Here is a 72,003-nt window from a genome sequence, read left to right as displayed (position 1 = left end):
GGCAGAGTCACCTCCCTCAACCTGCTGGCCACGCTTCTTTTGATGCAGCCCAGGATATGGTTGGCCTTCTGGGCTGCGAGCGCACATTGCTGGCTCATGTCCAGCTTTTCATCCACCAGTACCCCCAAGTCCTTCTCGGCAGGGCTGCTCTCCATCCCTTCATCCCCCAGCCTGTATTGATACCAGGGGTTGCCCCGACCCAGGTGCAGGACCTTGCACTTGGCTTTGTTAAACCTCATGAGGTTCACACGGACCCACTTCTCGAGCTTGTCCAGGTCCCTCTAATGCATTAGTATGCCTGGTCTTTAGACAACTTCATCATGCAAGATGAGAAATATTAAAGGATAACTATGGGTAACAAGTATAAAGATACCAGGAAATTTACTTATATATTATATATTCAATCTTTGACACCAAGCTCTGAATTATAAAAACTATGAATGGTGTTACAACAAAAGAAAGTTATCACACAGTTACATATATAATACTCTTTGAATATTAGTTTAGTTGGCCCTATTCGTTGTATGGCAAAAGACTTGCTTAGGTGTAGTATTACATTTCCAACAGTTCAAAGCACAGCTTTGAACTAAACAGCTTCCTTGAGGGTCTGAACAGAGATTATGGTAAGATCAGTCCAGAAGAAATCAAGTCACTAGTAAAGGAAAGTCTACTTCAGCTGCTCAGTCATGAAAACAATGATTATTGGAATTAATCAGTTGCATTTTAATATCATTCTTTGAAAGTTAATTATATAATAACTGAAATGCAGTATTGTGTGGTCCAAATTGCGTATTTCACACTGCATATTAATAACTTCCTAGTTCTTTATATTTGTCACTGTATCAACTTATTTTTAAAAAGATGCTTTGAAAGTGCTTTCCAGCTTTTTAAAAGAACTTTCAAGTTTGCCTGACAAAACTCTACTTACTTTTGCCTTCTTGTAGCATCTTCAGAAGTTGTGCATTTCTTGCTTCTACTTCTTCATACTTTGCCTGGTATTAAAGAGATTGAATTATTAGATATATACCCTATAAAAGAAGTATTCTATAAAATGAGCATGACTGAAATGTTACAAAGTTGAAAATTATTACTTCTGCAGAGAATCTGATGTCCGTGTCTTAAACCACAGTCAAAGAAATGAATGTACCACAGGAGAAATGGGTTTATAACTGACAGTCTAGAAATTAATGCAAGCATAAGGCTTAGAGCAAGCTTAAAAAAATATATATATATAGATATATATAAATAAAAAATGTCAGTGCATTGATAGTGCAAGAACCGCCATTCAGGTCTGCCTACTACGTCAAGGGCTTTACGATTTCTCCACTGAAAAAAAATATTCAGACAGCACACAATGATTTTAATACATTTTCTGGTTACTGTGATAACTTAAATGGTTTATATTGCTTGGCAACTAGTAGAAGTCCCTCACTTTCTTTCCTTCTAGACTCTTTACAGTTTTCTACTAAGGAACCTATTTTTGTTTGTTTTTTTCCCAACCTATCTGCTATCTACATACTTTCTTCATAAGGCAGCCTTTTCCTTAATTGGCCATCAGTGTCAATTCTAGCCATGTATCTTAACTGTATACTTATTTTTCCTGTCACAAGTCTCTTTGTGTATAGTTTGCTCTTACTGGTTCTTGAAAGAGCTTTTTTCATAATAAAGAAGCTGCCACCTTTCACTTATATCACCCCAGTCCCTAATTAATTTTTACTCCATTCAGAAAGTTAAACAGTTATTGTTTACCCTCCAACCCACTGTAAACAGGAAAAGGCTATAGTACAGATCAGTGGAATGCCCCATTTCTTAACATCATGGAACCATGCACACACATGTATACACACACATCACATTTCGCTGCTGCCACACCCCCCACCCCCCCAAAAAAAAGGATCTTTAAAAACAGAACAACTTTCCAACTCCAGTGTACCAAAACACCGTATCACTGCCACAAACAATAAATGTCAATATTTACAGGAACTAGAAGGAAATGAAATTGCATTTTAATAGATGCAGTATTTAATACTTTAAAACAATTACATTTTAGCAAGGCCTTTGATGGCCACCTGGAACTGTATTATGCTCTCTGGAAAAGTTTATCAAGTCAAACAGCTATACAGTCATCACCTTGCCAATATCTTTATGCATTATGCTTATTCTGCCAAGTGCAATCAAGTGCTAATTGCGGTAAATATAAATGATTTTATACTTCAAAAATTTCATTTGGGGAGTCCAACTCTAGTACATAGTAAAGTGTTGTGGTTTAACCCGGCAGGCAGCTAAACACCACACAGCTGTTCACTCACTGCCCCTCCCCCACAGTGGGATGGGGGAGAGAATCAGGAAAAAAAAAGTAAAATTCGTGGGTTGAGATAAAGACAGTTTAATAGGAGAGAAATAGAAGGGAAAATAATAATAATGATAAAAGAATATACAAAATAAGTGATGCACAATGCAATTGCTCACCACCCGCCAACCGATGCCCAGCCAGTTCCCGAGCAGCAGTCACTGCCCCCCAGCCAACTCCCCCCAGTTTATGTACTGAGCATGACGTCACATGGTATGGAATACCCCTTTGGCCAGTTTGGGTCAGCTGTCCTGGCTGTGCCCCCTCCCAGCTTCTTGTGCACCTCCAGCCTTCTCAGTCGGTAGAGCATGGGAAGCTGAAAAGTCCTTGACTAGTGTAAGCACTACTTAGCAACAACTAAACCATCAGTGCGTTATCAACTTTGTTCTCATCCTAAATCCAAAACACAGCACTGTGCCAGCTACTAGGAAGAAAATTAACTCTATCCCAGCTGAAACCAGGACAGAATCTACCCCTTATTCTATACCATCTACATCATGCCCAGGTGCAGAGCCCCTTCTAGAGGCACTGGTTGTATTAGCTGTGCCTGGGCCTGATTGTATTTTAATAATTTATGAAACTGTAAAATATACTGCGTCACATTTTCATTTCCTGCTAATAAACTTACATGAGCAGGTACATCAGTTCCAGGGAGTTGTATCAGTCTTTCGAATAGTATTTCATAGGGAGACAGTTTTGTTGTTTGTTGAGGTCTTTGTTAAATATTCATTAAGGCTAAAGGTAGTGCGTGCAAGATGCAGTTATTTATTTGGCTGCAGCATAAATTCCTGGCACAAACCAATTCTTCAGCACTGTCTAGGCTAACGCAGCAGTCCCAAATTGCCCTAGGTGGTGATGCATTTTTGCTATGGGAATCAGGTATTGCTTAGGTAAAATAGGAAGGTTTTCCATACCTGCTCTCCATATTCCCTGGGAGTCTCTGGTCACTGCATACCTTTTCCAAGAGTTAATTTCTTCAGCAGGAACAGTCAAAATATCTTTTCAGGAGTGCACAACACCAGGTCAGACCGTTGGACTGCTTGTAAGCCCGGTGGTTCATACGGTGGTCGTGCCATGGCTTCAGCAGCAATATCTGTTAGACTATTTCTTATCTTTTCTTTTGTCCTTCCGCCGGTATGGGCTGGCTGATTGTCCTGGTTTCGGCTGGGATAGAGTTAATTTTCTTCCTAGTAGTTGGCATAGTGCTGTGTTTTGGATTTAGCATGAGAATAATGTGATAACACACTGATGTTTCAGTTGTTGCTAAGCAGTGTTTATACTAAGTCAAGGACTCTTCAGCTTCTCATACTTTGCCAGCGAAGAGGTGCACAAGAAGCTGGGAGGGGGCACAGCCAGGACAGCTGACCCAAACTGGCCAAAGGGATATTCCATACCATGTGACGTCATGCTCAGTATATAAGCCTGGGGGAGTTGGCCAGGGTGCAGCGACCGCTGCTCGGGGACTGTCTGGGCATTGGTTGGCGGGTGGTGAGCAATTGCATCGTGCATCACTTGCTTTGTATATTCTTCTATTATTATTATTATTACTATTTTACTTTATTTTATTTCAATTATTAAACTGTTCTTATCTCAACCCACGAGTTTTCTCACTTTTACTCTTCCGATTCTCTCCCCCATCCCACCGGGGCGGGGGGAGTGAGTGAGCGGCTGCGTGGTGCTCAGTTGCCAGCTGAGGTTAAACCATGACACTGATGAATGATAGCAAGTTTCTCTGGAATTGTATAGCTTTTAACAGTTCAGTAATTTGAGGAGCATTTGATATTTTACTTCAAGTGGAAGTATAAACCCACGCAGTTTGTTAATGCAATTAATTCTGCTGCTTGTGCACTCAGCTTCGGACTGAGTGGTGAAGTCTCCACTACTTCATTCACAGTAGTTATTCAATAACCCGTAACCCAGTTGCCATTCAGAAAATATGAGGACCCGTCTACAAATAGTTCCAGATCAGGATTTAGAAACAGCACATCTGTTAAGTCTTCTTGAGTCTTTTCAGCTTCACAGGTTGTTATTACATAATCGTGATGTGGAATTTCTTCCTCAGGTAAAGGGAGTAGAGTAGCAGGGTTCAGTGTATTACACTGCTTAGTTGTTATGTTTTCCGCTGTTAAGAGAATCAGCTCATAGCGATTCGCTGTGGTGACATTGCCTGTGTAACGTGCTGTGACAGCAGCATTTCAACTTCATGTGGTACTTGTACCATTGGAGGGTGTCCAAGCACTAGATTTTTCCTCCATTCAACTAAGAGTGCTGTGGCAGCTATCGCACAGACTCAGGCAACGGATCCTTGAGCTGCCAGATCTGGCTGAGCTGAATAATGTGCAATTGGATGTTGTTGTCTCCCAAAGGCTTTGAGTTAACATCCCCGAGGCTATTCCTTTCCCTTCATGTACAAACAAGGTAAATGGTTTACCGTCGTCTGACAATCCCAGAGCAGGTGCAGCTTGCTTCAAAAGCTCGAATGTCTTTACCTTGTCTGTTGTCCAGTGAATGGGTTCTCCAGCATCTTGAGCAGTAATCTGTATCAATGGTTTTGTCATTTCCTCGAAAGCAGCTATCCAGGGTCAGCAGAATCCTACAGCTCCTAAAAAGGCTCGCATACGTTTTTAGTGACTGGTCGGGGAAGATTTTGAATGGCTTTAATACGGTTCTCAGATAAATGCCGCTCCTCTAGTTGGAGAATGTAACCCAGATATTTTACACTTCTCTTATAAAAGAATTGTAACTTATGCTGTTACTGTAAGTCGGCAGATGAAAAACTCTCTAAGACTCAATTTGGAGTTTTAGAAAGCAGGCATTCTTTATTGCAGCACCGGGTGCACAGGGGATCGCTCCACCTAAGTGTGCGCGCCGGGCTGCTCAACTATGGGAGTTATGTACAATCAGAATATACATATTCATTAGATTTCTGAGAAATGATTAGCATATTCATGTTATTTCTTGGAACTCATTAACATATGCAAAAGTCTTTAACGCATGCGCTCTTATGTTCATTGGTGGTCTTCCAGGGTCCTCTGGTGGTCGTCGATAGTCTTCCTCACTGTGTCCGCTAATTGAACTCAGTCTTTTCACCTAGTTGCAGTAGCTGATTTCAGCATAACTTCCTTATCTATCCACCCCTGTACACAGAGCTTCAAGGATTCCTTTTATCTATGGAATGTCCAGTCTGCAGAACATTTAGCTACTTTGCTTCGACAAAGAAAACCGTATGTCTCCTTAGTATTTCGGTATCAATGCGGAGAAGCGCAATGGGCCTTCTCAGCTAAGGCAAACAGTAAGGTACGGGTGTCAGCTATACAAGATTCCTTGGCATAAATCATCAACATATTGTATCAAAACAGATCCATTTTTTAAACATAACATCCTGAAAATCTTTTACTAAAATTTTAGAAAAATACTGGAGGACCCAGCGAAGCCCTGAGGGAGCCTTGTCTATGTTAGCTGTATCTTTCCACAAATAAATGCAAAAAGGCATTGAGAGTCCAAATGAAAAAGTTGCCCCTGTATGTATTAGACAGGGGTAATTATGGTTTAAGACCAGATTCTCATAAGAAGAAGGGGAAAATATTTTGTATTCAGAAGCTTCTGTAGTGACTGCACAATAGGTCCCTGCTAATTGTCAATGCTGGGTGAAATCTAGCCGCCCCTGTTGCATATAACAGGGAAAGATTGCACCATAGGATTGAGAGGTCCTTTTGGGAAGCCCTTTGGTCATACTGGTCATTCCTGTTTTCAATCACCTTGTTGTCCACAATAATTACAACAGCCTCCTGTTCCTCAAGACCCATTGCTCCTAAAATTTCCTCCTCTGCTTCTGCCTTGAAGACCTCCACATCCCATCCCCTTAGTCTAGGTTTGCTATTCAATGTTGCTGCCAATAGACTAGTTTTCTGTTCCTGTTCTTTTCTTTTTTCTTTTTTTTTTTTTTCTTCAACTGTCTTTCATTGCTTCCATTAAACACGAACATAGCAATGCTGACTACTTAATCCAATCCTTTGCCCTGCCATCCAGGCATATGTTTAGAAAAATATTTTCAGTCTGGGGCTGACTGATCTACAAAGAAAGATATCATTAGAGGCCAATTTTCCACATTTTCAGGGTTGACCCCTCCAAACATTCTCACTTGTTTAACCAATCGGGCATAATATTCAGAAGGATGTTCAGCATTTCCTTGCTGGCATTCTCAGACCTTAGCCCAGTTTACAGTCTTCCTTCCTGCCAGTTCTAAGGATTTTAACAACTCCCCTCTCACTCTTTACAGCATATCTCTATCGGCTGGTAAATTTCGGGGACCAACCTGGGTCATTGGCTGGCCAAGGGGTTCTGCCCTGTGCTTCTGTTATGGTTTAACCCAGCAGGGAGCTAAACACCACACAGCTGTTCACTCACCTACCCCTCCCCAACAGTGGGATGAGGGAGAGAATCAGAAAAAAAAAAAAAAAGTAAAATTCATGGGTTGAGATAAAGACAGTTTAATAGGACAGAAAAGGAAGGGAAAATAATAATAATAATAATAATGATAATGATAAAAGAATATACAAAATAAGTGATGCACAATGCAATTGCTCACCACCCGCCAACCGATGCCCAGCCAGTTCCCGAGCAGCAGTCACTGCCCCCCAGCCAACTCCCCCCAGTTTATGTACTGAGCATGATGTCACATGGTATGGAATACCCCTTTGGCCAGTTTGGGTCAGCTGTCCTGGCTGTGCCCCCTCCCAGCTTCTCACTGGCAGGGCATGGGAAGCTGAAAAGTTCTTGACTAGTGTAAGCACTACTTAGCAACAACTAAAACATCGGTGTGTTATCAACATTGTTCTCATCCTAAATCCAAAACACAGCACTGTACCAGCTACTAGGAAGGAAATTAACTCTATCCCAGCCGAAACCAGGACAGCTTCCCCAGTCCATCTGTGATTTGTTTCCCAGATTTTAATTTTTTTCATCAGGAGTAAAGACAGTCTCAAATAGTTGCTGCATGTCAGCCCACATAGGGTTATAAATGTGGAAGATGCCACATACAGCTTGTATCACCTTCTCCAGATCATCCCACAGTCTGGGCACTTGTCGATGCCCCAAAACCAAATCAGTGGGTGCAAAGGACCCCAGCTCATTGCAAGGAGGAGGACGACAGCCCCCACCCTGAAGAATAAAGGATACCCCTGGACTACCAAGATCACACCAGCATCCTAGCCCCTCTAACACCTCTGTGAAACCCTCCCATTATCTGGCATCATAGATAAGTAACCGTAGCAAGACCGACTCCAGGGATGCCTAGATCAAGAAAGAAGCAGGTGGATGATGACGCCATAGAATTATAGTTGCTTTGCAAAACAGTAGTATGTGTGTGTTAAGTAGTGATTGGTCAAATCATGTTGTACCTGAATGCTTGAAAGGTATAAGAACCCTGTGTAAAACCGCATTCGGGGTGCCCCAACTTGAATGGGACACTTCATGCGCATGAATACTGAATGACTCTTGTAATTCTATACTTTGTGTCCTAGCCTCTCTCCTCGGGTTGGTTGGCACAGGCCAGTTGCGAAATTTTCATGACAGTTACTTGGCAAGACAAACGCCATAACTCCAAACGTCCCCCCTCCTCCTCCTTTCCCTGAGCTTTTATTGCTGAGCACAACGTCATATGGTACGAAATAACCCTTTGGTCAGTTGGGATCTGCTGTCACAGCTGTGTCCCCTCCCAACTTCTTGTGCACCCCCAGCCTACTTGCTGGGGGGCAGAGTGAGAAAAAGGCCTTGATGATGCGCAAACACTGTTCAGCAAGTGACTGTTTTAGTCACAAATACAAAACACAGCACCGTGAAGTCTACTATAAAGAAAATTAACTCCATCCTAGCCAGACACAGTACAAGACTATTCCTGAGAACAAAGCATACTTTTGTCATTAAGTGCTATTCTCCAAAAACACTGAGAACAAGACATCGTACTATGTTTCACAAAATAGCAACTTCTGCAAACATTTTGAAAACTGTTTCTTTCTCTGTGCTTCATTCCCTACTTGGCATAGATGCACAAAATTACTTCTAGAGAATATTATAGACAATTTTGTATGTTAAATAATAAAATACCATTTAAAACATCACAACAGGAAATAAATAATTAATAGACCAAATCCCATTATAGCTCCTACTGCCCTGAAGCTAATGAAAACCAAGGACACTGCTCTTTTGATAGCATTAAGATTTTTTTTATATAGTAAAGAATTGATAGACTCCAGAACTACAACATTTTGCAATAGCAGAGGAAGGGAGAATTCAAATGGAACTTTTCATCTCATGCAGCAATTTAATTTGGAAGAAAAATACTGTCTGGAATTTCTCATCAAGCACATGAATTTATAATTTCATTGTTTCAATTATTGTTAATTTTTGTGCTGCAAAGAACTTCTGAAGTTTGTGTCAAATTCTATATATGAAAAATACTACTTAGCATTTCTAGTAAAGTTTTCCACTATTCTTTTCAACAGAAGGCAATGAAAGCCTCAGGTGGATGATACTATGTTTCAAAGATAGTATCAGTTGTCCAAAATGGTGCATTTTACCTGATGGCAATACAACTAAACTGCTTTTTTGAGAACACCCTCACTTTCCAGGAAAAGCTACCAAACATGGGGACACTTGCATCTCCTCTTCAGTGCAATGAGCCAATATCAAGACACGTGACCAATTCTGACCTACTGATATGAAGGGAAAGGAGTATTGTGTTGGTAGAAGATCAAAGTGTGATAGTACAGCTAGTACAAAAATCAGAGAATAAGGGGATCACTAAAATTTTACATACTCAGTCCCAGATGATTGGTAATAAAGGTACATACATGCAACGTTAATGACTGGAAGCTCTAAAAGGACTCCACTGTGTATGTGTCAGGGCATGAAAATCCTGAATATGCAACTATGGCAGTGCAAATAACTTCTACCAGGATTCAAATTCAGCACAGCATTTAAATACAAAAAATCCATACAAGGATAAAAAGGTTGGGGGGGAGGTGGTGGTGGTTGTTTTTTGTTTGCAATTTACTTTTCAGAAGCAAAAGAACATAGGCAACTTATATAATTATATTCAGTGATGTGTAATTTTGAAAAGTGTTTTGTGTATATATTTGGTAAAACACATAGCCAAAGAATTGTCTCAATTTTACAATTTCCCCTAGGAGGTCAGAACATAGGAGAGTTGTAGTAGTCTGTGACAGTATGATTCTACTAAAGGATTTATTTTATTATCATACATATTTCTATTACTGAGAGTTACTGAAAAATACTGGTTTGTTTTGGGATATTTCATTTTATGTTCAGTTCCCTCCTAATCCTGTATTGAAGTCAAAGTCTTACTTGTGAGATCTCAACCTGCTGCCACAGAAACAATGTTGATAATATGATCCCTGTCATCTGGTATTAGGGGTTTTTTTGTTTGTTTTTACAAGTAGGGTGTAAAGTTGGTCTACATTATTTCAGCCACTTTCAAAACACACAAATTGCTTAGTAAAAGCAGAAAAACAGCTTCCATATTTGTGCAATAAGCTTTACTACTATGTCAACGCTTATGGTCTGGGATCATTTTTGGAACAGCTTTTCATTCTGTAGTCTGCTGCTGCTTTTAGGAAGCCTTGCTTCATAAAGCACTCGGCATCATCTCATGTAAGACATTACATCAATGAATACAGTCACTACAAATATAAGAAAAATATTCTATTTATCACTTTACTTGGAAAAAATCCTTTTTGATAACAAAAACTGTCATAAAAATATTTCATATATAAAAAAATCCCAAAGAATTAAACTAGTAACTTCAAAGATTAGAAAGAACCTCTGGCTTTTCATGTAAACATATATCTTACATCACAGTAGGAGACAAAAGAAAATAAAATGATGCCACCTACTAAAGAGTAGTTTTAAGTGATAAATGCAATAAGCTCAAAGCTCCAGCAAATGGTGTTTTCCAGGGAGTTATCTTGAAAAGACTGCACAGACTATTAGTATAGGCTGCGTTATCATTAGAATAAAGTCTTTTAGACATAATGATATAACAGCTGAATACTACCATAGATGGAACCGAACACAGGAGTAGCTACATATGTCACTGATGCTTAATAAAGAATTTGTCTGTATAGACATAAACAGCAACACAGAAAATACCAAACAGACTATTTACTTCCCAGCAGCTTTTTTCTTTCAAGCAAACTATTTCAAAAAGCTTCAGTATACCGCCAACCCTGACAAAAGTATGATATTTGGGGTTAATTCTGGTCATTCGTGTAGTCATTCATGCAAAATCTATTGAATCAACATTAATTATAGTGTGGATTCACAGTAGTTGTACATTGTCACAATTCTACTAGTCTCATTTCCTTCATTAGCTGCAGAAATCCTAAAGGTAAAGGAAGAAAAAGAGGTGTAAGGGAGGAAAGATAAAGATTAAATAAAACCCCCAAAACAGACTGACTTTTCAGGCAGAATTTATCTCAAATGTTATGTATATTTATAAGGGGTACAACGGAGTCCTGATCCAATTGGGACAGTATCATAATACAGGGGTAAAAGCTTGTCAGAGCAGGCCCAAGATGAGACAAAAACATTGGATGTGAAGGCTCTAACGGGCAATAGCTGGAAGATGCTGAGCTCTGCCTGCTAGCCAGTTTTATTAGCTGACAACAACAATGGCTACCAAAAACATATTTACAGAACATCATCTCCTTTGAAGGGATACAAGCATAACCCTGACAATTAATTACAAGAGTGATGAAGACAGAGACAGCATATGAAAAAAATGGCTTTCCTCTGGAAAAAAAGCATCTTGTCATAAGAAATACATTCCTAGCTAGTTCAGGACTTACTTATAAATACTAACAAAACCGGATTTCAAGAACTTAAGACAAGCAAGATTCTTTTATTGTTAGTAAACTGTGTGATTTTGTTTTCAGAGAGAAATTAAATCCCCATTTACCCCATTTTAACAAACAAAAAAAAGAGTATACTTTGGTCCAAAAGTATTATTTAAAAAACCCTCCTTCCCTATTTTTACTACTAATACCAATTTACATAATTAAAACCAACACTTTCAAAGTCTGATTTTCTTTTCATTATCTAGACCATCTCTGTTGATTTGAAGCAAAATGTTAAAATAACGGTAATTTTTCTTTTTATTTCACTTTTGTATACATTAATGTCCACATAAACATTGTTGTTCACCTACCATTTTCTGGATTAAAAAACCCCAACAATTCACAAATTTTAGATCAATTCTGAACTATCCTTTCAGAAGAATTTTCATAGACAACAGCTATCCTTTAAAGACACAATCAGTAAGGAGTAAGTTCTTATCATAAAAAAACCCTCAGAACTAACTAACCTCAAATATTGCTTCATCTCTGTAAGAAGGAAATTTTTCCACTACTAAATATAGTAGTTTCTAAGCACTTTTCTTACTCATTTTAACACAGGTGAGGAAAGAGCCTCCAAACCTCTCCAATAGAACTGTTCCATTTTAATTCAGCACACAATCTCTCTCTTCAAGCAAAGGCATAGGGACTTCTGTGTCAGAGCAAAATACATGTCTAACTTGGTTAAGTGTCATGGTGGCATAATACAATGTTCTGGTAATAGGTATTCCTTCAGAAAAGTAAAAATAAGATGTTTAGGCTATCATACCATATCTAAAGATCTAATGGAGTGACCTACTACAGATGAGAGCATTCATGCTACAACTAAGATTTAAAAGTCTATTAACTCTTAAGAACAACCAAGTATTAAGTGATGATCACACTCAAATCTTTGCTTAAAACTAAATTTGTGTTTGTACATAGTGTTCCCTTCTATAGATAACAATTTCCAACATATAAAAAGTAAGAAAGGTACCATGATTGCATGTAACTTTTTCTCATCTGCTTAGTCCTCATATTTCAGCATGGTGTTTACATAGCATATAGCAGGCAAATATAGACATTAGTATAGACCTATGCTTTACCTTAGCTCCTAATCATTGTGCATTTACAAAAAGTATCTTCATGCAAACTTCCTCTTAGTTTACACACAAATATAGAGGAATTTAATGAAAACTTCCATCTAAAGCTACAAACAGATTTTTTTCTTATGAAATAACAACAGTGAGTACTAGAATACTGTTTTCAGAAGCATGTTTTTTCAGATTTAGTGGAGCTACTTTAGTACTACTAGATCAACCCAGAGGATTCGTGGTTTAAGCGTGGTTTTCTCATTTATCATGAAAATATGAAATTTATTTTAAGAATATATGTGAAATAATAGAAACCATGAACAGGTGACTACAGACATTTCTGAAAGTCTTTTTAATAGAAAGAAATAACCAAATTAGAGTCACAAATAAGACGTCCACAAAGACATCTAGCTGCTGTCTGCTATGAACTTGGCAGACTCCGGGGAGGTGGGGGTGCGGAACGCGAACGGCACCATGCTCGGCCTCGTATCTGAGGGTAGAAAACATTTTCAAGAAGGCATTTTCATTAGAAGACATTTTCAAGGCTGCCTTTTCCTTCATGTCTCCTCACCACCCCGCGGGGACACTGACGGGAAGCAGCCCCACAGCACGCCTCCCCCGCCGGCCGGCTCCAGCACAGCTCTTCGCTTCCGCAGCTGTGCCTTCAATCAGAGGCAGCAACAAGCGGTACGACCGAAACTACTCCTCCCTTACCGGCACAGGAAAGCAGCTACCAAGGACGTGACAACCCCTCACACAACCCACAACCACCAGCCCCTCAACGACGCCACACCGCCCCGCCCTTCTAGCGCGGTACATGGGAAACCGCATCGCCCGCCGCTCACCGGGCAGGCGCACGGGGGGGCGGCTGGGGGTGGGGTAGGCTGTCGTGCTAGCAGTGCCTGCCTGCGAGCTCCACGAACCAGCTCACAGCTTTATAGTAATATCATTCCCTTAAAATAAACTGTAGATTGCTTATGCAATATAATGTAACATTGGTTTTGACTTAATGAGGTCGTACAAACCTACTTAAAACACACGCATTTGCCTTTTCTGGCTGTGCAATGGTTGGAAACTCATGCACCAAGCAGTCAAAAAAATGATTTCTAGACATTTTAATTTCAGACATAATGTACAGAAACATGCACCTAACAGCGAATGCTGCTACAGAACCCATGCCTTAAAGGCTACATTTCAAATCTAGAATAAATGGTATTTAAATAAATCTGTATTACTAAACTATTTTTGAAGTACAAGTGTAAGGACTATTGTGCTATCAGTATTCCCCTACATCTCTCCCCTAGCAGAAAACCCCAGCACAGTACTCCTCAGGAGACAGGCAGCTTTTCAGCACTAGGTCAGTAGGGGAAAGAGGGGTGGGGACAGAGGCAAAGACACAAGACCCAAATCCATCCAATTACAGCAGGAATCCCTTAGGCTCATCTCAAATCATACGTGGTTGGTTTTAAGGAAACCCTAAAGAAAACTCTACTAAAGCTAGAGCAGTGCTCAACTTCTTTGTAAAACTAGGTTAGCTTCTTAAAAGATGCAGATCATTAAAAAGAAAAAACAAAACACATTAGTATACTGACACTTGTGCAGCTTTCCTCCCCCTAAAATATTTTAAAAACACAACCCAGCAAACCACCTGCACATACACAATGTAGAAGTGTATAGAAAAAAAAAATCCTGCAACTCATGTTTTTCTCTTAATTTGCATTTTGTCTGACACCTTTTTCTAGGTTGCTGATTTCTCCATATAACTTATGTTCAGCCTTTCCCAAGGAAGTGCCAATTCTACATGTATGTTTATTCACTGGGAAAACTGCCATACTCATTGCCCTAGACAAAAGCAGGTTTTAGGTGTTTTCTCAGGATTGATTATAGCTCTCCTAAGGAGGTCACCTCTTACCTCCTTGCCCTTTCCCATTACATTGTAAGTGCAGCTCCTTATTATGACAGGAATTACCCCATATGGTTCAAAAAGATGAGAAAAGTAAGATGGTTCTAGACACCCCCCCCAAAGTGAAAGAATCCACTTAATCTGGATCAGATTTACAAAGTTCTTTTACATTTTTAAAACTGTTTTTATTTAGGAAGTGAAATTAAAACTTGTAAACTATAAATACAAATGCCAAGGTATTACATGAAATATCCAGAGGTACTTTATCCTTTTTTTAATTTCTCACAAATATTTCCTATGGAATTCAACAAACAACAGGGAAACCAAACAAGTTTAAAGTTCTGTATACAATGAAAATCAAGTTAGATACTGCCAATTTGTCAATTCATAAAAGTTTCTACCTGACACAAATGAAAGCTCTGAAAACTACAATTCATTCATTAATGATACACCAACTGCTATTTTTAAACACATTGTTATTTGCATTAAGCAAGCTGTCTAGAACCAGGTGTATTTAACCCACTGTTAACTCAGTGGCATCACAAACTTTTAAAATATTTTATTTATATACTGTCACCAACATATATATGTACTGCAAAGAGGGCCAAAAACTTGCAAAAAAAGGTCAAATTTCACACAATGTTTGCATTAATTTTTTTTTTACTTTTTTCCCCAAACAGCAAAGCTGAGCCACTGTTTTCACACTGTTTCTTTAATTTGCCAAAAACACGTAACTCCATCTATATCAAAGAAGCAGAAGAGCAAGCTTAACAGCAACTTTCATTTATGCATTTTCTTGTGGGGGGAAAAAAGGGTGTATCCATTTTAGATATTACCTTATGTATATAAAAAAAATGACCACCAATAATAGGTTCACTAAATTTATTTAAAAATCATAAAATATATCTTAAAAAAGAGCATTACATTCTGCACACTGCTCTCAAAGGATGCCAGGGACATGTGGACAATCAGTCTTCTCCCCCCTTAAAAAAAAAAAAAAAAAAAAGAAAAAAATTACAGTGTACATAAAAGCAGGGTGTTCACAACAGTTACAGAAAAACCATTACAATTTACCACCAATAATGAACAAAAATAAAATCCGCTCTCTGCTGCTGTTTCAAAATTTCAGCGTTAGTCTTGTGCGGCCTTTCCCTCCCCCAAATATTTGTAATTAACTAAAACATTAGTGATGGTGAACAGTAGATTCCACTACACCTCAAATGCAGAACACCTATGAAGCAGAGGAATGTTGGCTTTTTAAACAGAAGCAGATATTTAAAAAAAAAAAAAAAAAAAAAAAAAAAAAAGGTGCAGGACTCCTTCAGTTCTTCACTAGTCTTAGAAAAACTTTCCAGAATACTGCTTCACACTATAAAAAAGAAAAAATAATCTTGCATTAGAATCCTTCAACATCTGCATACTGCTTCACACTATAAAAGAAAAAGAAAAAAGCATGTATTAGAATGATTGACCATACATCTTGCATCAATACTCATAATGGCATTCTTAAATATTAAACTACAAATTCCCAGTACATTTAAAAGTAAATAATTTAAAAAGATTAATGGCTAATAATTATAGGCATATAATTATTTTAAGCACATTTAAATATTAGTAATCTAAAGCCAAACGTTCAAGTTAAACATTAACAAATGTTATGATAGCCAACATGTTATTAAAGCAAAACTAAGCAAACTAAGTCTGAAACTGTTAATATTTGGCAGAAGAGAAAGTAATGCAAGCAAGGTGTGAAATGCTGCATAACACCACCAACTGATTTCAACTTGTCCTGTAGAGGCATGGTCTGTGCCATATGGCAGACTGTGATTTGTTGTCAGTTAAGTTATCTAAAAACAACAAAATCACTAGTCTTCCACACAGAACTAGACCAACATCCACTGAAATCTTCTATATTTTCTACAGGTTCTATGTAATTTATTACAAGTAGGTTTTTTTGCAGCAATTTTCACCAGAGAAATGAGAGGACTGCTTGGTTAAGGTGTCTTCCATCAAGATTAGTTTTGAGGGAATCTTCATTTTAATTAGAACAGAGAAAAAAAGATAATCAAGGCAGAACTACCACTGGAGAAGTTAGGTTCAATAGTTACTTAAATCCCACCTTCTAAAAACTATATTACAGAGAGGAAGAGCTTTAGAATGTAGTAGTAGGAAAGTCAGTTTAAATTTGACAGTAAGGAGAACATTAAGCTTCAACTTGCCTGTTCTGCAGTAAATACTGAGCATTTTGTATCTGGTCCTGTGTTCCCGTAATAGTTATTATTCGATCTTCTGAGCCTTCTAGTGGTTCATCAATTTTGATTGAAGCTCCTGACTCATGACGTATTTGTTTGATTCTCTGGCCTCCCTTTCCAATAATAGATCCTGCCAACTAGGGGAGAAAATAAAGCATTAATTTCTTGATATAGCTTTCTCTGCAAAAACACAGTACTGTTCAAGTAGCTACCATCAATTTAGTTTTAAGAGTTGCAATGGAAGCTTACTCTTACAGCCTCAAAACATCCTCTGTAACATTTATTATATAAACACAGGTGGGATAAAAGTTGAAAGAACCAGATGCTTGTTTGTAAAAACAAGTTATGTAGACCATCTCTATTATTGAATATTAACAATTAAAAAAATAGTTCGGTGCATCTCTAAAGTGAAGACAAAACAAACATCCTTAAGAATAAACTTTTGGTGATTTAGAAACACTTGCTTTATATTAAAAGTACTTGTCAAGCATCCTAAATACTTTTGATTTACTTACACAGTCTGAGAAAAGGCTGTGACTTTCTATTTATTTATTTAAACACAAGTGGAAAGCAAGTCAGCTTCACTTACATCTTTGGGAATCGTTACTTGTGTTGTGATGATGGGTCCACCAAGATCTCCATATGAACCACGGCCCCCTGTGTAAGAATAGTCTGATTTAAACGTATGCATCAAGCCTCTTACTGACTAAATGAAGTGCATGTCAAAGTTCTCTATAAAAACTTACCATATCCAGATCCACCCTCAAACTATAAGAAAAAGAGAAAGAAAACCCTTAAATAGCAAATAGCCATGATTCATTAACATATTTTCATCTCAAGTATCATACTGTTAACTTTGAGCCTATTTTATGCAAAAATCCTAACCCACAACCTTAATCTAAGTGTCATTAAAGGCAAACTGGGGAAAAGGGCAGACTAGGAACAAAGGGGGGGGGGAATATCTCATGAGAACCTCTTAGCTTACTCTGTTAAAACCTCTAAGAATAAGTCATCAAGATCCAGCCATATCAGTTTACCAAGCAACCTTATCAATTCAGCCGGTAAACAGCTCTTGATGCTGATCTACTCCTGACCCTTGGACTAAATGAACATTCAAATCAAAAGATCAGAGTTCAGCCTTATTACTACTACCTATACAGCTCAGGAGAAATTAGAGTCTCAGTTTGGTACAAGATGTTTACCTGGTAACTGTCAACCCTCCTACTCCATCTATATCTTGAGGAAAAAAACAAGTCAACTCTAATAACTTTATAATTGGTCTCTCCATTCAGACTATGCTACAATCCTTTGTATCTTAGAAGGGACAATCATGACACTAATTACTGCTGTTCTGCTAAAACTACCATATACCAAATCCAAATCACTGCAATGTAGCACTCCTGACTGCTTTTATTTCAGAATCTGTAGACTGGTATTTGATATCAAGTGCTTAATTTGATCTAATGCCTTCTAAATGCACAAACACCCATTTTAATATCTTCCTGTAGAAGCAGAGAATAGATGTGCACACTTCTCTAGCATTCAATTTATATCACTGAACTACAGAAATACAGGAATTTGTGTGAATTACTTGTTTGCAGAAGTTGTAATGCAGCAACTTTTTCCAAAAAACTATTTACCTGCTAGCTTTTTGGAGCCACATCAAAATGGAAGCTATTCAGAAAAAAACTGTTCAGCTAATCACCTGTTTCTAAGCAACCTGTGTTGTGTAATCACATTGCTTAGCAATACAGATCATAATACAACATAACAGAGCTTGTAGTGGATTGCAAAATACAAAAGAATGAAGGACGCTGCTTAGAACTTAATTCAGAGGCTGATCAGAGCTGCATATTCCACACATACTCTTCCACCTATTTCTGCTGATATTTTGCACAGGGAATCCCTTTTTCGGGCTGACTTGTTTTAATGAACAATCCTTTTCTTGACCCTTTCTACTGCTTCTCTTCCCCAGACTACAAGACAGCAAATGAATTTGACAGCAGATGAGTAATTATAACTGCAGTGTTTATGTAAGCTAGGAACTAACATTTAATATTTGGCAGCACTTTGCCATCTTCTAGACAGCGTAAACACTTGCCGACACCCTTTGAACTTTCCTTCCTAAACCCTCTAAGAGTAATAAGTTTGATAAACACAAATCAAATGGAATACTTTCAAATATATGGATAGGTAATGCATAATAGTTTATCCACAACTATAAGTAAAGAATTATTTTTAACATTCCTTGTTTGAAACAGGAGAAAACACAACATGATGAAGTTAACATAAAACATATTCCTAAATAGATGCACCTACAGGGTGTTGAAAAGCAAGAGTTACAGTGAATGTTACAACTTAGAACACTAAGAGGGTACAAAAGAGGCAATACAACAGAAAGCTTCTCTTTTGGCTGTGCTGCTGCACACTTCCATTGTGGAACATTAACTGCCTGTATAGGATTCACTGTTCAGGACAAACTGCCAATAACCTGAGTTAGAAGGACAGCTTTAAGGATTTTTCAATAGGTGCAAGCTGCCACTGACCACATTCAATCTCAAGAAATTCCAGTTATCACTTAACCAATTCAAATGATTTTCTCAAAAAATCAACTATTAAACCAGTCAAATAAAAGCATGAGCACACTCACCAACTCTGGTGGCTGCATGTCATCACAGGCATCCACATGACACTGCATCATCTTCCAGGCACAACATAATAGGAGGAAAAGAGGAAATGAATCCAAATTAACTCCATGTCATGGAGGCTTATAGGTAACTTGGCAAGCAAATGCATACATAACAATATAGAAACATTTTTCTGCACTACTTAAACTACTACAAAGACTCAAAAATACATGATATAGACCAGTTACAAGATTCACTCCCTTTTACTTTCACTGCAAGGGAACTGTAACTGGTCACACTTCTTTCTTCCTTGTTTCTGTGGTGTAAACAGATTTTCCTCTTACAAAGAACATCAGACAGCAAAGCTTGAACAGTTTGTTTAAACACCTTTGAGTACTAAAACTGTACTATATACTAAAAGATGTTACTCTCAGATACCAAAACCTTCTATTTCTCTCATGCATTAAAAAAAAAAAACAAACAGAAAAGGCATTTAATAAAACATGTAACTGTCATTGATATATCTACGTCAACAGCAGGTCAAGCAGGAAGGACATGGCTTCTCATATTTTATTAATTCATTTCCCTATATCTCATATAGCCAATAGCTAAACTAACAATCTACTACTGCCTAATTATATTGGAAATCCAATTACTTTTGTTTTTTTAAAACATGTGATACATAGCATCTTTCCTTCAGAATTCTGCAACAAACATTGGGGAAAAAAAAAAAATCAAACAACTATAAAAATATAATTTGTAGAATCCACTTAAAATTACTATTAAGGCAAAGGCCTTTGCTGAGTTAAAACGTGCAACACAACATGAATAGCACATTAAAATATAAATGCTCATTTAAAAACAGTTCCTAAAATACTAGGTGCAGGATAACTTAAGATACATAACAGAATTTTCTTCTCTACAGACTCATTTGTGCTAGCTACTACTGGTAACCAATGGAAGTGAAATCGAAACCAAATGAAATACTGACTGGATAAGACAAAGCGCATCGTATTAATAAGAATTTATTGACTTTTACATCTAATGAAAGAATATGCATGCAATCCTAACTGATGGCAAATTCCTTACTGTAACTTTCCCTTATTTTTAAGGGATTGGCCCAGAAGAGTGTTAATTTTGTTAATTTCTTTTAGTATTTATATAAATAAGATGTGTCAAACATCTTTCCTTCACTGATTTTTTTACATGCTCCTTAATGTCGAATCTCTTAAACATGAAGTACTTCTAATATTTTTTTTAGTGTATGTACCTTTATTGAAGTGCTTATACAGACATGTATATACACACATACATATATATATGTTAAGAAATATCAAGAAGTAGGAATCATTTGAATGAGCAAAACCAGATAAGACATCTGAACATACACTCTACTTTTAAACAGACATCCTGATTTAGTTCTCAATTAACTCCAATTTAAAAATACTTTGAAAGCATTAGGAATTGACCATTCGAAAAAAAGGAGGGGGGATTAAATGGCTTTATATGCACTTCTCCACCTTATTTTTTTTCTCCTGGTATGTTTTTGTGCATTTGTATATCTAAAGCACCCAAGGGGATGGGGGTGTTAAAAAAATAGTGGAAACGCATTCATGTTTTCTCAGCTATCAAAATTGCCATTATGGTCCATAGGCATTTAATTTGGAGTAGTTACAGCCTAAAATATATACCTCTGCAAAAAGAGAAACAATGCACATATGTCTTTCAGTAAAATGCCTCAGAATAGAGGGGTTTTTTTTTATATATATATATATATATATATGAAAATCCAAATTATTTTTTTCCTCCCATCTTAGAATTTACAAGGCTGTCAGTATTGTCGCATCTCAGAAAATTCAAGTTTTACCATCCAGTCTCGGTTCACCATCTTACAAGTCTTGAACTACCGAATTTTTCCGCCGTTAGCAGAGAAGAGAACTGGCAGAAAATGAGGATTTCTGTAGATTCAACATCTCCAAGATGTTGGTCTGAAAAGAGACTCTATTCTTGCCTTTTAATGTATTTATGTAAAATGGCATTCCTGCTCTCTGAAAGTAGCCTTTCCCGTGCATTACTTCACAAACCACAACGATGTTGGTTTACTCTAGTTTAAATGTTTTGCTAGAGAATGGTTTCTATATGAAATGCATAGTAGCTCAAGAAGACCTTATATTTCTGGCATGACACTTCCAGCTTCAGCCTTGCAATCCATGGAAAGACTTCTCATCTGCTTATACAGCTAAGGATACTGGGATTATGGCTAGCTAAAACTAGAAATTAAATACAATCTGTGTCAGAAAGCAGTCCTCATTATAGGCAGGCTATGAAACTCGGGCATAAAGCAGCCAAAGCCATGAGCAGCTCCACTGTGAAGAAGAAATAAAATTGCTTTTCAGAACATGGAAAATGAGCAGAAATGACTCCCACTTATTTGTAGAAACTCATGTCAAGAAATCCAAGGTCAACCTGATCAAAGTCAGACTAAATAGAGTTCAAATAGATTTTTCTATTCTAAATGGAATGGAACAGAACTAGAACACACTATTGCCCAAGCTGAAGATTGCGCTCAACCAGATACCCAAGGAAGGGCAGGCTGCTCTGTTTATATGCCCTGACACTGGTTTTACCAGATGCAAATATGAAAACAAAAACTGAGCTTCGAAAACATAAGAATACGAATAAGGGATCTTAGAGGTATAGTTCATGATTCTTCTAGTTTCTTAAAATCCAGAGTAGCATAGACAACTTGGTGGTTTTGGTGTTGGGTTTTTTGGGGGGTGGGGTTTTTTGGTTCGGTTTTGGTAATTTTAAGTGCAAGTCTTTCCTTTCAATATTTCTACTAGTCTTCTGGTGCCCCAATTTTGACAGTCTTGTAATATGTCCTTCCAGTATGTATTACTGGAAGTAATTGCCTCTTCCTCCCAGAAGGAGGCAATGTGTAAATCTCATTTACATAGCCCATTTCATAGCTCCTCTCCACTTCTTTCTCTTCCATTCATTTAAAAGAAAAATAAAAAAAAACCTCATCTAACCTGTCATCTTAAGGAGTGTGCCAAACAGAACCAGAGGAGGAAAAAAAAAAAGATTGTTACCACAGAGATTTACCTCCCAGATGCCTATGATTTCTCTTCCCAGGAAAGAGGATACAACAGTAAATGACTACCAGGAAGTCACATTTCAGAGTACAACATGGAAGAGTATCTTTAAGTCTTTTTTAATTCTCCCCACCCCCCAACATGGTTGAATGTACCTCATTTCATTTAAAATTCAACTTATCAGTGGCCCTGGCTCCAAAACATTTGGAATTACAGTAGATTATTTTTTTTCCCCCAGAAATAGAAATCAGCATAAAGACAAGAATTGATTTGAAAAAGCAATCATCTGCCAGACCAATTAGAGCTCTTTGTAGATATTATTCATGTTCTCTTAAATTCTGCTAACATCTGTTGGAAAACATTGTTCTGACATGCTTTCTTGATCTGAAAAGCCTCCCAATTCCTATTTCTGTCATCCTGATTAAAAAGAAAAAGTCTAAAAGATAGTCTGTGTAATAAAATCTGCAGGGACTGTGCTCTACCAACTTTCTATTCCACTGTTGATGGCAGGTAGGGAAAACAACCAACCAACCAAAAAACTCCACAAACCAAAACCACACAGCAGATCACATCCCAAATACCCTTTACACCCCAAACAGTTGTCTTCTTGGGGGGACCATTTGTATGGCCAAAACGTTTTGGTGATATCAAAGTTTATCAGAAGCACACATGCCCCACACTTAAATGTATGTATTCAAGAACAGTTTCCTCAGATATTCAAAGTGCTAACTGTATTTACTAAACAAAACGATATGAATTTTAACTCCTACCATTCCATCATAACGGTCTCCAGGTCTACCCCTTCGATCATAAGACATAAGATCTCTAAAATGAGAAAAAGCAGCAGCACGTGACTCATTATAAACTAGTTTATATATTCTAATTCAGATTTTCATGATTTGCACACAACTATGAATTTCTGAATGCTTTAGCCAAGTTCTGAATGACATAAAATAAAGTTACAGAACTACTGACTATAGTCCTGATAGACTACTACATTGCAGAAATAATTAAATTCAAATACTTTTTGAAATTCTCTGGTGCAATGCACACTCAATCCTGCATAATCACTACCAATATGGAGCGTGAAACAAGTCCTGGAAACACGAGCACAATTCAGCAAATTTTACTCGAGTTTTGTACAATGCATTTATGTAACAGCTTACCCGCCACGAGGAGGTGGTGGTGGAGGAAGAGGAAGATTACGAGCTCTGCTGCCACCTCTGCCACCACGACCTGGTGGAGGTGGTGGAGGTCCTCTGCGAGGGCTCATATCATCATAATCTCTTCTTGATGGAGGCATAGGTCGTCCACCACGACCAGGAGGCATTCGATCAAAGCCTCCTCTTCCACGCATTGGAAAGCCTACTGGACGTCCCCTTCTATCATCAAACATCATTGTGAAGCCACCATAGTCATATGTTTCATCATAGAAATTGGGATCATAAGGCTGGGCCCGTCCTTTAATTGGAGACTAAGACACACACAAAAAAACAAAAACACCACCACCCCTCCCCCCTGGTTAGCACTGACTGTTACAATTATTATATTTAATTAAATTACTATATTAAATGTATAAATATGAATTTATACATTCTGAAGACGTTCTTGATTTCACAATGCTGATAAGAAAGGGATGGTGATATGCTTCCTGAGAACTTAACTATGATAGAGAAACTGCTGTTACTGATGGGCGGCATGTACATTTGTCTCACTTCCTCCCCAATTTAAAATTTCTTATTTTACTGATACGTAAAGCATGACTAACAGTCCATTGGTACCAAAAATTGCTTCCCTCTCCCATAAGGTACACCCCAATTCTAGAAAACGGGAATAATTTCAAAGGGTGCTAACAGTCCAACTCTTATTTTGTTACTGAAGAAGTAAGAGGCACTGAATTCAAAATAGAAATGGAAAGATATAATTTTCCATCCAAATCATCCCGACTTTCATGAATACCAATGAAAGAATAATAAGTTTAAGACACATTACCTCAGAGATAAGATCCAAGATAATCTTGATACATTCCACAACTCTATCAGGTTTTCCACCAATAAGCACCACTCTATCAGTGGAATGAGGACAACACTCTTGGAAGAGCTTAATGGTGGTCTGAGTGTTCTATTGAAGAGAAGAAAAAAAACCCCCAAAATCTTCAAATAGAAGTATTTTAAACAATTTTATAAACTTATTGAAAACAAAATGGGTAAGACACACACTAAAACATTTTTAAAGAAACAATCAAACCAGACCATTAAACTTCCAGTCATTTTAAGTGAATGCTTGCTTCCGAGTTCTTACAACAAATTTAATCTTAGGATATTATATTTTTAAGACCTGCAATGACATCAGTTTGTATGAAATGCTAGTGAAGAGGAAAAAAGTTCAATTTTAAAAATCTTTCAATTATGGCTCATCTACATAGTCATTTAATCAAATATTAGCAAAAGGACCACATATCCATTATAAGCTTACAGGTTATATAAACCTTCATATGTCATAAAAATATGCTTTGGATGCAAGACAGCAATGTTGCCAGGATTATGTCTAGTCATCTTGCCTTCCTCAGTCCACACAAATAGTAGCTTACGCCTAAAGTGACCTGGAATTGCCTTTGACACAGTGCCAGGAAAGGATAGAAAACAACACTCTAGATTCAGAGACCACTAGCTTTTTAGAATAAAACCTCATTCCTTCACAAGGAATGGTCCTTCACAAAGGAAACAGTGGTCTTCAAGGAAGCAGAACTTAAAAAAACGAAACCAAACCCCAACCCACCCAAAAAACCACCCCATACTACCTTTTTATAGCAATATTCAAACATCTATTAAATTATCGTTAGAGATGGAAAATGGTTTAGCGTTTTCTGTCCAACACCACCAATATAGTCTATTCAGCAGTTCATTCCAGAAGGAGTGATGAATGGCATTTTAATTTTAAAAAGTATCCTTTATTTATAAAGATTACTCTACTGCTAATATGCTTAAAAGCTTTATAAGAAGTCCTAGGCTCTATCACCAACAGCCACTTTATTTCTGACTTTTTGCAAGAAAGTTGTAATAAGTAACTCAGATTGATCTCAGAACACAGAAATCACGTATGAAATATGTTCTGAAGGAATTATTGCACAGATGATGCTTACACTCACTGTTTATGAACACAAAAAAATAATTTGTTTATAGAATAAAAGCAGAATCTGAAAAGAATAGGAAACAGTACCTCTCTGAGTTCTTTGATTTTAGCACCCTTGACACCAATAATTCCTCCTGCTAGACTTTGGTGAATTAGAAGTCTTAATTCACAGTCAAAGTCGCTACCTTTGTAGTGTTGATACTGTAAGTAAGATGCATACAAGGAAAGAATAAAATATTAGTCAGGAGAAAAAAAATAATTGAAAAATCAAAATACTAATTTTGTTTTTTTTTGTTAAGGTTTTTCTCCAAGCACCATGATATGACTTAATTTGCTGCTGAACTGTAATGCTGTATTTGCTACAATAGAATCACATCTATAAGTACTTTGCCTCAACATGAGGTGATGTCAAATTAGTTTTCCTTATTTCTTTTATTATTGTATAAAATTTTAAGATATCAAACAGCGCAACACACTTGCTTACAAAGCCAAGGCAGGATGGAAATTACAATACAGCTACTTCAAACCGGGGACTAAACAAGTCAGGAGACAGGTGTTTTGAAGGGGAGGAGGCTGTTCCAAATATTAATTTTCTAGGAAAAGATTGTCTCTGTCCTCTACCAAAAAAAAATTCCAACACGTAGTTTGAGAGTTATAGGCCTCCTTTCAAAAAAGGCTGGGGTTTATTTTCTAATTTAACATATTAAAAATAGCACACAATCATCTAGAATTATCTTGTTTTTAAAAAACCTAAATTTATACCTCTGAAGAAGAAACAAACCTAGGAGACATACCTCTTCTAAAGTAGGGATAATCTTCTTCAAGATTTCTCCAATTGTCTCTGTATCTGCACTTATACTCAAGATGCTGTTAGAGGCCATAGTGTCAGAAAATATGGAGAAGGTGGAAAAGTAGTAGAAGTAAGTTTAGTATTCATAATCATACACAAAATTCTAACAAGATTGACTACACAGAAGAACTTACAATTAATATTCCCCATTTAAAGCAAACCTGTTCACTGTATTTACAACACATGCGTCTTTGTTTATGCCCAATATATATGCATGATGAATTTAAGACTAGATAGGTCTTGCAGAGAGAGCAAGAGAGTGCGCAAGCAAGAGCTTTTGGAAGGGCTCAGATTAAGCAGGCAAAAAATCGACGCAGAACTGAAAGTAGAAGTGAATATTCATGTTCCCCGCCACCACTAATTTAGTATACCCTCGCCATTACATTGGTAAAACTGGCACACCTTCTTGTAGAAAAATTGGGGATATGCAAGTAGTCAACATTATATCTGCAGTAAGGTTGAGAGACCAGTTAGAAATTAGATTACTAAAGGAATAAAGGGAAAAAATCCAAACCAACCAAACAAAAAACCCCCAAAAAACCCACAAACAAACAAAAATGTAACACAAATGAGAAGTGAAGGAAAGTGAACTAGAGTTAGTATTTCATCAGAAATAATTATGAACAGACAACGTTGGGGGGAGCAAGGCGGGCTACAAAGACAGAGCAAGAGACTCTTGAAACAATTTCATTTATAATGCAGTGAATATGCAACACTTGAAGCTGCGCTCCTTCCATTGAAATAAAATTAGTGGATTGTTTGGGTGGCCAACTCACGTAAAAGTTCGGTGACAAAAAGACTTAATGGGGAAAATAAGACAGAAAACTTTAAAAAACAATACACGGTCTAAGGGGATACTATTTAATTATATAAAAGGCAGGTAATAAAATACATTTCTCTCTTTCTAATCAGGCAGTGAGGCATAAACTGTTGGGACATACCGCTCGGGGCCACTGCTGTCTGGGACTGAAACACTTGCATTGTACTGCATTGGTCATTGGCGTTCGTGGATGTTGGCATTGGGCATGGGTATTCAATCAGAAGTTGTCAAGTATGGTACCCGTTTGGCAACGAGCACATTTTTGGGCATAGCCAACCAGGGTTTTCACATGGGCGTTCAGGGGCGGATGGGCCAACGTCATGGTGGGCAACGCAGGGGCAAGTCGATCCAGTACATGGGTAACGGAGATATATGGCCAAAAAAACAAGGAGAGGGAAAAGGGGGAAAAGCAGTAAATTTTAATTTAATACAAACTATACTCATTACTCTCAGTTAATGAAACAAGCTTAAGTTGTTCTGAAGACTAACACAATAATGGATTGCTACATCGACTGTGACTTAACAGTATGGATCTTAATGAGTTACTTTATCTGACTAAACTACTTTTTTACTTTTAACATAATGATGTTTCAGTAGCAGGCTGGCTCATGAATGTAGACACAAAAAACTGTTGAGATCCATATTACTGAAACCTTGGGCAAGTTGGGAAAGTAAGTATTCCAGACCAATTAAATTATCTGGACTTAGGTGATGTATTTACTTCAAACAAACAAACAAAAACACTAGCTGCCAAAGTTAGCAAGTGTATGTATGATTCCTGACCATTTCAGCTTAATCCTCAATTCTAGTTGCTGTAGTTTGTGAACTTAGATGGAACTGATTCTGTAATGATATATTAGCAAATATTGTGTTGAACACAGTCTTGCTTGAAAAAATTGCTGAAATTGTAGCTGATGCTAAGTACAGGAGGGTAAACAAATAGAATTTAAGAAGCATTGCCAAGATTTATAAATACATAACATTTACACTGAACATATGTCTAATCACAAGAGTCAACCCACTATAAAATATGAATAGGTAAATAAGTCATGACCATTTAAAAATGCTTCCAAGTAACAGAATAAAATGTTTCTTTACTGTTCTATACTGTATTTAAATCATGCAAGCTTTACATGAATGTTTTTGTGCTTTATGTCCAAGCTGTTAAAGAACAGATGGACCATTATGTTTTGGTTTTTTTTTTTTTAAAGAAAGTTAAAGAATTCCTCTATCACTGGGTTAAGCCAGCCACCTGCAATAGTTTTCAATAGTACTATAATTGATTCACACATATGGGAAATGGTACAGTTAAGGGTTTTAAGCTTTACCAATATTTCTAATTAAAGATGTTAACTCATTTGAAGTGTGTAATTTAAAGGAACCCTGTTTGAAAGCAAAGAGGTTTAATATAAACCTCTCCTCCCACATAACTCAAGCTGGGTTTTAATTACAACACAAACTGAAAAACTAAAGTTCTCTCCTCTAACAATCATTATAAATGGCTTATAATTAGATTATTGTTGTCTAGATTTGAATTTCTCAATTTCTAGAAATGTATGCAATCCAGTTTTCATTGTAGTGCTCTGAAAGAATTGGTGTTAAATTAATTCAAACTCATATATACTCACATCCGTACGAAGTGCCTTAATATTTTTGCCACCTTTTCCAATCACTGCTCCAGCATTCTGGAAAATAGTTTTCAGAAGTTATGTTATGCTAATACAGCACAGACTACATTTTTGAACTGAAAACTAAGAACAAAGTATCTATTTCCGCATTACCTTGTGGGATGCATTTAGGGGTGAGGCTTGTTTTACTTTTGAAAGGTTCAAATTAAATCAAAACATAAACTGACATGGTTTTACCATGGAAAAAAAAAAAAAAGGTCAAAACAGCTCTTACCACTGAACTTTGGAAAGAGATAAAAATACTCAATAATATTTCAATTTCAAATTTAAGTTTCTAGGCAATTTTGTCTGTGTTAAAACCATCTCATAGTTAGAGTATGACTGAAAAAATACCTTATGAGATTCCATGCATGTTATGTAGGGTCAAGGATTTTCCTATTTGACTTTTTTTTTTTTAAATATGTTTGCAGATTTCACTTTCACACTCCGAACATTTGATAATTTCAAATGCTGCTTTTGGTTTAAACTTATGTAACTCAACTGACCACTCAGGTAGGTACAGTCTGAAGAATGTAAAGCCAATGTAAACAATCGCTAATCTCTAGTTGCTAAAATCAACAGGAATAAACTCAGATATTCAAGAGGGGCAACTGTAAAACTACATTTTTACCAGGCTATTTCAAGAACTACATGCAAAATTATTGCTTTTATTATGCAGTTCATACATGATGCTAACAGTACCACAAACATTTTGCAGCACTCCATGTAACTTGACTATTCATCAGAAATGCCACGCAGAGTTAAGGTAACATTTCCCTGCCCCGACACAAAAGACTGAGTTACTTCAGACAGTTCCAGTGTAACAACTGGAAGCATTAAAGGAGATTCATAAATAGCAATTTTACTGTGACAATTTATACTAGTCAATGAAGCGATTGCAATCCCTGAAACATTACTCCCATCCATATTTCCTCCTGTTGATACATACAGATTTACTAAATCTGGGAAAATTACTAAAATCCTGAGGAAGTCCTCATCTTGCCTCTCATATTTAATTTACAACCATAAGCTGATAATTCTCTGAACTGTTTGTTTTCTAAAGACTAATACACAGTCATTCCCCTGGAAACAATTACGTTCCACTCAAACATAAGAAAAGTGACTTATAATTTCTATTGCTTTATTTTTTCAATGAGTACCTTTTTTTTTTTTAAATCAGAAAAGTCCCAGAGATCATTAAAGACTCATCCTTGAAAAAGTTTATTGAATACCATTGCAATACACTTCTACTGTCATTCATGCACACTTAACAAATATTCCTAATAAGTTATTTTACATTAAATAAAGCACACGTTCTTTTTAAACATACACTACAACATACACTTTGTCATCGCTGTCTTAAGCAATGGTATAACCAGGAACAGTGATACTGAAAAAGCATACTTTGCTTTGAAGCAAGATGCGTAATTCAACCATCTCATCTGTATTCCGAGATCTTTTGAAGGCCTGTTCTTCTTCCATATCTTCTGCAGGACGTTTGCCTGTAGACAGGTCCATAGGGGGGAAAACACAAACATATATTTAACTTTCTAAGTCACGATAAAATTGTACATCAAGCTTATGCACTGTGTTCCTAATGAAGCATTCCTTCCTATTAGCCCAATGCTAACTTCTGACATCTACCCTGAGTATCTATAGCACAGAAACAGGTTTTTACTTCATCAGCCTACATATCAATTAATTATTGAAGACTCATTCCAAATCTATGAACTACAGTTGAAATGAGAATTTTGCAAACTTAGTGAAAAATTTACAATATGTTGTTTAAAGCAGTGCTGCATCACCTACCTAGTATTTCTTTTACAATTGGGAAAACCTTAAAGCCCAAAAGATCAAAAGTAGTTTGTCCAATACTGAAATACTGGTGGAACAATAGGAAAGCAGTATTTCAAACAGCTTTGAAAAACTGGCATGAATCAACTCAATGCTAATGCCCTAACTCTTCTTCACTAATTATGTCCAAAAAGTTTTTTGTTTAGCTAATATTTAGAAATATTTCACATATATATACATTCCTTCAAAGTAACAATTACGATAAATAAAATACAGTAATAGATATGCCTGACAGTATTTTTACATGATCACACTGTCCAGACAAGTACCGAGTGTTTAGCTATCAAATATTTTCAAATCCTTAGTTATAACTTTTAGTTACTTATGCCATGTCTAAAATACTCCCAAAGAAAAGTTATGTATTCATGATACCAAAACCACGTAAAACCATATGGGACACTTAAAAATTAAAAGATTAAATGCAAAAATGTTGCCAATACAAACATTTGATACAGTTAAAGCATTCCAAAATAGTTAGAAACACTGAGACTTAAAAAGGTTCTTTCCCTCCCAAATAAAATAAAATAGCCCTTTAAAAAATTTACCATTTGTCTCTGTGTTGGTAAAGCTCTCCTCCTGTTGTTCAGTCTCCATTACCTTTTATTCTTAGGTATGCAGATAAAACCTGTTGCAGAATAAAAAAAAAGCTAGTATATCGGGGGGGGGGGGAGAGCAAACTGTACATCGTACTAAAGGGAAAAACCAAAAAGAGATGCCCGCTTTTAGAACTTACCAGTTTTATATACGCTTGCAGAGCAAAACTCAAGTGTTCTGGGCAGGATCAAAACCCAACAGCTTACTGCTTCAGAAGCCTATGAAAACAGCACAGATCAGGCTCTGTTCACTTACAGGTCTGATTCTCGCTACAACTAAAAACGGGGGTTTGACCCGAGTTTTTGCTGCAAAGCTTTTCTTTATAAATAAGAAAACATAACAAGGCCAAACACATCACACTAAGAGGAGAAATAATAATCAAGTCTGTAAACTTACAGATAAACAATTACAGTCTGAATGATTCTGGACTTGCTCAGTTTTAAAGCGTTCGCTAGTTTTAAGCAATCACATTTACTGATAATAATTTTCAGATATTCAAAGTGAACAATTATCCGGTTCCTATTTTTAGCACGTTATATAATACATATCTTGAATTTCCTTTTTAAGAGACACTATGTATCAATCTGCTTATTGTTTATTTCTAAACAATTTAGACTAAAAAGTTATAAAATTAATGCTGGTGATTATAATAAGTTCTCTATCAACTTACTATCAGGCATTCTATCATGCCTTCCATTCAATATAACAGATGAAGAAATTACACGTAAGCCACACTAGAAAAATTCTGTTAAAAATACCACACTGTAGTTACGTGTAACCTCTGCATACATGCACGAAGAACCTCAAAAGCAGCTGAACTTTTTTGACTTTGTGAAACAGGTACCTCTTTCAAGATCTATTTTTGTTAAGTCCACGTGAGAATACTTGTAAAACCCATTAGAAGTCCAGGCAGAACAATTTTGCACCTTATTCTCTTAAAAAATTCATTTGTACAGATAACAGCCAAACAAAGAATGCCATTTTTCCCCCCTTGGATTTTATTGCTCAACTTCCATAGCCTGAACAAACGGTTGACACTTACGTATCCACGAAGAAAAAGTGAGGTACGTTTGACTTTTAAAAACATCCTTTCAATCATCTGTTCATTTGTAACAGTTACCCTGTTTGTGCAGGCTAACAGCAAGCACTGCCGGTAGACACGCACTCTTCTACAGCCGCTGCCGAGAGACCGCCTTCCCAGCACATGCTAGTATTTCCAGACCCCTAATTTGAGCTAATGGAAAAGCACTTCTTAAAGAATAGCCAAGTCTCAAACAAACGTTGCCGGAGCGCGGGGGGGGGGGGGGGGGGGGGGGGGGGGCGGGGGAAGGCGGGAAGAGAAATTTCACCAGGTTCAAACGGCTAGCCCTTCCAGACCCTCTTCTATTCACGACCCTCCCAAAATTTTTAGAGCTGCGGGGGGACGAAGTGTAATATAGTGTTCAGGACAAGGTACTCTCAATTAGTTACTGTGCTCTGTTGTGTAAATCGAGTTTGCGGGATCGACTAACGCAATGTTTTTAAAAACATCGAAAGGATAAAGCGGCCACAGACATGAGTAGAGGGCTGGGAGATGCTGACGCGTCTCTACCCCACTCCCTCCAGGACAAACGGCCCTTCCCGCCCGGACGCCTCCCCTTCCGCAGCCCATGCGCAAGCCGCACCACGGTCTGCTCGGGCACAGTCAGCCCGCCTGCCCGCCGCCGCAGAGCGCTCGGAAGCCCAGCTCACTCCCTGGGCGGGGGGAGAAGATGGAAGGAGGAGGCGGCATTACATAACCCCCGCAGACCGAAACCCACCTCCGCGGTGGCGGGGACCAGCAGAAATGGCGGCCGCTGTAATGGCGCCTACCCACTGCTAGGCGGACCCGGGAGCCGAAAAACCACCACCACGCGGTCACAAGATTTCCCCCACTCTGCCCAGGGAGACACAAAGGAGGCACTCGGCGGCCCTCACTCGAGCTCAAACGGGGCCGACAGAGCGCAACAGCCCCACCACGAGAACTCCGCCATCGCCCCTAAAGAAAGCGGGCCCTGCTGCAGAGCGCTCCCCAATCGGTTTGGCACGGCCGCTTCCGCACAGGCCGCAGCCGAGAGCGCCCTCTCTCCTCTTCCTCTCTGCCCGCCATAATTCCCAAAAACTCGCCCCATGCAGTTACCCAGGGTAGGCACAGGAAGGCGGCGGCGGCCGCTCCTCCAGCCTTAGCGCGCACCCGCTAGTGCAGCCGGCCTCCACCACATCGCCACTCCGGGAGCCGCACCGATTGGGCCGCCGTGCCCGCACTAAGGTCGCCGAGGCGCGGCGGCTGCCGGCAGAGACACAGATCACCCTTCTCGCCTTTCCCTCAGGACAGATGGGCCCCCTTGGGCCCGCAGGTTGTGCCAAGCCACTCCACGTTAGCTAAGGAGGAGTCACTCCCGGCCCCCTCCTCCGTGCAGCAGTCCCCGGACCTACCTAATTCCACCGCCCCGCCAGCGGGGAAGAACGCTGCCCCTGCAGAAGCCCACGAAAATCCTGGGGCCCGGCGGCGACTCAGGCCTTCCGCGTTACTGTGTCACACAGCAGTGTCGAGAGGGGCGCGATCAACAGCTCCACTTCCCTCAGCCCGGCTTAGCCCCCCCCAGCACGCGCGCAACACCCCCCCTTCACCTTCATCAGCTACACGCGCGAGCCGCGCTTACCTGCACCCACCACGTACGAGAGAGAAAGGTGAGCAGCTACCAACACACACACCCGCCAGGCGACTGGCCTAGCCGCCTCCTCTCCTCCCCCCCGTGGGGGCCCACTGCGGCCCCGTTGGGTAAGGCAGCTGCCCGTCAGGGCAGGGATGGCCTCTAGTTCGCCCCGCCCTCCGTGTGGACCACGGCGAGACAGGCCTGGGTGTTATGAGGAGAGGAGCGCGATCCACCCTGTACCGCCGTGGTGTGCCTATGTTGTTTGTTTGTTTGTTTGTTTGTTTGTTTGTTTGTTTTACTTGCCTGACAGGAGCCACGAGAAGAGCGGCAACAACAGTGGAGATAATGGAAGGCGGTAAAGGAGAGCGAGAGCGACCTCAGGTTTTTTTAGGAAAAAATGGCGTCTGCGAAAACTCCGCCTTGTGCTTGTCCCCTAGCACCGGAGGGGGCGGGGCAGGGTTCTTGCGATGCTTAAAGGCGCGCGTGGCTCCACGCCTCCTGTTGGCTGTTGGGTTGCGCGGGGTTTTTGGGGGCTGTGTACAGAGGGCAGGTGTATTCTCTTCCTTCCTCACCCGCAACTCGGGTGATGGGAGGTGGGCTGCCCTGCTAGTTCTACCCGCTCGTTCGGCACTGGCACCGCCCCTGCCCCGGATAAGTGTGGGGTGGCTCGGTGGCTGAGGGTAGGGTGCGGGGGAAGGGGCTTGGGTTCGGGCTCAGTCAGCCTGTTTGAGGAGTAGGGAGGTATGTGTCCCGTCCACGATATGACTCTCTGGTGGGACGGGCCATCTCACTTCAGTGTCCGTCGCTGGCCACTGCAGCTCGTCGGTGCCCGCAGGGATGCGGGGTGGCAGCTGGCCTCACCGCCCCTGGGGGTCTTGGCACAGGGTAGCAGTACCAAGTGGGTGACAGGCTGCCTAAGGACTGCGTGGCCGAGATGAGAAACTTATCGAAAATGGTGTGACATGCTGGTCCTTACCTTACGAGAGGCCCACGAGATTAGACCCGTTGATGAGTAAACAAATGAGTTATTTCCCTCAAGTAACTGTACAGTTTCTTCTAAGTGGTGGAGTTTTGGGGAGAACTTTAAGGCAGGGTATTTTTTTTCTTAGCTGCAGGTTATAATGTCAGAAGACAAGCCTTGTGTTTCTTAACTATTCTTACAGTAATTTTTCTTTGGTGTAATTCTGTAGGGAGGTTGAGCTCCTTGGTCATACCCCTTAAGGGGATAAACAGGTTCCAAATGCAGTTATACAACTTAAACGTGCATAGCTACTTCCAAAACTAACAAGAAGCTAGAGCTTATTAACCACTGATGTTCTTGAGACAATGACTGCCAAAACTTGGTACTATTGCAGCCAAACCCTGGACTGGGTCTCTAGATAACATTGATATTTCAGGCTAGCCTTCTGTTGTCAGTTCCAAAGCTTTCATTGTGTTAAAGTGTAAAAATTGCACCTGTGGAACAAATACTTACAGATCCCAACTTGTTTATATTGTAAATGGGGCTTCTCACTTGTGTTCTTAATAGTCCTAATGAGATGGGAGAATAATTTCTTGGATCAATTTTTAAAGTAGACTGGGTGTGAACAGCAGCACTGATAGGAATAAAACAAACAAAAAATAGTTGGAGGAGAACCTTTCTTCTTCTAGTTATTATATGTTCTCTTTCCATCCACAGCAAAAGGATTTCAGGTGTATACTTCCAATTAAATCAACAGGAAAAGATGAAGCCACCAAGAAGGGTTGCTTGTAGAAGTCTCAGTGCTTTCCTGATACTTTGTGATGAATAAACTGTATAGGCTGTTTATGCTGATTGAAGCTTACTTGTTTAATTATTGGAACTGCATGTTTATTTTTAGCATCAGTGGAAGTGTTTTTAATTGTAATTGCTTCTACATTGTCACATTTAGAATAGCTGAACTTTGAATTGAGAGCAAATTTCTATACAATGCAAGTGAGAGACGTCATAACTTTATTGTCGGAAGAATAAAAGCACCTTTCTGGGTTTTGTTCTAGAGAATTCACTTTTTTTCTTTTAACTTTAAAGAAAATGTCTGCATCTAACATTACAGCAAGAGTGGAAACTTGGCTTTCATCTATGTGGCATGTTGAAGTTCCTTTGATATGGCTGGAAGCCTGTATTAATTGTATCTGTGAAAAAAAATAGCAGTAATAACTTAAGTCAAGCTAAGATTAACAGACAGATATTTGAGCAATGGCTTCTTACCAGATCTAAGAGATTTGGAATATCCCATTTTGCCTGATTGCATTTTAGATGCTCCCAAAAGGGAGTTGTCTGGCTTCTACTCCATACAGATTGATTCACTGGTTGATGTTAGCCAACCAGCATGTTCACAGTTGCAGAAGCTCAGAGGAAAAAATACTGTAAATGAAGAAGTAACAGCCAACACTTGAGCATTCCAAGAATCCTGGGAAGCAAAGTGTACTCAAATGCTGATGCTGCAACTAACTGATGGGATAGATCAAATTCAGGGCATGGAATATCAACCAGTCCCTGTTCTCCATAGTAATCTTCCTCCTGGAACAAAAAAACACTGTACAGGGGAATATTGCATGTTGTCTTGGAGTTCTTCTTAAACCAGAAAATGTGAAATTCTTGGTGAATTGGATGAAGTGGAGGTTCTTACAGTGGAGTATACTCAGGAAAAAGTCCTTGCTAGATTAATTGGGGAAGCTGAGAACCTTAATCCTGTTGGACAAACTGATCATGAACAAATTGTTCCAAGGCATTAGGACAAAATCTAGGCCCTTCAATTGAAGATCTTTTAGCTAGTCTTGATGAAAATAATGAATATGCTTTGAATAATGTAACACCTTCAGAAAGCGGATACTGCAGTAGAAGTGACAATTTTAGTACAGCCTCAGGTTCGCTCACTGCACATGATGAAAATGTTTTGTAACAAGAATTTGGAAATTCTTCCGGGCCCTATCCGGAACGAAACGGGAGATCTGGTTACCCAGGATACGGAGAAGGTGGAGGTACTCAATGACTTTTTTGCCTCTGTCTTCACCGGCAAGTGCTCGAGCCTCACCGCCCAAGCCGCAGAAGGCAAAGGTGGGGACTGGGAGAATGAAGAGCCACCCACTGTGGGAGAACATCAGGTTTGAGACCATCTAAGGCACCTGAAGGTGCACAAGTCCATGGGACCCGATGAGATCCATCCACGGGTCCTGAAGGAACTGGCGGATGAAGTTGCTAAGCCACTATCCATTGTATTTGAGAAGTCGTGGCAGTCTGGAGAAGTTCCCACTGACTGGAAAAGGGGGAACATAACCCCCATTTTTTTAAAGAGGGAAGAAAGGAAGACCCGGGGAACTACAGGCCAGTCAGTCTCACCTCTGTGCCTGGGAAGATCATGGAACAGATCCTCCTGGAAGCTATGCTAAGGCACATGGAGGACAGGGAGGTGATTGGAGACAGCCAGCGTGGCTTCACCAAGGGCAAGTCCTGCCTGACTAACCTAGTGGCCTTCTCTGATGGGGTGACTCCATCAGTGGACAAGGGAAGGGCTACAGATGTCGTCTCTCTGGACCTCTGTAAGGCCTTTGACGCAGTCCCCCACAACATCCTTCTCTCTAAACTGGAGAGGTATGGATTTGATGGGTGGACTGTCCGGTGGGTGAGGAATTGGTTAGATGGTCGCATCCAGAGGGTAGTGGTCAACCGTTCAATGTCCAGATGGAGACTGGTGATGAGTGGCGTCCCGCAGGGGTCTGTATTGGGACCGGTACTGTTTAATATCTTCATCAATGCCATAGACAGTGGGATCGAGTGTACCCTCAGCAAGTTTGCAGATGACACCAAGCTGAGTGGTGCAGTCGACACGCCAGAGGGATGGGATGCCATCCAGAGGGACCTGGACAAGCTCAAGAAGTGGGCCTGTGTGAACCTCATGAGGTTCAACAAGGCCAAGTGCAAGGTCCTGCACCTGGGTCGGGGCAACCCCTGGTTGCAAGGTCCTGTACCTGGGTCGGGGCAACCCCTGGTATCAATACAGGCTGGGGGATGAAGGGATTGAGAGCAGCCCTGCTGAGAAGGACTTGGGGGTACTGGTGGATGAAAAGCTGGACATGAGCCAGCAATGTGCGCTCGCAGCCCAGAAGGCCAATCGTATCCTGGGCTGCATCAAAAGAAGCGTGGCCAGCAGGTTGAGGGAGGTGATTCTGCCCCTCCGCTCTGCTCTGGTGAGACCCCACCTGGAGTACTGTGTCCAGCTCTGGAGCCCTCAGCATAAGAAAGACACGGACCTGTCGGAGCGGGTCCAGAGGAGGGTCACAAAAATGATCAGGGGGATGGAACAGCTCTCCTATGAAGAAAGGCTGAGAGAGTTGGGGTTGTTCAGCCTAGAGAAGAGAAGGCTCCGGGGAGACCTTATTGCAGCCTATCAGTACTTAAAGGGGGCTTATAAAAAAGATGGCAGCAGACTTTTTAGCAGGGCCTGTTGCGACAGGACAAGGGGGAATGGCTTTAAACTAAAGGGGGGTAGATTTAGACTAGATATAAGGAAGAAATTTTTTACGCTGAGGGTGGTAACACATTAGAACAGGTTGCCCAGAGAGGTGGTGGATGCCCCATCCCTGGAAACATTCCAGGTCGGGTTGGACGGGGCTCTGAGCAACCTGGTCTAGTTGAAGATGTCCCTGCCCACGGCAGGGGGGTTGGACTAGATGACCTTTAGAGGTCCCTTCCAACCCAAGCTATTCTATCATTCTAAATATTCAGGTGAGGAAAAAAAAGTGTATACATAAATGGGATTAAAAGCTATGTACTTATTTAAAAAACCAAAACCAACCCCTCCAAATGTTTCTAACATCACTTACTAACAGAAAAGAATGTTTGTAACATACAGGGAATCTGGTTTTTGGCATGTTAATCATTACTAATTATTTTGAACCCGCAGCCAACCTTATTCATTAGCTCTTAATGTTTACTAGTCTAACCTCTTCACAATGTAGTCAAATACTTGTGTTCCAAATATGTTGTATATGTATACTTACGTTGGCCTTAATTTTGAATTTTTTTTATTTCTGCTTTATAGAATGTATTTTAAAAGAAACAAGCCTAACAAATTATAAATGAAAACTTTTTGGTGGAAGCTCTTTAGTCACTTTCAAAGGATAATATACACCTTACTGTGTGTATAGAGTATCAGAAATGGTTTGCTTTTTTTCTTTCCTGTCCTTGATATTTTTTTTTTTTTTGCAAAGAATGTAAAATTGGTAGTTAGAAGAGGAGGTTTTTTTTGGATTGGACTGTCAGTATCTTCTTTGGTAGCCTTTTCTTCCTCCAAATAATAGCTGTTAGACCATGGGAAACTGCTCTAAGAGACTGTTATTATTGCCTCTGCCCCCCCCTCCCCGCCAATAATTAAGAGGCATCATTTGAGACTCCAAGAGACCTAAAGAAAACTAGAGAGAATTTGTTAAGTAAGGTAAAAATGGAGGGAGGTAGAAGAGGGGAAAGCTTTGTAAAGCATGAGCCTTTTTAAGCTTTATTTCATACAGGTAATAAATGTATGAATTCCTGTGTCCCTTCCCTTCCTGTCCTCCCTTTTCTCTCTCAAAAGAAAACCTGAGCAAACCATGAAGCTGCAAGTCATCTTTGGGTTCTTATTTTCTGAGAGGCTGTATTGGGTCTGGCTGGGATGGAATTAACTTTCCTCATAGTGCTGTGCTTTGTATTTGTAGCTAGAAGGGCATTGATAACACACCAATGTTTTGGCTACTGCTGAGCAGTGCTCCCACAGCATCAAGGCTCTCTCTCCAACACCCCCACCCCCAAAGGCCAGTAGGCTGGGGGAGGGCAAAAGATTGGGAGGGGACAGAGCCAGAACAGCTGACCCAAACTGACCAAAGGGATATTCCATACCATATAATGATGTGATCAGCAATAAAAGCTAAAAGAAAGGAGGAGGAGGAGGAGGGGGGACATATGTTATTAAGGCGTTAATAAGATCTTCTGAAGGAACTGCTATGCATACTGAGGCCCTACTTCCCAGGAAGTGGCTGGATATCTCCTACTGATGGGAAATAGAGAATAAATCTTTTTGTTTTCTTTTGCTTCCATGTGTGGCCCTTGCTTTTCTTTATTAAACTGCCTTTATCTCAACCCACGAGTATTTAATCTTATTTTCTCCCCTTGTCCAGAAGAGGAAGGGGAGTGATAGAGTGGCTTGGTGGGCACCTGGCTGCCAGCCAAGATCAACCCACCACAGAGGCTGTTGGAGATTGTGCATGATTTAGAACTGTAACAGAAAAAGCTTTTGTCTGGTGAGAGATTGGATTTCCTTATAATTGCTTTCATTTGACTGGACAGCCAGCAAGGTTTAATATTCTTCAGTTATTAGCTACAGAATCAGAACAGAACAGTTCAGTTGGAAGGGACCTACAACAATCATCTAGTCGAACTGCCTGACCACTTCAGGGATGACCAAAAGTTAAAGCATGCTATTAAGGGCATTGTCCAAATGCCTCTTAAACACTGACAGGCATGGGGCATTGACCACCTCTCTAGGAAGCCTGTTCCAATGTCTGTCCACCCTCTCGGTAAAGAAGTGTTTCCTAATGTCATGTCTGAACCTCCACTGACGCAGCTTTGAACCCTTCCCATGCATCCTGTCACTGGATACCAGGGAGAAGAGATCAGCACCTCCGTCTGCACTTCCCCTCCTCAGGAAGCTGTAGAGAGCAATGAGGTTGCCCCTCAGCCTCCTTTTCTCCAAGCTAGACAAACCCAGAGTCCTCAGCCGCTCCTCATAGGACATGCCTTCCAGCCCTTCCACCACCTTTGTTGCCCTCTTCTGGATGCATTCAAGTATGTTAACATCCTTTTTAAATTGTGGGGCCCAGAACTGCACACAGTACTCAAGGCGAGGCCGCACCAATGCTAAATACAGCAGGATAATCACCTCTTTTGACCGGCTGGTTATGGTTTGATGCACCCCAGGATGCGGTTTGCCCTCTTGACTGCCAGGGCACTCTTATTGAGCCTGCTGTCAACCAGCACCCCCAGATCCCTTTCTGCAGGGCTGTTCTCCAGCCACTCCTCTCCCAATCTATACTTGTGCCCGGCGTTACTTTGTCCCAGGGGCAGAATCTGGCATTTGTTCTTGTTAAATTTCATGCCACTGATGATTGCCCAATGCTCCAGTCTATCTCGATCCCTCTGCAAGGCCTCTTGTCCCTCAAGAGAGTCACGAGCACCTCCCAGTTTAGTATCATCAGCAAACTTGCTAGTGGTGCATTCAACTCCTGCATCCAGCTCATTGATAAAAATATTGAACAGAACTGGCCCTAGAATTGAGCCCTGAGGAACACCGCTGGTGACCAGTTGCCAGCCAGATGTAGCCCCATTCGCTACAACCCTTTGAGCTCTGCCCTTCAGCCAGTTCATCATCCAGCGCATCGTGTACCTGCTCATCTCACAGTTGGACAACTTGTCCAGAAGGCTGCTGTGAGGGACAGTATCAAAAGCCTTCCTAAAATCCAGAAAAACTACATCCACCGCCTTCCCTTCATCCACTAGGTGGGTGACCTTATCGTAGAAGGATATCAAACTAGTTAGACAGGCCTTTCCCTTTGTGAACCCATGTTGACTGTGCCTGATGATTGCACTGTCCTTTAAATGTCTTTCAAAAGCATCCAGTATGATCTTCTCCATAATTTTCCCAGGTACTGAGGTGAGACTAACAGGTCTGTAGTTTCCTGGGTCTTCCCTCATGCCCTTCTCGTCAATTGGAATAACACTGATGAGCTTCCAGTCAGTGGGGACCTCCCCAGACTCCCAAGACCTTTGGTGGGGGTCCTGCTGATCAAGAGGGGTCCTGCTGTAACATCCGCTAGTTCCTTCAGTACCCTGGGGTGAATCCCATCAGGCCCCATGGACTTGTGAACATTCAGCTGGTACAGCTGGGCCCTTACAATGTCAGTGTCCACAAATGGAAAGTCACTGTTACCGCAGTCGTGGTCCTCCAACTCAGAGGACTGGGCAGCCCAGGGTATTATTAAAGACTTATTATTAAATGTATTCACTCTGAAATTGTAGAATAAGGCAGTGGCTAGACCAAAGATGTGGTAGGATTCCAAATAAACTAGGCTGGCCAAACCAGTTTGAGGATTAGCCTAATTCTTCCAGATACCAATTTGGCCACAGTGATACATGTATTTATAACCCAGCAACTTCTTTCTTGTTGAATGAAGGTAGCGTCCTAAGGAAGCAACAGCTAGTTGTAATAATATCATCTTAAAGTACCAGTTAGGAATATTAAAGGATAAAGGATTTCCTGAAGGGTGTGCTGTATTGGTCCAGTCTAGGACCATTACTGTGATTTCACACTAAAAAAAATATAATATTTCAGGTCACATCAGAAGGAGACTTTTCACAGAAGTTGAGTATGGAGCACTATTAGATAGAACATTAAATATAACTTTGGGAAAGAAATATAAACCCCTATTTCTTAATATCTTTTGTGGGGGAATTTTTATTGTACCCCTTGAGGTGAATTAAAAACATGTTTGTGCTTAAATATAAAGAACAAAATTAATGAACACCGCATTGGACAGAGTCCTACCACCATAAGTGGTTCTACAAGGTGTCTGCAAAGATGCATCACGAGCTGATTCCTTATATACACTTGCACCAGCACCAATCCCATGAGCAGTTGCATGGGGTGCCTCAGCCCGGCCTTGGGTCCATCCCCCGTCCCAGCTCTGCTGCCCAAAGGTGGCCCCTGAGTGCTTGTATTCCAGGATGGCTACAAGACAATGCTGTGGCTGTTTCTTATTTCATCACCAGGGGAAACTTCACTCCCTTACAGGGAGTCGTTCTGTCTCTGGCATTCCTGCTTCCAGCCAGTTCAACCCCTTCTGCAGTTGGGCCTTCTTGCCCTCCATGCCAGATCATTCCTTGGTCACCAATTACCACTGCTGAGCAGTTAAAATTTGAATTTCCCCTTCACTCGCTATAATAATCTCAAGCATGTCTGTTTAGAATAAAATCTTAATAACTTTAAGCTTTTCTTTGTAGGTAGAGTGATTTACAGTACTGTTTTTGAGTTATCTGGTGTCAAGCAAACTTAAATGTATTTACCTGGGAGGAAAGGGCAAAAAGGACTTTAAAAAGTAAATACTACTTCTCATTTCTAATCCAATTCTATTCATTATCGTCCTAGAAGGAACAGAGTGCTAGGAATAATGACAGCAAACTGAAGATTAAGGGCAGCCTGACGTTGCAACTCTTTTTTAATCCAACATAAGAGGTAGAAGTTTCCTACAACTCTGCTTCTCATATAAATGTATGTGTAGCAGACTTTTGTACCAGTATGTCACTTTTTAATCTTTTGTCCTTGAGGAATTTTTCCCTGTTCACATCGTGTTTTCTAACAGGGCAAATTGCAATGTGTTCCTGTCAGAATCTGACCTGTTTCTGCTTCTTAGCCTTCTCTTACGGCTGAACAAACCTGGTTCTTTCATCCTCTCCATGGAGTGGCATATGCTCTAGCCCCATGACCACCTTGGCAGCCATCTGCTGGACCTGCTCCACTATGTCAGTGGCTTTCTTGTAGTAGGGAGCCCAAAATGGGACACAGTACTCCACATGCAGTCTCACAAGTGCTGAACACAGAAGAAGGATCACTTTCCTGGACCTGCCTGATACTCTCTAATAGAGCCTGGTACGTGGTTGGTCATCTTCATTGCAAGAACACACTGCTGACTCATGTTCAACTTGTTGTCCACCAGGGCACACAGGTTTCATTCTGTAAAGTTGCCTTCTAACTAGTCGGCCCCCAGCCTGCATTGTTGCATGGGGTTATTTGTGCCCAGATGAAGAACTTTGCATTTGCCTTTGCTGAACTTAATGAGGTTTCTATCGGACTATTTCTCCAGCCTGCTGAGGTCCCTGCTCTCTAGTATATTGACTATTTTCTCTCCCCCCCAGTTTGGTAGCTTCTCCCCTGCTTTTCCTTTATCCATGCAGTCAGTAATCTCTTTGTAGAAGGTAATCAGATTGGTCAGGCATGACTTGCCCTTGGTAAACCCATACTGTCTGTTCTTCCCAATCACCACTACCTCCTTCATGTGCCTGGATAGGGCTTCAAGGAGGATTTGCTCTAACCTTTGCAGGGACTGAGGTCAGGCTGCCCAGTCTGTAGTTCCCTGGATCCTCCTCCTTGTCCTCCTTGAAGATGGGTGTGACATTTGCCTTTTTCCAGTCATCAGGAACACCTCTCCAATTGCCATGACCTTTCCAATATGATAGAGAGTGGCCCTGCAATGACATCAGCCAGCTCCCTTCAGCACCCTCAGCTGCATCCTGTCTGGTCCCATGGAGCTGTATATATCTGTTGGGTTAAATACTCCCTAACTGTATCTTTTCCCACAGTAGGTAGTATCACATTTCCACAGACTCTATTAGTAGGCTTGGGGAAATGGGGGGCCAGAAAGGTTACTATTAAACCACAAATCTGGCATTTACTGTAAAGAAAAACATACTTAGCAGCCTCAGGACTGCTGGCTTCCTAAACACATGCTTAGATAATTTACCCCCTGGTATCATCTATTAGTGCAGTTGCCCTCATACAGTTTCTACAAACTAGAAAATACAGTGCTATTAAATAGAAAGTGTAATTAAAGATCCACTTGTAATTTAAAGCATTTAAAAAAAGTCATTCAATAGATACATTTCATGAAAACACGTGTTATTGTCTGGATCCTTTTACTTACAGATTGAGGATTTCCTCTTGAGTACAAAAATTGATGAGAAATACCTTTGAGCTGACATACCTAAACTAACATACTGCATAAAGCATATGTGCAGCAACTGCCTAAATAAAATAAATGTTATATCTCTTTAAAATGTATGTTAAAATACACAAAAACACCGAAAGAGATTTTACCTTTTATTTCACAAGTTACTAAGAACACACATTTGGTCAGATACGAAGTTCAACAGACAGGCATCAAGTTTTTAAATACTGTAATGTGGTCACATTTGGTAGCATAGGCAAAGCCAAAATAGGAGAAAAGCAAATGTCTTACCTACAGGGTCTGTTGCTTATCATAAAAGGAAATGAGATTGATACTAATCTTGTAGAACATAGGCTATCATTTAATGTAAAATAATAAAGAACAATGTAAAATAATTCTCAGTATCTCTAGCAAAATACTAAATCTACTGTCTCTAGTATTGGTAGATGACTAAGCATGAAGCAGAAAAAAATCTGGATTTTCTTATATCAGGTGATACCAGTTAGGCTACTATTTCTTTCCCAATTGTATTTAAAACTCCTGATTCAGTGATACTTCTTCCATTTCTGCTATTTGAAAAACAGAACTGGGAATTAGTTTGATCTAATAATATCTTAGTAGTGGCTTTTATGAAGTTAATAACCAGTAAATTAGGCCCTGGGTACACACAGAAAAATTTAAAAGTGAAATAATTGTGTACACTCACAGCTAAGTATTAACTATTCATATATAAGTATAGTTAATGAGTTTGCATAGACTGTTGCAAATGTACAAAATGAAACATGGCTATGTATTTCTCTCTTATTATATATTTTCTATTCTTGTAATAGTAAGTTATTCTTGTGACATAGACTGTGATATACTTCAACAGTATACTATGTATTGCTGGAGCTCTGTCATGGTTTAACCTCAGCCGGCAACTAAGCACCACACAGCCGCTCACTCACTCCCCCACAGTGGGATGGGGGAGAGAATCGGAAGGGTAAAAGTGAGAAAACTCGTGGGTTGAGATAAAGACAGTTTAATAGGTAAAGCAAAAGCCGCGCACGCAAGCAAAGCAAAACAAGGAATTCATTCACTACTTCCCATTGGCAGGCAGGTGTTCAGCCATCTCCAGGAAAGCAGGGCTCCATCACACGTAATGGTTACTTGGGAAGACAAACACCATCACTCCAAATGTCCCCCCCTTCCTTCTTCTTCCCCCAGCTTTATATACTGAGCATGACATCACATGGTATGGAATGTCCCTTTGGCCAGTTTGGGTCAGCTGTCCTGGCTGTGCCCCCTCCCAGCTTCTTGTGCACCTGCAGCCTTCTCAGTTGGTAGAGCATGGGAAGCTGAAAAGTCCTTGACTGGTGTAAACACTACCTAGCAACAACTAAAACATCGGTGTGTTATCAACATTGTTCTCACCCTAAATCCAAAACACAGCACTGTACCAGCTACTAGGAAGGAAATTAACTCTATCCCAGCCAAAACCAGGACAAGCTCTTACAAAATTACTGTCTTGTAGACAGAAATAAACTGTTATTACTGCCTCTGTTGCCTCTTGTTTGCAGAAGAAAGCTTTCTTAAAAATTTTTTTTCAGCTTTAGATATATGAAAATGTCTGATAAAAAATATTAAGTACTTTCACAACAATGATAATCTTAAACCGATTTAAAGGCACATTATTTCTGAAAACTTGTTATTTTGTGAAATTAATAGTTTTGAATCTAAAAGTCAGATGTTATGTCTTCAGTGTAATTTACCACTTTAGATCTTCCTGAGAAATATGGTCAGTTTGTTCATATTGTATTCTACTAGGCATTTCAAAATTCAAGAGAGATGTTTTGTGATGGAAGTAAGCAAACCAAATTTTTACCATGATGGAGACATTCTAATAAGTTGCCAGCTAAAATTTTGTGTTAATCTGATGTTGGGAAATTGTACATTTCTATTCCTGACTTCACTTTTGGAGGATAAGAGATTGTTAGAGGGGGAGGATTTATGAGTGGAAAAGGAAGGTGTGATTGGTGAGAATGTCAGGTATCTTAAAAGAAGGGTGTTTTAACAGGGTGTTTCTTTACTTAAATAAAAAAACAAAAAAAACCAAAAAACCAAAAGATTAAGTAAAACAACGTTAAAAGAACATTGTCTTAAGCATTTGTGGTGGGTTGACCCCTGCCAGCAGCCAAGCACCCACATAGCTGCTCACTTCTCCCCACCCAGCATGATGGGGGAGAGAATAGGAAGAGCAAAAGCAAGAAAAACTCATGGGTCAAGTTAAAGACAGTTTCATAAGTGAAGGAAAGAGGAAAAAAACCCAAGTGATGCAAAGGCAATCACTCACCACCTCCCACAAGCAGACTGATGCCCAGCCAGTCTTCAAGCAACGGCCACCTTGGAAGCCAACCCCCCTTCTTCTTTCTCTACCTCCAGTTTTTATTGCTGAACGTGACTTTATGTGGTATGGAATATCCCTTTGGCCTATTTGGGTCAGCTGTCCTGATTGCATCCCCTCCCAATCTCTTGCCCACCCCTAGCTACTTGCTGGAAGGGCATAGTGAGAAACAGCCTTGATGCTGTGCAAGCACTGTTCAGCAGTAGTCAAAACATTGGTGTGTTATCAACAATTTTAGCCACAAATGCAAAGCACAGCACCATACCAGCTGCTATGAAGAAAGTTAACTCCATCCCAGCCAAAACCAGTACAGCATTCTTTTCCGATTTTATTTTTTTTTTAATAGAAAAATATATTTAAACTAAGGTTGCTGCTCTAGGCAAGGAAATATTGTTCTTTACAAATACAGTGTATCGTGTTGTATTAGTGGTGTCCACAGATCAATCGGTAGCAAAATTTTTATTTGGCCTGTTCATAGTAGACCTTCATCTACAGCAAGTACTGCTTAATACTTCCATAGTACTTACAAACTTTGTGTGTCAAAACTTCAGGCTGCTGTGCTTTTGACAGTAGTATCTCATCTAGCATATTGTTGGAAGCAAAAACTTCCATGTTCATTTTAAGGAAAAAGCCTGTAAAATGTTCAGATGTCTGGGCTAACCTGAGGCCTTTGAGTCACACTAGCTGGATTTGTTTGTTGTTTATGGGGGACAGGTTCAGTGTAACTACATTACTCATGATACAATTGACACAGACTAACAAAATCTATAGACATTGTGTTAATAATGTATTAGTATCAATATCAGTATCATTATCATCATTAGTATCATCATCAGTATAAAGATGTTTAAACTGGTATAATTTATGCCAGTTTCCATTTGTGTAATAAGCCCAGTTAATAAAGTAGTGTCCATATTAAAGCAGTAAATCAGTATAGCTATGCCGAGTATAGATAAATAAAGGCAAATCATACCCCTAAATGCCTTAAGATTTAGGTGGAATTTGGCTGACTGAAGAAGAGAAGGGCCTGATCATTTCATGCAATAGTCCCACATTTCATGCAATAGTCCCACATCCATATAAGTCAGCATTGCCATTGAATGAAGCCATTAGACTTCTCTTGCCCCGTTTTCATGCTTGCATACCATCTTCTTTGTGCTGGGTTAAAAACTATAAAACATCACCATAATGCTGCTAGGTTAAAAACTATTTTTAGTTGCTGCTGCTGGTTTGGCTTTTAGCCTCGATCAGTTCCCTGAGGTACAAAAGAGGAAATGGTGCAGGGGTGGAAAGAAGTGGGGATGGGGGCAGTGGGGTGTCATGGAGAGGTGCATATGCTTGTTTAAAGTATGTGAAACTCCAGCCATAGACACAATTCTGCTGATAGACAGCAACAGGTGTCTTTTGGAACCAGCTGGAGGAAGGTAGGATAAAAATATAGGAAGAGGCCAAGTAAAGAACACAAGAGAAGGAAGCTAAGTCGTTCAGCATTTGAATATAACAATGAAAAAAGCGTACTGTATCCTCTCTTTTCTTCCATGAAGGAAGCAATGGCTTTGTCAGAAACAGTAAAGAATAATAAACAAGGGAGGAGGGAAAAAAAGGAAATTCTAAACTGTTTGGGACACTCAAAAACAATAAGTGATTACAGAAAGCCTGATCTGACTGCAAGAGATGCTAAAAAAGAAAATAATATATATTTATACTGATGTGGTGAGTTGACCTTGGCTGGCCACCAGGTGCCCACCAAGCCGCTCTATCACTCCTCCTCCATCAACAGAACAGGAGGAGAAAATACAATAGAAAAGCTCATGGGTCGAAATAAGGACAGGGAGATCACTCACCAATTACCGTCACGGGCAAAACAGACTCGACTCGGGGAAATTATTTTAATGTATTGCCAATTAATAACAGAGTAGGACAATGAGAAATAAAAACAAATCTAAAACCACCTTCCCCTCACTCCCACCTTCTTCCCGGGCTCAACTTCACTCCTGACTCTTCTACCTCCTCCCCCACAGCGGCGCAAGGGGATGGGGAATGGGGGTTGTGGTCAGTTCATTACGCATTGTCTCTGCCGCTCCTTCCTCCTCACACTCTTCCCCTGCTCCAGCGTGGGGTCCCTCCCACAGGAGACAGCCCTTCACAAACTGCTCCAATGTGGGTCCTTCCCACAGGCTGCAGTTCTTCACAAACTGCTCCAGCATAGGTCCTTTCCACAGGGTGCAGTCCTTCAGGAACAGACTGCTCCAGTGTGGGTCCCCACGGTGTCACAGGTCCTGCCAGAAAACCTGCTCCTGCGTGGGCTTAAAATATGGACTGTACTTCTGTGGATGAGTGCACAAATAATGTCTCTATAATAATATATATCTGAGTGGTAGCAACATATTACCATGTTTTTTAAATAGACTTGAATGGTGGTGGTAACTTCATTTTTTTATGAATTGTAGCTTTTGGTTTTTTTTTCCCCCCAAGAAAAACCCACATGGTGTGTCTCAGCATAATTAGAACCCAGTTTTGCCCACAGCACTAAATTCAACTTAGTGAGTACAGGCCTAATTGTAATAGTTCCCCCATTTCTCCGTTAGTTAGGAGCATACCTTCCTTTTACTTATATGTATCCTAATTCCTGTAATTTGCATATGTAAAGAACCAACTGGTTCTATTAGGTAGTCATTACAAGATAGATGACCATGCTGGATTTTGTAGCATTATTTGCAACTGTGAATAGTAGCTATAGGGGAGAAAAAGGATTCTGCTCAATGCTGAGTTTTCCCCTGATGCTTTTTAAACAATGCATTTATCTGTTCTTCATTTTTCAAAGTATCTTCTCCAGCTGTGCAGTTATAATTCAGCAATATCATGTACACTTCTGCATTAGTAAATACCTAGGACCTGCTGAGTAATTATGAAATAACCTCATAATGAAATGCAGCAAAGAGTTCTAATTAAATTTTGAAGTTGCTTAACAACTATTCTACTTAAAATGAGAATTTTCCAACTGTGTATCCTAATGAGTTCTCAGAATACATTACTAAAAATGTATAAATAATGTGGTAAACGCAAAATGTGATTTTTCACACCTCCAGTGTGTGGAAAACCATTTGTAAAAAAAATAAACTAATATAAAAAAATAAAATATTAACTGATGTTGGAATACTAGGGCAAGTGCATGAAATTTTTATAACTCTGTTTTATAAACAAAATCTAAGAAACCTGTATGGGGTGAGACCAATGGTCCATATAATTCAGTATTCTGTTCCTGAAAATGGCCAGTAGTGGGTGCCTAGGGTAGCATGGCAAGCATATAGTGCTATTTCCCTGAGATATTTTTTCAGCAGTCTCTCGCTCATGAACCCCCTAAGCCAGAGGTTGTACCTTTGCACTTAATAGTCCCTGACAGAAATTAAGAAAGTGCAACAATTGGACTAGACTTACAACAGAAGGTTTTGTCAACATAAAATATTGGCTAAAAATGTGATTGTTGTATACCATCTTTCATTCAGGGATTACTAAATTTGTATTTTCAGAACAAATATTTTGTAAGTATAAGCTGTATTCCTAGTAAAGGAGTTCACTGATATTGCTATCCCTTTCTAATACAAAATAGACCTTATTCAGGATGTTCTCTGGTTTAAAAGAGATAATATGCTCACAATCACTAATAGAAGTACAGTTAATGCCATAATCCATTCATGTTCCCATATCAATTATTTTTCTTAAGTCTTTTTTAAAAAAAAAAAACAGAAACAAACCCACAAAAATAAGTTATTCTATCCAAGCACTGAAATCAACTAATTTAACCCACTAACTGAACATTAATAAGTAATATTAGAGTAATCATAATAATATTAATTAATACTTGTTTGGATACAGCATTCATAGCAATACTAAATAAAATAATAATCATGGCATTCTTTTGAAAGATCTTTACGAGAACTGCTAACTTCAGTGATGGTAGAGAGTACCATTTTATGGAAAATCTTTTTTAGGTTAAAAAAAATAAATACGCAGAACTAGTTATATTACCAAGAATAAGTACCTCAGTCTCACAGACAGCCTTACGAAGAATTTAATCATCTTCCAGTTTCTCACTTTCTTGTTGTATAATGCTAATACTTTTTTTTCTTCTATCCTTCACGTGTTTTGTTTACTTGAACTGTAAGATTATTAGTTTACAATCCTGAAGACAGTTGAAGCTGCTAATTTCACAAGATAGACATTACCAGAATGCGGCACTTTTCCATCATGTTCCCTCCTTGCTCCAGGCTTTTGAGTGATGAATAAGAAGACAATAGTGGGAGCAGAGGAGTGATTTCTGCCCTAAGAAAACATGTGAGTGGCATAACTTTTTTTTTTTTAACACATCTCAAAAATATTAAGACTTTTTTGTTTACTTCCTGATATTTGAGCCTAAGGATATATATTCTCAAACTTTCCTCCACAATCAGTGTATATGGTTAGGAGGGGTTGTCTTGTTCTGCTTTTTAAATGATTTCAGGTAATCATGTAGCAGCTGAAGTGGAGACAGTGCTGTCTTCTTATCATAGAATCATAGAGAATCATAGAATAGTTTGGGTTGGAAGGGACCTCTAAAGGTCATCTAGTCCAACCCCCCTGCCGTGGGCAGGGACATCTTCAACTAGACCAGGTTGCTCAGAGCCCCGTCCAACCTGACCTTGAATGTTTCCAGGGATGGGGCATCCACCACCTCTCTGGGCAACCTGTACCAGTGTTTCACCACCCTCAGCATAAAAAATGTCTTCCTTATATCTAGTCTATATCTACCCCCCCTTTAGTTTAAAGCCATTCCCCCTTGTCCTGTCGCAACAGGCCCTGCTAAAAAGTCTGCTGCCATCTTTTTTATAAGCCCCCTTTAAGTACTGATAGGCTGCAATAAGGTCTCCCCGGAGCCTTCTCTTCTCTAGGCTGAACAACCCCAACTCTCTCAGCCTTTCTTCATAGGAGAGCTGTTCCATCCCCCTAAGAGCCAGACTGCTCCTGGCTGTGTCACTGGTGCCCACGTGAAACAGCAGCAGCGGATAATAGTGGACTAACTTACTCTAATATATCCCAAATATTTGTAGATACTTGTGAAAATTTACCCAAATTTAATAAAAATAGGGTCTCTGAAGATAACCAGTTTACACATACCCCCTCCCTTTACAGGCTTTCTGCCTTAACTGTACTGCACAGTTGTGTGCTGTCTCTCCAAACTGAAATGACTGACCCCAGTGGAGAGAAATGGGTAATTGCAGTGGGGGAACTGTGTTTTCAGAAAACAGAAAGAAAAAGGCAGAGGCTAGAGGAAATGAAAGCATCAAAGATGCAGCAAAACATTTTTGTAAAGGGGTTGTGTAAGGGCAGAAGACAGTCCTGAGTTGTTGGGTACATGGACAGAATAATAGGAAGCAAAAGTTGGAGAGACACATAGGAGGGAGGCAAAGGCAAAGGCTAAGGGTCAGGTAGACAGAGAAGAAGAGGAAATTTGGGTATGTGGAAGTGTAAAGAAGGGAAAGGGCAGGAGAGCTAAAGTGAGAAACGTGAATAGATGTGAGAAAGAGTCTGAGCATGAACTATAAGATGACAGTAGATAGGCAGAAACTGAAAGCTGTGACACTGGAAACTTGCGGAGCTGGAGAAAAAGAAGCTTGATGGTATGGCAGAAAGGTACAGGCAGCCAAGTTGGGGGTATAGTGCCTATGAGCAGAGACATGAGAGTTCAGATTGTATGCAGTAGTATTTCTAAAATATCCTTACAGTCACTGGGCAAAATAGCAATGTTTTTTCCATCACCTTATTCTCAGAAATGACTCAACCATTTCTGCTAAAATTTCTCTCAGTTTAGCCTGAGGCAGGAATCTAGCATGATGCTTGAATGATTAAAGTATGATTCAAAATAATCTTGGCAAATCAGATATATGGTTTTAAAAAAAACAAAATGACATTCAGTAGGAACAAGTACAAGATATTACACTTGAGGAAGAGCAATCAACTGCACAAATTAAGTATGAGCAAGAACTGGTTAGGTAGCAATTCTTCAGGAAAGGATTTATGGTTTATAGTGGATCACAGGATGAGTGAGCCTCAACCTCATGTGACTGTGAAAAGACAGATGTTAGGGAAATATAAAAAGGATTGTAACCTGAAAGGCACGTGAAGTAATTCTCCTCTGGTCAGCACTGGTAAATCTGTACAGGTTTACTCTGTCCAGATTTAGGAATCATAGAATAGAATCATAGAATCATAGAATCATTGAGGTTGGAAAAGACCTCTAAGATCATCGAGTCCAACCGTCAACCCAACACCACCAGGCCCACTAAACCATGGCCCTAAGCGCCTCATCTACACGTCTTTTAAATACCTCCAGGGATGGGGACTCCACCACTTCCCTGGGCAGCCTGTTCCAATGTTTCACCACTCTTTCAGTAAAGAAATTTTTCCTTACATCCAATCTAAACCTCCCCTGCCGCAACTTGAGGCCATTTCCTCTCGTCCTATCGCTAGCTACTTGGGAGAAGAGACCAACACCCACCTCGCTACAACCTCCTTTCAGGTAGTTGTAGAGAGCGATGAGGTCTCCCCTCAGCCTCCTTTTCTCCAGGCTGAACAGTCCCAGTTCCCTCAGCCGCTCCTCATAAGACTTGTTCTCCAGACCCTTCACCAGCCTCGTTGCCCTTCTCTGGACACGCTCCAGCACCTCAACGTCCTTCTTGTAGTGAGGGGCCCAAAACTGAACACAGTATTCGAGGTGCGGCCTCACCAGGGCCGAGTACAGGGGCACAATCACTTCCCTACTCCTACTGGCCACACTATTTCTGATACAGGCCAGGATGCCATTGGCCTTCTTGGCCGCCTGGGCACACTGCCGGCTCATGTTCAGCCGGCTGTCGACCAACACCCCCAGGTCCTTCTCTGCTGGGCAGCTTTCCAGCCACTCTTCCCCAAGCCTGTAGTGCTGCATGGGGTTGTTGTGGCCGAAGTGCAGGACCCGGCACTTGTCCTTGTTGAACCTCATACAGTTGGCCTGGGCCCATCCATCCAGCCTGTCCAGGTCCCTCTGCAGAGCCTTCCTACCCTCGAGCAGATCAACACTCCCACCCAACTTGGTGTCGTCTGCAAACTTACTGAGGGTGCACTCAATCCCCTCATCCAGATCATCAATAAAGATATTAAACAAGACCGGCCCCAGTACTGAGCCCTGGGGAACACCGCTCGTGACCGGCCGCCAACTGGATTTAACTCCATTCACCACCACTCTCTGGGCCCGGCCGTCCAGCCAGTTTTTGACCCAGCGCAGAGTCCACCTGTCTAAGCCATGAGCCGCCAGCTTCTCTAGGAGAATGCTGTGGGAAACGGTGTCAAAGGCCTTGCTGAAGTCCAGGTAGACCACATCCACAGCCTTTCCCTCATCCACTAGGCGGGTCACCTGGTCATAGAAGGAGATCAGGTTGGTCAAGCAGGACCTGCCTCTCATGAATCCATGCTGGCTAGGCCGGATCCCCTGGTTGTCCCACTCATGCCTTGTGAGCGCCCTCAAGATGAACCGCTCCATAATCTTCCCCGGCACCGAGGTCAGGCTGACAGGCCTGTAGTTCCCCGGATCCTCCTTCCGGCCCTTCTTGTGGATGGGCGTCACATTGGCAAGCCTCCAGTCTTCCGGGACCTCCCCCGTTAACCAGGACTGCTGATAAATGATGGAGAGCGGCTTGGCGAGCTCCTCCGCCAGCTCCCTCAGCACTCTCGGGTGGATCCCATCCGGCCCCATAGACTTGTGAGTGTCCAGGTGGCATAGCAGGTCATTGACTGCTTCCTCCTGGATTACGGGGGGTTCATCCTGCTCGCCGTCCCCGTCTTCCAGCTCGGGGGGCCGAGTACCCTGAGGATAACTGGTCTGCCTGTTAAAGACTGAGGCAAAGAAGGCATTGAGTACCTCAGCCTTTTCCTCATCCTCAGTGACAATGTTCTCCCTTGCATCCAATAAAGGATGGAGATTCTCCTTGGCTCTCTTCTTGTCATTAATATATTTGTAAAAACTTTTTTTGTTGTCTTTAACGACAGCGGCCAGATTGCGTTCTAGCTGGGCTTTTGCCTTTCTCATTTCTTCTCTGCACGACCTAACAAGATCCCTGTGCTCTTCTTGAGTCGCCTGCCCCTTCTTCCACAAGCGGTAAACTCTCCTTTTTTTCCTGAGTCCCAGCAAGAGCTCCCCGTTCAGCCAGGCCGGTCGTCTTCCCCGCCCATTCTTCTTACGGCGTACAGGGACAGCCTGCTCCTGCGCCTTTAAGACTTCCTTCTTGAAGAACGTCCAGCCTTCCTGGACCCCTTTGCCCTTCAGGACCGTCTCCCAGGGGACTCTCTCAACCAGCGTCCTGAACAGGCCAAAGTCCGCCTTCCGGAAGTCCATGGTTGTGGTTTTGCTGGCCCCCCTCCTTACTTCACCAAGAATGGAGAATTCTACCATTTCATGGTCGCTAAGCCCAAGACGGCCTCCGACCACCACATCTCCCACCAGTCCTTCTCTGTTAGTAAACAGCAGGTCGAGCGAGGCACCTCCCCTGGTAGGCTCACTTACCAGCTGCGTCAGGAAGTTGTCTTCCACACACTCCAGGAACCTCCTAGACTGCTTCCTCTCTGCCGTGTTGTATTTCCAGCAGACGTCCGGGAAGTTGAAGTCCCCCACGAGAACAAGGGCTAGCGATTGAGAAACTTCTGCCAGCCGCTTATAGAACGCTTCATCCGCCCCTTCATCCTGGTTGGGTGGTCTATAACAGACTCCCAGCAGGATATCTGCCTCATTGGCCTTCCCCCTCATCCTTACCCATAGACACTCAACTGTACCATCATCACAATCGTTGAGCTCTATACACTTCAGGGAAGATATCAACCACACATTGAAAGTCCAGACAAGCAGCAAGAATGATCATCAGGATAGAAAACATGTTTGGTGAGGAAAGGTTGAAAGAAATCAGGTTGTTTACTTGAAAGAAGACTGAAGGGAGGAATGAGGAAACATGATAGTCTTCAAATATGCATAAAGCTATTACAGATAAAGAGATTAATCTATTCTCTGTATCTACAATAGGACAAGAAGTAACAGGCTTAAATTGCTGCAAAAAAGATTTGGGTTAAACATGAGGAAAAATTATTAAAGGTACTATTCACAGAGATCTCAAATACGTTACCTGGGGACGTTGTGGGGCTCTATGATCGAGAGACCTTCAGGAACAGATAGACAAAATCAGTCAGGAATGACCTGAGTATAGTTATTGTGGTTTAGAGACAATAGACAATAGAACTAGATAACTTTGAGTCCCTTCAGATGTGTTTTCCTGTGATTGTAAAATTATAAACAGCTGAAAAGTATTTTAAGATTAACATGCAGAGTGCTTATCTGTTTAAGAATACCAACACTTGGGAAATTTCTAAAGTTATCCCAGGGGTGGATGCAGTTATACCTAAGCTTACCTAAAAGGCTTGTTTTAATCCTAATTAAAGCTGTCATCTACAGATGTGTCATCTTCTCTACCTTTCCACTGCTGTGTACTCATTTCTGCATCTACTAGTTCCAATGGTTAAAGTGGTTTTGTCAGTGGAGTTCTATTTATGCTAGGGACTTCTGCTGGTACAACTCTTGTCACTCATCAATTATACCTCTTCACACATAGCAGGCATCTCTGATATAAACCTGGCTTATTTGGGTAATTATAACTTTAGGATTGCAACTTGTACCATATGTTGGCAAGAAATGGTAAAGAAGATATGGTCACTTTACCTGAACAGAAAACTTTTCTGATATCCAGTACTGAATCCACAAAGAAGCTAATTGCTGTTGACTACCTCCAGTACTGAAAAACTGTGATTATCACAATCTGATTTTAAACAACTTTGTTTTGAAATAACTTTCTTAAAACATTAACATTTTCTTCCTAGATATTTATGGAATTTTAAAAAATATTCTTATTCCATTAAAGAAACTTTGAAGCATTGCTCCCAGAATAGTTTTTACTTATGTCATTCTTTTTAATGCAGTTCCTCCAATTAATAAAAACATTCCTTAGAGAAGACATCTGAAACATAAAGCTAATTGCTTCGATCTGTATACTCTGACTTGCTATAATGGGTGGAGCTAAGTGTATGCTTTTCCTTTTTCTCTCCAACTACAATGTTATCTATTTTCATGTGAAGAGTACTAAAAAAATTCCTATCTTGATTTAAATAAGATCTGTCCCTTTGAGTCTGTCCATTTCCTGTTACAAGAAAAATGTTTCTTAAAATAAATTTCATAGTAGCTGGGGCAACTGCAGAGTGAGTAGTCAGAAGAGAACAGTCACTAGATTCTCATGCCAGAGGAAATAGAGGATATGTTCTTTTCTACACCTGAAGATGGGGATTTATTAGACCTTTTAGCAAATAATTTGATTTTACAATACATTACCAGGAATTAGTGAGATTGGCTATGTCCCTAATTATGTTTTTTTAAAATGTCCTTAGTCTACTTTGAAAGATTTTGAAGTGGACCTTTATTATAGTTAGTTACAAAATTGTATAAAAGAGCATTGCCCTCATAAAATGAGGGTCACAGGTGGAATGTAGCAAGGCTAATATGAAAGGTAATGGAAAAATCCACTACTTGTGTTTGTTACTTAAATGGCATGGTTGGGTAAATGGATTTCTCTACTTCCTAGGAGTGTGCTTCTACATTAGTCTAGCAGCAATGAGAGAGAAGAGGTTGCTCTGCAAATTGGCTCTGTGAACCATGTAGTTCATCTTTTTATTGTGTAAAACATAAAAAATGGCTCCTAATCAATCCACTTCAACTTTCAGTCTAAAAATTATTAGACTAGAGCACTTATAAAATGTTTTCCTGAAATTAACTAAAAGGAGATGGTATTTGTATCAATAAGCAGATTATAGTTATGTGAGGTAAATCTTACTGTGTTAGCAATAAAGGGACTACATTATTACTGCAGAGTTCTTAACAAATTGATTAATGCTTTTAGAATAATTAGTCCACATTTCAGATGTAATAGTGCTCTCTTATTTAATAAATGAATGATGCATCACTTGACCATAATAATAAAATAGCTCATTTTTTGAAAAAGAAAATAAATTATTTTGAACTTTCCTTATCAACAGATAGTAAGTCACTTATTAAATACAGCTTGCCTCCTTGTCTTTAACATGTCTCCTTTGAGACCTAGTGTGACTTCTGCTTTTGTGGACAATAATATTTTGGATTGTAGCTTCATGATAGTCAATAGTTCCCACAATTTGACAGAATCATTGTGATCAGATGATAGGAATGGGAGTCAGGAAATGTGATTTCTACAGCAGGCTACCAGTATGACAGTGGGAAATTATTTAACCTCGGTGCTGTATTTTCTGTAATATGTAGGCAGGATGTTCATGATTAGAGTATTGCGAGGCTTAATTAATTACACTTGAGATCTTAGGATGAAAGAGGCTCTAAAAAGTACTGTTATCTGGATGGATATTTTGAGTCCAATCTTGTAATCCTCTGAAAAGCAAAGCTATAATGCAAAGTATTATTCTTGATTATTAAAGTTGGTGAGAGATGACAATTCAATTTCATTATAACATTCAAGCTTTTGAAGTTTGTTTCTGTTCTGCATTGGATAATGTGATAATATTTCTATTTGTATGCAATAATAATATTTAAAAGTTAAAAGTCTATTAAGTAGATTCCCGCTGTAATTGTAAAAGAAGTACTTTAATGCAGTCATTCTGTACAGCATATGTGAAAATTATATGTATGGACTTTAGCGACTCCAGTCTTCAGTTGGCACTGAAGAACTGAGCAGTGAGCAAGTGAAAGAGTTCCATTCTGACTCATAAATCAATAGGGGCAACCAAAATTCACATCTCAGTTGCAGGGTTTATTTTGCCAACAGCATGCAAGTCAGGGAAAAAACTTCCAGGTTGAATTTATAAGGCTAAAAGATACTCTGAAAGTCTGTGAGATCCAATCAAAAAGAAAATTTGTGCTGAAATTTTTATAGGGCAAATTTCTGATTAGAATAGAACTTTATGGTGGGTTAGTCCTTTTAGGTGAAGGTGTCCCGGAACAATAAGAGGTATTTCTATACACTTCCAAACTTATCTTCACAGCCAACAAAAGCTGGCTTTGGAAAAAAGCAGATTCTAATCTGTGGAGACCTCAAATCTAATACTGGTACAAGTTGCCAATAGTTCTATACAAGATTCCCAACAATTGGCTGTTTGGTTCTCCAGAACTCCAAGAGAAGAGTTTGTGACCTGAGCATTCAATCGTGGCTAAAAAAAAAAAATCTCAGGATACTTGTTGATTGTATCACAGCTCCCAAATTTGGGTCACAGACATCAGGTGAGAAATATTTTTGTCCTTTAATGAGCACACCTGCAGCTCCAAATAGAATATTATATTGCCTATGACTCTGAGAAGGGATTTTTCAGAAATATTTGGAAAAGGATAGTGATGATCACTGCAGATAAGGGGTTGGCTGGAGCTGAAACAGAATTTGGAATATAAGGAATAGGGCAGTATTAGGGTTACTGACACCAGGGTGGAAGACTGCAGGTCTACATTATATTGGACCTGTTTATTATAAGCTATCTCAAGGAAAGGAAGTGGATAAGTAGGTGAAAATAGAATTTAGTGCCAGTATTATGGGAGCTTTGAAAAATATTACTAGATCTCTTGGAACTCACGTTAGATATAAATGTAGACTTAGCTTAGTTGCCACCACATTTATCAGCACATAAATACGGATTTATTTATGTACAAACACGAAGCTATATAGGTGTGTACATCTGTATATAAATACATCTGTATATAAATACAGATGTGCACATTTTCCCATTTGTTCCAGAAAAAGAAGAGCTATGGAATTAAATTATTTACCTGTTTGTTGATATGTGATTATCAACCTCTGGGAAGGGTGACATGTTTTGTTTCTTAGAGACCTCAACCACAATCCTAGCTTAATATCACCTAGCAAAGAAAATCAATAGTTTTTTTCATGCTCTTCAGTATAGTGTGCTTGAAACCAACATAAAATCTTTTCTACGGCAGTGTTCTACAACATGCTGTTCCCTTAGAGTTCAGGAAAACCAAGCACTTGCTATAATCATAGCCTGTCTTTAAGCATCCCACATAGCTTCCACTCAGAAGTGACTGTTGATATAGTTCTATATCCATGATTCTTTTTCTGGTTCCCTATCCCGAAAACTAATTAAGCATTGGTTGGAGATTCAAACTTACATGAGCTGGCAACTGAACAGCAGCCACACTCTTTCAGTCCTCCACACTGATCTCTCAGGGAGGAGAATCATAGGTGAATTTGTCAGATCTATGTTTTCCTAGGAGTCCCTGACAAAGTAGGGATCAAAAAAGATCACATCTCCCAATCTCTCTCTTATGCAGAGAAGGGGAGAAGCAAATCATTGAACCTACCCTTAGGAACTTAATTCTCCAAATAATTAAGTCAACAGACTCTTCTGTTAAAAGGTCTGTGTCTGGAATTTTTTGTGAACTATTCTTATACTCAAGTGAAGGTAAATAATTCTTCTGTTGAATAATTCTTCTGGCCAGGCAGCAGAAGTTTCTGATAGGTCTTTGATAAAGAATTCAGATACTGATTAAATTTATTAGTCCTTCAAGGTCTTGCTATGTTTTTCTTTACCAATATGGGCCCGGTATAAGTTCACTGACTAATCACAGCTGCTGATGCTTTGTGGGAAGGATGCTGCCTGGAATATTTTAAATAGTTTTAAAATTCATTTTTAGTCCCTGTTGTTCATAAAAATTCTTAATAAATTAAAATTTGTTCTTTTACTGAAATTATTCATTTAATAATTTTAAAATAGAAAGGAGGAACAGTACAAGATTTGCATTTAAAAATTCAGCAAAATCTCAACTAGCATGTATGGTGAAGTTATGACAACTGTTGACAGCAAAAAGTGAAGAATTGAGAATATATGTTTAAAGTTATTGTTGTTTTATTAGGAATTTTTAATTTTGGCATAAGACATTAGTCAGTTTCCACAGCTGTGAAAATACTTCATTGCCTTAAGGGAGAAGTATGAATATTAAGTAACTACCATTAAATACAGTGCTATGAAATATCTAAATGGGGATACCATAGATACCTAGACAATTTATTTTTAGGTTTTTAATTTTTTAGGTTTTTAGATTTTAGGTTCAGTGTTTCTCACAGTAAGATTTTTCAGAGTTTTCAGAATTCACTGTGCCAGAAAATCAGCCAACTCTCAACCCAAGGGAGTATGGAATCAGGCACTGGGCTTCAGACTGGGTGTCCAATGACAGTAGAGTTTAGCTAATGATGAGTGCAAAACTGCAGTGGTTAGAATGTGACCGCATGAGTCTCAATACAAATAATTAGAATAAATAAGGCCTAATATGACATCAGGATCTTCTGGTATAGTGGCATTCTCAATGTGGGTTTAGGTACTTAAACTAATAGCAGAACATATACCACAGGTAACACCTGACTGAATGGCTGCTGTGAGAAGACACCTTAATAGTTGGCAGTGTGATGCCTTACAGAAAAAGGCTATTCTGCCTAAGCCACCTGGTGGCAGATAATATTGGAAATATTGGATACTGCATTAATGGAAAAAGTCTGTAATAACATGACTAGGAAGACCAGATGCAGAATGACCTTTATCTTCAACACATTTGATTCACAAAGAAGCAGCTGATTTTTTGTAAAATATTTTGGGTTTTGGAACTGACTGTCCCCTACTTTGATATTTTGACAGTTTACTTGAGCTATAGAGGGTAAAATACCTCAGATGCCTCAATTCAGACAAAGCTCCAGAAGGAGGAATCAGCTCCCTAGGCCTGGGGCTGCAGGCAGTGCCTGGTGCAGGTGGAAGCGATGTCCTCATCTGCAGGAAGGGTATGCTGGCCAAGGAGTCACATTGCCAACTTAAGGAGATGAGTGAACAGACTGCGCAGCATCAGGGAAGATAATAAAAAAAAAGAAAAGATTTTCACAGAAACCCTGCAGAGACCAAACCCTGAACCCTTAACTGCACAAAACCAGAGGTAGCCAGGGACTGTGTTCGACTGTGGGACAAATAGAGACATGGAGAGGGCTGGAAGCAGTTGACTTCTGGTAACAGGAGGATGGCTCCTGTTCTGCCTGCAGATCTGCAATTGCAGACTAAGCTCAGTGCCCTGGTAGCAGGCGAGGGGCAGAAAGCCCTGTCTGGAGAAGCGTCAGTGGCATCCGAGCCTGAATCCCGCAGGAGCACCAGGAGGAAGCAGTGAGTGATAGTGGGTGACTCCTTGCTGCAGGGGACAGAGACCCCCCATCTGCTGACCTGACGTGCTGTCTAGGGAGCTTTGCTGCTTGCTGGGGGCTTGGATCTGGAATGTTGTGGAGAGACAGACGAGGCTTTTCCAGCCCTTGGACTATTCCTCCCTGCTGCTCATCTCTGTGGATACCAACGATACAACCAAGGGAGACCTTGAGCATATCAAGAGTGATTGCATGGCTCTGGGGGATGAGGGTCAAAGGCATGAGGGCCCAGGTTGCATCTCATCTATCCTGTTGGTGAAGGGGAAAGGCTTGGAGAGGAGCTGATGGGTCTTGCAGGTCAACACCTGGTTGTGCAGCTGGTGTCATGGACAGGGATTTGGCTTTTATGACCACAGGACCCACTTTGCAGATTGAGAACTGCTAGGAAGAGATGGGATCCACCTAGCAAAGTGGTGCAAAAGCATCTTTGTCAACAGGCTGGCCAACCTGGTGAGGAGAGCTTTAAACTAGGGATGATGGAGAGGGAGATGGCAAATCACAGTTAAGCAAGGAAATGTTCGATGGGGTGGAAAGCAATGGATGCAGGGTGATGGGAACAAGCAAAACCTCAGAAATGATAAAACAGGGTGAAGGGACACACACCTCAAGTATATTTGCACATATGCATGCAGTCTGGGAGACAATCAGGAGGGACTAGAGCTCTATGTGCAGTCACAAAAATATGACATTGCTGGGATCACTCAGAGGTGGTGGGAAAGCTCACATGACTGGAGTGCTGTGGTGGATGGACACAAGTCCTTCAGGAGTGACAGGCAGGGAAGATGAGGAGGGGGACTGCCCTCTGTGTGAAGGAACAGTAGGATATGTGGGACAGAGGACAGGCAGGTGAGAGCTTGTGGGTCAGGGTCAGAAGAGAGACCAGTAAAGCTGACAATGTGTGGGAGTGAGTTACAGACCAGCCACTCAGGGTGAGGAAATGCACAAAGTCTTCTTTAAACAAGTTGAGGAAGTCTCTGTGTCACAGACCCCGGTTCTTCTGGGGAACTTTAACCTCCCTGACATCTCCTGGAAGAGCAATGCAGCAGGACACAAGAAATCAAGATTTCTGGAGAGTGTCAGGGGAAACTTCCCGATATAGGTACTGGATGGGCCAACCAGGGGTGATACACAGCTCCCTTGGCTAAGCAGGGAATTCATGGCACAGCTCCAATGCAAAAAGGCAGTGTACAGGAAGGGGAAGCAGGGCCAGGATACAAAGCAGAAATTTAGAAACATTGCCTGGGCATGTAGAGATGGTGTCAGGAAAGCCAAAGCTCAGCTGGAGCTGAGATTTGCAAGGGATGTCAAGAGCAACAGGAAGAGCTTCTACTGCTGCATTAGCAGTAAAAGACTGAACAAGGAAAATATGGGATGGCTGCTGAAAGGGTAGGGGATGATTTAGTGACAGTGGACACAGATGAGGCTGAGGTACTCACTGCCTTCTTTGTCTCACCGGCAAGGTCTGCCAGGCCTCTGTGCTTAGTGACAGGGCTCAAGGAGGAGCAAGAGGAGCTACCAGCTGGGGATGAGGGTTGAGTGAGGTTTCTGCGAGAACCCGACCCACACAAGTCCCTGAGACCCAATGGGCTGCACCCAAGGGTGCTGAGGGAGCTGACCGATGTACTTGAAAGTACACCTTTGAAATGTGGAAACTGGGGAAGGTTCCTGACAACTGGAGAAAGGCAAATGTTGCAGAATGTGCACCCGTATTCAAAAAAGGCCAAAAGTCAATCCAGGGAACTACAGGTTGATCACTCTCAGTTTGGTCCCTGGGAAAGTCACAGAGCATGTCCTCTTAGAGCACATTTCTCAGATATGAAAGGGAAGAAGAAAACTGAGAACAGTCAGTATGAATTTACCAAGGGTAAATCATGCCTAACTAACCTGAGTGCCTTTGATAATAAAATGATTGGATTTGTGGACAAAGGAAAAGCAGTGGATGTCCTTTACCTTTAACCAGGCTTTCAACACTGTCTCCCACTATATTCTTGTATCCAAGTTAGGACATTATGGTCTGGATGGGTGGACAAGCAGATGGATAAAAAAAATGGTTGGATGATTGGTAACAGTTACTGGATCTTATTCTACCTGGAGGCTGGTAAGAAGTGGGGTACCACAGGGGTCTATCCTGTCATGTTTAACATGTCTATCAATAATCTGGAGGACAGGATGGAGAGCACTCTTGTCAAGTTTGCATGACACCAAATTAGGGGAAACCAGTTGATACACTCAAGGAAAAAGTTGCCATCCAGAGGGACCTAGACAGGTTTCAGGAACAGGCTGACAGGAACCTGAAATTCATCAAGGACAAATGCCGAGTCCTGGGAAGGTAGAGCCCTGGCAATGATACAGGCTGGTGATGGACCAGCTGGGGAGCAGCTCTGTGGAGATGGCCTGGGAACCCTGGCAGGCAGGGAGCTGAGCAGGGGCCAGCAGTGTCCTGGGCTGTGTGAACAGGGGCATGGCCAGGAGGTCGAGGGGGGTGATTATCACTCTCTACCCAGCATTCATTAGACCACATCTAGATGCTGCATCCAGTTTTGATGCCCCCAGTACAGGAAAAACGTCGATAAACTGGAGGGAGTTCAGCGGAGGGCCACCAAGATGGTTGGGGGCTGGAGCAGAGGTTCTGTGAGGAGAGGTTGCGTGACTGGGGCTTGTTCAGCCTGGAGGAGGGATGGCTTCAGGGGGACCTAACAGCAGCCCCCCAGCACCAGTGGGGAGGGGATCAAGGAGATGCTGCCAGGCTCCTCACAGTGATGCATGGCCCATTGAAATGAGAGGTTCAGACGGGATATCAGGAGAAACATTTTCCCCATGAGGATAGTCCAGCAGTGGAGCAGGGGCCTGGAGAGGTTGTGCTGTCTCCATCTGTGGTGGGTTGACCTTGGCCAGCTACCAGACGTCCACCCAGACACTCTCTCACTCCCCCTCCCTAACAGGAAAGGAGGAGAAAATAACATGAAAATGCTCATGGGTCAAGGTAAAGATGGAGATTGCTTACCAGTTACCGTCACGGGCAAAACAGACTTGACTTGGGGAAAATGAATTTAATTTATTGCCAATTAAAAATAGAGTAGGATGGTAAGAAACAAAGACAAAACTAAAAACACCTTCCCCCCACCCTTTTTCCCAGGCTCAACTTCACTCTTTCATTCCCAACTCCTCTACCTCCTCCCCCCACCCTGAACAGCACAAGGATGATGGGGAATGTGGGGTTGCAGTCAGTTCAGAACAGTTCCTCTCTGACACTCCTTCCTCCTCACACTTTTCCCCTGCTCCAGCATGGGGTCCACCATGGGCTGCAGTGTGGATATCTGCTCCGGCGTTGTTCTCTCCACGGACTGCAAAGGAATATCTGTTCCAGCATCTGGAGCACCTCCTCCCCTTCTTTTTTTTCTGACCATGTTCGCACTGTTGTTTCTCACACTTTTTTTTTTCTTCACTCCTCACTCCCGGGCAACATTTTGCCCTTTCTTAAATATGTTTACACAGAGGTGCTACCAGCTTCGCTGATTGGCTCAGCTGTGGCCTGCAGTGGGTCTGTTGCAGACTCAGCTGGAACCAAATGTGGCTGGCATGGGGGCAGCCCCTGGTTTCTTCTCACAGAGGCCACCCCTGCAGCCCCCTGCCATTACCAAAACCTTGCCATGTACACCCAATGCACCATCCCTGGAAGTTTTTAAGCCCTGACTGGATAAAGCCCCGAGCAAGCTGGTATGATGTCAAAGATGACTCTGCTTTGAGAAAGAGGTTGGACTAAAGACCTCCCTGAGGTCCCTTCCAACCTAGATTATCCTATGATCTTAAAATAAAAAAAAACTTGCCAAAACCCACCCCCAATGAACCAACAACATCACTTTATGCAATATCCGTTCTCCTTTCCTGGTTCATTTATTTGCAGTCCTGATAAGACATTGCTTTTATAAGCAGGAAAAAGCCAAACAATTCGTAAGCCTTGTATCTTTTAATGCATTTCTTTTTGGTTTTGGTATTGCTCAGTTGCCTGAAAGTAATTCCATTTACATAGAGATGCTAGACTGGAATTCTGGTATATGTGTATGTATTGGGTCTGGCTGGGATGGAGTTAACTTTCCCCATAGCAGCCCTCATAGTGCTGTGCTTTGTATTTGTAGCTAGAAGGGTGTTGATAACACACCAATGTTTTGGCTACTGCTGAGCAGTGCTCCCACAGCATCAAGGCCCTCTCTCCAACCGTCACCCACCCAAAGGCCAGTAGGCTGGGGGTGGGCAAGAGGTTGGGAGGGGACAGAGCCAGGACAGCTGACCCAAACTGACCAAAGGGATATTCCATACCATATGAAGTTGTGCTCAGCAATAAAAGCTAAGAGAAAGGAGGAGGGGGGGCATTCATTATTAAGGTGTTTGTCTTCCGAAGCAACCGCTCCACGTACTGAGGCCCTACTTCCCAGGAAGTGGCTGGACATCGCCTGCTGATGGGAAATAGAGAATAAATCTTTTCGGTTTCCTTTGCTTTTGCACGTGGCCTTTGCTTATCTTCATTAAACTGCCTTTATCTCAACCCACAAGTTTTTAATCTTATTTTCTCCACCCTTTCCCACTGAGGAGGGGAGTGAGAGAGTGGCTTGGTGGGTACCTCGCAGCAGACTTCTGTTGTTAAGTGCTTGGTTTGCACAACAATACTACGAAACAGATATGAAAAAGGAAATATATTAGCATTTATAATTTGATTACCATGCCCTTTTTGAGGAGCAAATCTTTTGAATGCCATTGTGAGGAGAAAGTCTTCTGAAGTTGTGATAAGAAAAGAATTTTAAAAGTGGGATCTTAATGGATATGCTTATATTGAAAAGGGCGAGTGTAGCTACAATAGATGAAATGTTGGTGCCCATAGTAATAAAGTATTTCCTTCTATAGGAGCATGCTGTTTAAATAATAAAAAAAAAAATGTACTTTTCAACAATTTACTTGGTACTTGAAAGGCAAGGATTGCTATGGCAACACTGAAACAAACAAGAAGGAATTGCAAACAGATGAATCATAACACATGCAAGACAAAGAATCAAATGTTTTCCTAATTGAGCGACCTTTTAATTATAGAAAACATTTTAATGAGACTTTTCTTAATTGTTTCATACTGTCTGATAGGCAAGGGAAGTAAGAAGAAGTAGGAATTATGCTTCCTATACAATATTTCAGCAAAATGCATTTGAAGGATAATAGCACTGAACCACCCCATCCCAACACACCCCACCCACCCTTTTTACTAGACTGAAGAGTATGAATTATCTTTCCAGTGACTGGAAAAAGGGAAATATCCCACCCATTTTTAAAAAGGGTAAAAAGGAGGACCCTAGGAACTAGCGACCAGTCAGCCTCACCTCCATTCCCGGTAAGATCATGGAACAGATCCTCCTGGAAGACATGTCAAGGCATATGGAAGGCAGGGAGGTGATTAGCGACAGTCAACAGGGCTTCACCCAGGGCAAATTGTGCCTGACTAGTGTAATAGCCTTCTACGATGGAGGGACTGCGTCAGTGGATAAGGGAAGAGCTACGGATGTCATCTATCTGGACTTCTGTAAGGCCTCTGACACAGTCCCCCACAACATTCTTACCTATAAATTGGAGAGATATGGGTTTGATGGATGGACTGTTAGATAGATAAGGAATTGGCTGGATGGCTGTGTCCAAAGAGAAGTTTTTACAATGAGGGTGGTGAGACACTGGAACAGGTTGCCCAGAGAAGTTGAGAATGCCCCATATCATAGAATAGTTTGGGTTGGAAGGGACCTCTAAAGGTCATCTAGTCCAACCCCCCTGCCGTGGGCAGGGACATCTTCAACTATACCAGGTTGCTCAGAGCCCCGTCCAACCTGACCTTGAATGTTTCCAGGGATGGGGCATCCACCACCTCTCTGGGCAACCTGTTCCAGTGTTTCACCACGCTCAGCATAAAAAATGTCTTCCTTATATCTAGTCTAAATTTACCCCCCTTTAGTTTAAAGCCATTCCCCCTTGTCCTGAAGAAAATGTTTCAATGAACTTCCTGTTCCTTGGAAGTGTTCAAGGTCAGGTTGGATGGGGCTTTGAGCAACCTGCTCTAGTGAAAGATGTCCCTGCCCATGGCAGGGGTGTTGGACTAGATGATCTTTAAAGGTCCCTTCCAACCGAAACCATTCGATGATTCTATGAAATTCAAATATGCAAGCCTGTTTGTTGTTCAAATGGAAAAATAAGTTCTTGTTCCCTTTGAACAGTCAGAACCTGCAACTCCGAATCACAGGCAAACAAGAAAGCTTCATCAATTACTCTGCTCGCTCTCTCCATCCCCTCCCCTTAAAAAAAATAGCCAGGTGTCGTGGTTTAACCTCAGCCGGCAACTGAGCACCACACAGCCGCTCACTCACTCCTCCCCGCCCCCGGTAGGATGGGGGAGAGAATTGGAAGAGCACAAGTGAGAGAAACTCGTGGGTTGAGATAAAAACACTTTAATAATTGAAATAAAATAATAATAATGTAATAATAATAATAATAATACACAAAGCAAGTGATGCACAGTGCAATTGCTCACCACCCGCCAACCGATGCCCAGACAGTCCCCGAGCAGCGGCCCCCCTGGCCAGCTTTCCCCCAGTTTATGTACTGAGCATGACGTCACATGGTATGGAATGTTTCTTTGGCCAGTTTGGCTGTGCCCCCTCCCAGCTTCTTGTGCACCTCCAGCCTCCTCAGTCAGTAGAGCATGGGAAACTAAAAAGTCCTTGGCTAGTGTAAGGATTACCTAGCAACAACTAAAACATCGGTGCGTTATCAACTTTGTTCTCATCCTAAATCCAAAACACAGCATTGTACCAGCTACTAGAAAGGAAATTAACTCTATCTCCGCCGAAATCAGGACAATATCCACCCCTTATTCTATACCATCTGCGTCATGCTCAAGTCTCATATTTTCCAGTACATTTTCATTAATCACCACCCTTTTTCCTGAGTTTCTTTTAAAATATATATATATACACACACAGATATCATTCCCTTAGTCTATGGGCCATCCCTCTAAAATGTTCGGTGAGTTCATTTAGTCCATGACTTTGGGCTCCATCTGTCATAATAATCTTCCAGGGCAGGAAAGATGGAGATGGTATGTGGTGTTGGATTGTTTCATGTTGAAGTCAGTTCTGGTACCATCATCACTGTGCTTTGCTTGGTTTCATCAAAGTTATTCTTCATTAGTCTGGGTGATTCTTATTGTAATATCATTAGTATGGCATATAATATTATGTAGCAATTAACATCATATAATTCAGATCATTGGCTATTCTCACCCAAAATCAAATCCCCTTGAGGTACACAGCGGACTTCCCCATCCTTCCGCATTATCCACCAAGTGCACCCAGGTCCTTGAGCAAAAGCAATCCCACGGATGGGTTTGCCTTTGCCCGAGGCAGGAATAACCCAGACTGTCTTCCCCAGCATATTTTTTTATGTGCACTACAGGGACTTTATTCCCATCTACAGTACGTAAAAGTATTGACTGGGCAGGGCCAGCTCGATTGGCAGATCCCCTAGTGTTGACTAACCAGGTGGCCTTTGCTAAATGGGTATCCCAATGTTTGAACGTCCCACCACCCATTGCTCTCAGCGTAGTCTTTAACAGTCCATTGTATTGTTCAATTTTCCCAGAGGCTGGTGCATGACAGGGGATGTGATACACCCACTCAATGCCGTGCTCTTTGGCCCAGGTGTCTATGAGGTGGTTTCGGAAATGAGTCCCGTTGTCTGACTCAATTCTTTCTGGGGTGCCATGTTGCCATAGGACTTGCTTTTCAAGGCCCAGGATAGTGTTCCAGGCAGTGGCATGGGGCACGGGATATGTTTCCAGCCATCCGGTGGTTTCTTCCACTATTGTAAGCACATGGCGCTTGCCTTGGCGGGTTTGTGGGAGTGTGATATAATCGATCTGCCAGGCCTCCCCATATTTATATTTCAGCCATCGTCCTCCATACCAGAGGGGCTTTAACCGCTTGGCTTGCTTGATTGCAGCGCATGTTTCACATTCATGGATAACCTGCGCAATAGGGTCCATGGTCAAGTCCACCCCTTGATCACGAGCCCATCTGTATGTTGCATCTCTTCCTTGGTGACCTGAGGTGTCATGGGCCCACTGAGCTATAAATAATTCACCCTTCTGTTGCCAGTCCAGATCCACCTGAGCCACTTCAACCTTAGCAGCCTGATCCACCTGCTGGTTGTTTTGATGTTCTTCAGTGGCCCGACTCTTGGGTACGTGAGCATCTACGTGACGGACTTTTACAACCAGGTTCTCCACCCGGACAGCAATATCTTGCCACAATGTGGCAGCCCAGATGGGTTTGCCTCTGCGCTGCCAGTTGCTCTGCTTCCATTGCTGCAACCACCCCCACAGGGCATTTGCCACCATCCATGAGTCAGTCCAGAGATAGAGCACTGGCCACTTTTCTCGGTCAGCAATGTCTAAAGCCAGCTGGATGGCCTTTACTTCTGCAAATTGGCTCGATTCACCTTCTCCTTCAGCAGTTTCTACAACTTGTCGCATAGGACTCCATACAGCAGCTTTCCACCTCCGATGCTTTCCCACAATACAACAGGACCCATCAGTGAACAGGGCATATTGCTTCTCATTTTCTGGTAGTTTATTATACAGTGGGGCCTCCTCAGCACGCGTCACCTCCTCCTCTGGCGATATTCCAAAATCTTTGCCTTCTGGCCAGTCCACGATCACTTCCAGGATTCCTGGGCGACTGGGGTTTCCTATTCGAGCCCGTTGTGTGATCAGTGCCACCCACTTACTCCACGTAGCATCAATTGCATGATGTGTACAGGGGACCCTCACTTTGAACATCCAGCCCAGCACCAGCAGTCGGGTTGCCAGGAGGAGCTGTGCTTCAGTGCCGATCACTTCTGAAGCAGCTCGAACCCCTTCATATGCTGCCAATATCTCTTTTTCAGTTGGAGTATAGCGGGCCTTGGATCCTCTGTATCCCCGACTCCAAAACCCTAGGGGTCGACCTTGAGTCTCCCCTGGTGCTTTCTGCCAGAGGCTCCAGGTAGGGCCATTCTCCCCGGCTGCGGTGTAGAGCACATTTTTTACATCTTGCCCTGCCTGGACTGGCCCCAGGGCTACTGCATGAACTATCTCCTCTTTAATTTGTTCAAAAGCTTGTCATTGCTCAGGGCCCCATTTGAAATCGTTCTTCTTCCGGGTCACTTGATAGAGAGGGTTTACAATCAGACTGCAATTTGGAATATGCATTCTCCAAAAACCCATGACGCCTAAGAAAGCTTGTGTTTCCTTTTTGCTAGTTGGTGGAGACATGGCTGTTATTTTGTTGATCACATCCATTGGGATCTGACGACGTCCATCTTGCCATTTTATTCCTAAAAACTGGATCTCCTGTGCAGGTCCCTTGACCTTACTTTGTTTTATGGCAAAACCGGCCTTCAGAAGGATTTGGACTATTTCCTTCCCTTTCTCAAAAACTTCTCCTGCTGTGTTGCCCCACACGATGATGTCATCAATGTATTGCAGGTGTTCTGGAGCTCCACCCTGTTCCAGTGCAGTCTGGATCAGTCCATGGCAAATGGTGGGGCTGTGTTTCCACCCCTGGGGCAGTCGGTTCCAGGTGTACTGGACGCCCCTCCAAGTGAAAGCAAACTGTGGCCTGCACTCTGCTGCCAAAGGGATTGAGAAAAATGCAT

The 72,003-nt window shown here is 41.0% G+C and overlaps 1 protein-coding gene and 1 pseudogene across 5 annotated transcripts; one reads left to right on the top strand and one right to left on the bottom strand.

Annotated features, from left to right (window-relative positions):
* Positions 1-14,782: 14,782 nt before the first annotated feature.
* LOC143171990 (heterogeneous nuclear ribonucleoprotein K-like) lies at positions 14,783-34,188 on the bottom strand. Of its 5 annotated transcripts, none has more exons than XM_076361193.1 (16): positions 34,108-34,188; positions 31,269-31,347; positions 31,082-31,160; positions 30,086-30,196; positions 28,643-28,699; positions 27,136-27,179; positions 26,139-26,211; positions 25,432-25,545; positions 24,205-24,333; positions 23,379-23,686; positions 22,983-23,037; positions 19,141-19,191; positions 17,237-17,258; positions 17,080-17,162; positions 16,458-16,627; positions 14,783-15,668 (listed from the first exon to the last, which is right to left on the bottom strand). In XM_076361193.1, the coding sequence occupies exons 3-16, from the start codon at positions 31,127-31,129 to the stop codon at positions 15,635-15,637; spliced, it is 1,299 nt and encodes a 432-aa protein (XP_076217308.1). In that variant the 5' UTR covers positions 31,130-31,160; positions 31,269-31,347; positions 34,108-34,188; the 3' UTR covers positions 14,783-15,634. The 5 variants fall into 5 exon arrangements, with proteins under 5 accessions (XP_076217308.1, XP_076217310.1, XP_076217307.1 ...); XM_076361195.1 differs by lacking the exon at positions 34,108-34,188 and adding an exon at positions 33,811-33,881 and having other exon boundaries at positions 30,086-30,183; positions 31,081-31,160; XM_076361192.1 differs by lacking the exon at positions 34,108-34,188 and adding an exon at positions 33,811-33,881.
* Positions 34,189-35,854: 1,666 nt separating this feature from the next.
* LOC143172164 (recQ-mediated genome instability protein 1-like) lies at positions 35,855-36,725 on the top strand (annotated as a pseudogene).
* The last annotated feature ends 35,278 nt before the right edge of the window (positions 36,726-72,003 follow it).

Source organism: Aptenodytes patagonicus, chromosome W (assembly GCF_965638725.1).
Source record: "Aptenodytes patagonicus chromosome W, bAptPat1.pri.cur, whole genome shotgun sequence".
NCBI classification, from domain to species: domain Eukaryota; kingdom Metazoa; phylum Chordata; class Aves; order Sphenisciformes; family Spheniscidae; genus Aptenodytes; species Aptenodytes patagonicus.
This window is presented reverse-complemented; position numbering and strand designations above follow the sequence as displayed.

Bases quoted from the DNA above. Each gene is read 5' to 3' on its own strand.
- LOC143171990 (XM_076361193.1), bottom strand. From the start codon at position 31,129: ATGGAGACTGAACAACAGGAGGAGAGCTTTACCAACACAGAGACAAAT. The intron at 23,687-24,204 runs GTAATGTGTCTT...TGTGTGTCTTAG, and splicing joins TCTTGGATCTTATCTCTGAG to TCTCCAATTAAAGGACGGGC. The intron at 17,163-17,236 runs GTAAGTTTTTAT...CGTTTAAATCAG, and splicing joins TGAGGGTGGATCTGGATATG to ACTATTCTTACACAGGGGGC.